The sequence below is a fragment of the Aythya ferina genome, assembly GCF_964211825.1.
Source record: "Aythya ferina genome assembly, chromosome: 5".
In the NCBI taxonomy this organism is placed as follows: Eukaryota; Metazoa; Chordata; class Aves; order Anseriformes; family Anatidae; genus Aythya; species Aythya ferina.
In genome coordinates, this window is record NC_140301.1 from 56,057,926 (window position 1) to 56,130,014 (window position 72,089).

A 72,089-nucleotide genomic window follows, 5' to 3' on the forward strand; every position below is an offset into this window, starting at 1 on the left:
CCAAGTCATTCACTAGGACTCAAGTGATGGGGCTCCTGCAACTTCTCTTGGGAGATGATGCCACAGGAAAACAGAAAGGCTTTTATTGATATTCAACAGACCTTTTCTTTTTGTTAACTTAATACCATAACTCCATGTTCCACTATAATCATTTTCTCCCCCTCCATGGTCCTTCCTTCTTCAAAACACTTCCAGACATTTATGTTCCCTTTTAATCATCTCTTAGTAAAGATTTTGCTTGTTTTTAGGGCTCTTCCCCACTTGCATTCTGTCTGAATCCAACCCCTCAGGGTCATACTCATCTTTTCATCCATAATTGAAAAGACAACCACTCCATACAGTAATGGGAGATTTTTTTTTTCTCTGTTCCTCCTCAGCTCACACAAGCTATATAGATCCTCACTCATCTCTTCGGGCTCTGAGACATATTGTACCACTGAATTTTAAGCAAAACTACCAGGCAAGATCAATGAGCTATTCTGCTTTAAAATCTAGGGCATAAATTGGCCATTTCTTTGTACATATTTTTACCTTTCCAACTCTTCAGCAAAAGGCAGAACTATCCAACATCAAAAAGTAAAAATGAGTAGACAGATTCTTTTATTTATAGCAGGGCTTCCCCCACTAAAACAAAGGATGCCATTTGCACAGCAGCATCTCAGAGCAGAATTTTAGCACTGTGACATTTACAACAACGCCTTTTTTTTTTTTTTTTTTTTTTTTTTTTTTCCACGAAAGGCAGCCCTTATTCCAAGTTGGAGAACCAGCAAGAGGTATATGCACCACTTATTCTTCATTTTTACCCTTAAATGACATACTAAGGAACATAGCATTGGAGAAGAACTCTGTGATACACAGGAAATTTTACCTACATGTCACTCATGACACTGTCCTGCCGATAACAGCCTTAAGGGGTGGGTTCTGTGTGGATTTCACTGGTTGAGCATTTGCATCCTTTAGTAGTGATGTGATGTTAGCGAGGTTTGTGGTGGCTGTCTGCCAACTTAGGTGTGTGAACACTCCTAGTTAGCATTCACACCTGTGGTACGGACAACATCTTTCAGTGGGAGTCAAACTGGGTTGGGTATTTCATGTCTGCTTTGGGCTAAGAATGTGTGCATAGGTACCATAGGTTCCAGTGTAGCTGGTAACTGCAAGCAAAACACCCACTTGCATGTCATGCTCTGCCCTTTGTCTTAGAAGTGCTCAGATTTTGAGAATATCTTTGGTACCATGAATAATTGGGTACAACACGTATTACAATTATTTGTGTGGGTACATTTTTAAATAAGCATATGAAGAATAACAGAAATGCAATCATTAGTTATTTGCAAGTATGCACACCAAAAATCTAACTCCAATATTGGAAACCTATATTAGAAAAGTTAAAATAAATGTATGTATATTCCTTCTCCAACACTTCTTTTTTTATGCACTCATTAAGATTATTCTCCATCAAAACTCTATAAACATAAAGTCATGCTTTTGAGAAGTACTTCATATTAAGAAAAAGAATGAGTATCTAATCTAATCTGATTACAGAGTACCCACAGGTTTTAGGAAAAGGAAATAGGAAAAAATAAAAAGGAAAAAAGGAAAAGGAAAAGGAAAAGCGGAATGGAAAGAAAGAAGGAAGAAAAGAAGGAAAGAAGTATATATAGTAAGTAAATATATTTGTATATTTATTTATATATTTATTATTTGTTAATATATTTATTTAAATATTTATAGTAATAATATATAGGAAGTAAATCTGTTCAGTTTCCCAGCACATATCAAGTTCATGGTGGCAGCCCCATCCTGTGTTACACTGTCTCCAGTGTGATGCAAAGTGGCAAACAAAGCTAGCAATGAAGCATCACGTGTGTGTTAGCTTGGTGCTGTGGCGGGTGCTGGTGATTTCCTGAGCATGTTTCAGCCCAGCTGCTGGCTACCTATTATGTATGGAAAGAAAAACTATTCGTGTCTACAGGCAGAAAGAAGGAACTCATTAGAATGTGACAAGTTTCTGGGCTGAGTGATACAGCACATGTAATCTCATTATCTGTGCTGGGGAATGGCAGGAGTATGTGTGTAAAACAAGATTTTATGTGTGCAGTTCAGTCAGTGAGGACTAATGGATTGATAATGGGCTGTTTGTTGCTGTTCAGATTTTGGCTCACATCCACAGCAGGGGTCCGTTGGAGCAGATCCACCGAAGCACACTGATTGATACTTGTGCTGCATGCAGGCTTGTGAGTGTTTAGACTTATTTTCCATTCGGTGGGTAACTTATTACACTGTTTTCTCTAAGTTTATCCATGCACACATTACAAATATAGCCAGATGTCCTCATGATTGTTTGCGTTTCTCTGAAAAATGAATGAAAGTCTCGGGAGTTCAGAGAGGATAAAAGGTGTTTGTTTTTTTGGAGGATGGAGGAAGGGGGGGTGAGGGACAGCTAAGGAAAAAAGGAACTAGCTGTATGTGAGAGAGAAGGAAAGGCTTGAGAAGAAGCCAAGAATTCCTGCGGGGCATCTAGGACTTGGAAAGCACTGATTTAAGGACAAGGAAGATTTAAGAGCATGACAAGGAAAAGGCAGCAGTAATATGAACTATATTGTCTTTTACCTAAGTCACTGTATTTCTTGCCATGACAAAATAGTGATTTGCTTCTGTAATTATGTGTCTCTGCAAGGACTCCATAAACACAAAATATCCACTGTGCGGGAAGTCTGAAGAAAAGATGGAATAAAACATTGGGTCCTCCTGGGATCAGTCAATCCTGAACTTGACTGCTTTTCCAGCTGGGTAACAGACTAAGACCCTTTGCCCAGGACATACTGCTGAGCATCTACAGGGAAAGACAGTGCTATGGGCTGCTAAGACCACAGAGAATGCTGGAGCACTCACATCCATAGCTGAGGGACTTGTTCACTAGAGGCAAGTTAGCTTCCAGCTTGGAAGCCTTCCTGTTTGGGAAACTACTGCAGGTGGAAAAACACCATGGGAGCCATTGATTCTCTGCTGTGTCTGAAGGAAGACAAGATAGATCTCTGGCACAAAGCTACTACTCTGAGAAGTAATAGATACTTGGGAATCAGAATTGTTGAGCACCAAAGGATGTTCTGCTGAATTGGACACGAGCAGCTGCAGTTGTGCCTGTTGGTGAAAGAAAATCAAAACTGTGAGAGGTTGTCTCATGACTGGGAGGGAACAACCAGTGCAGAACAGGGGTGCAGAAACTTTTATTTATCTCTCTCTCAGTGCAAAGCACACTAAAGGCTGATTGGAGAAGCATCGCTCTCCCTTGGGAGATGTGTCAGCCAACAGGCAGATCAGGAGCTCATCTTCCAAATGCCTATTCCCACTCAAAGACATAACTTTTCCTGCTTTGTGGGTGCCTTGTCTGCCTCAAGGGGGTGTGAGGTCTTTCCAGAATTCATGGGCCCCACTGTCTACCCAGGGGAGGAAAAAATTTCCTCTTCAGACACAGAGGTACAGCGAAGAGAGATGGGTAGAGAAGGAGGCTCACAGAATCCGCTTAGCACCTTATAGCTCATTGACCTGTGTGTAGTAGCTTGAACTGGATAAGGGTACAGAAGGACAGTGAAACCCCTCCTCCAGATTCTTCCTTGAACACCCCTGGGAGCTCCAGGTACACTTATTGCTCACTTAAGATGTTGCAAATAGTGATATCAGCCAGGCTGACAGAGAAATGTTAGTCATTGCAGGCAATCTCATCAAGGCAAGGCAGAGAGGAGCTGAATCATTTCCAGCCTCAGACACCCATAGATGTGTCATGGTTTTTGTCCGTCTTCCAGATAGCCCTATTATAGTCTGGAAAATCTGCAGCACTAACACTGCTGTCATTCTGTTCTGCTGCTTTCCCTCCTGTACCTTTTATTTTGCTTTATAGCGTTACATGACATAGCATAATGCATTCACATTTTTTACAACAACAACAACAAAAATCTTCCTCTGGATCAATAGCAAGTGTAGTATCCAATTGATATTCTTGGCAGCAGAGCAATAAGCAAGTGCCTGCAGTCAAAATGTGTCGGCTGCCTCAGCAGTGGTGCAGCTCCTCCCACAGCTCCTTTACCTGCTCCTTACAAAATGCATGGGCATGAATTTTACATACATTCCCCAAAAGCTGAGAAGCAGTCAAAAATGAGGATGTGCTGGGGAGGCAGAGAGGTAATAGTAATGTTTGTCTGTCACCTCTTGACCTCCCCATCAAGTCTCCTGCTTGTGAGTCTCTCGTGGTAGAACACAGCTCCAGACCCTTGTCCCTCCTCCCATGGTGTCCTACATACACCTCACAGCTGGTCAGGTGTTGTCTTGCAGGACCTGTCATTGCATTACAATGCAACATGAGAGGGAGAAGCTGAAGGAACAGCACCCAAAATCCCCACTGTCCTCTCTCTGACCCATTTGTGCCCACTGTTAGCTCCACTGTTACCCTTCCCTGACCCACAGCCTCATGCTGATGACGTTGTACTAAGATATAAAGGTGTTATTTCTCCACAAAGTTCTCCTCTTTTCTCACCCAGTGTTCTGCCTGTTGTTTGAAATATTCCCTGAAAACCCAAATTATATCAAGCCACTGTGTAAAAATAAAGGGATGAATCACATAAAAACTTTAAAAAATCTAATTCCAAACCAAGATGTGGATGAGATTAAAGGTTAGAAAATTTACAGTCATTGTTCTCTATCTTCCATCCAGCCTTTTCTTTTCCTCCATTTTGATTCTTCTTATGCCTCATGCTTCCTCCACAGTTGGCTCTTGACTGTGCTGGAGAAGTTGAGGAAACATGAGCTTCTGCTGCTAACAAGCTCCATGGTGTGCAACTCCATATCTATCTGCTGAAGTGTGGTGATTTTATCATGGTGTATGTACCTGACACAGCTGACTGGGAAAAAGTAAAGGAAGAAAAGAAAAAAAAAAGAGACTGCTGATGGCTGCTGAGCAGAGAAATTGGAAGTGTTCAGGAGCAAAATCAGGAGACGTGGAGCAGAGCCAGCCAGGCATCTCCCACGTCTGTGTGCCAATGTGTAACAGGGGCAGATGGGAGGATAGCTGGGAAAAAGTGAGCTCTGTGCCCACAGGAGGACAATTGTCCCCAAGCAAAGACAGGTCACATACAGGGAGATAAATGAGCAGTGCCGTGCTGAGGGAGCCGGGAGAGATGGATGAAGGTAGTACTACAAGACTCTTCCAAAGTCAGTGGTGACAAGCTTTGTATGACAGGCCTGAAGGAGGAAAAATAATCCTAGAGGCTCTTAAACACTGACTAAAACATTGTGGGAATGGTGGCAATTATACAGTTTGTCCTATAAAATGTTCACATTTTGAAGAGATGCTATCATGGTTTATGATGTGAACTCAAGGCTTACTTGTCTTGGTGATTTCAGTGGTGTTTTCATGGAAAAAGTGTTCTACTACTGGCTGTTGAATAATACAGTAAATGGCAGATTTGCATTTTAGCAGTTAAAAGTCCCTCTGAATTACAAAATGAGTAAGCAGTTCAGAGATGTTTGTTTTCCAGTTAAACATATTATGATTAAAAATTATTTTTATATGAACACCTACTGCACTGTTCCCACCTTTTTATCCACCACAATCTCCTTGGTTTCATGTCACTGATTATCAGAAACAAAAACTAGGTGTGTCAGGACCATTTAAAGTATGAAGCAAGTACTCAGAAAACATCTCAGATAATTCTGTCTCCTTAGCCTTGGTTTGGCCTCCTTTGGGTGCTGTGTTGTGATAATATGTGTGCAGAAGTCCCAAGCAGCATTCAGTAGGATAGGCTGGGCCAAACCCTGGACAGTGATAAGGGAAATGAAAGAATTAATTTATTTTCTTTTCATGACCTGTGTACAGAGTGACACAAGGGAAAAATAATATATGAGGTCGTTCAATGGAGGACCTCATCATAGTAGGAAGAAATTAATATTGTGTAAGCAATGTTGCTTGAAAACAGACAAAGGAAGACTTGAAAAAAGTGTGCCACATACTGAGCAAGAGCTTCCAAGCATGCCTCTGAGGAATGGGAGGAAAATGTAGGAGCTATATCTGTGTGTTTCTGTAGGATGAAGCATGCTTCCAGTATCTGTTATATTTGGTGTCTCAAGCAAAATCAGTGGGGAAAAATCTTTGTAGAATCACAATATTTGGAAACATGACAGAATCTGGGCATGAACCATGTGTTGAACTACCCATCAATATCAGGACTTGCACAGCTTCACATATACACAGCCAAAATAAAAAATGCAAAAAACCCTGGAGGCATCTAGAAGCTTTTATATCTCCCTGCAAATACAGACATAGTTGTGAGAACTGGAAGATGATTTTTATGATTATTTGAGCTGAGTATCCTCAGATAACACTATATTATCAATAAACTAACTTGGGTAGCTTTCTTTTTTAGGCTTTCTTTTTCTTTTCTATTACTGTAATGTAGAAGTCTGCAGAACTTTTTTTTTGTGGAGAGACACGAACCACAGTTGATTGTTCTCATGACTCCTGCAAAACAGTGATATCTTTTTAGGCATTGAGTTTGGATGAAATTGGTCACAGACTCCAAAGTAATTGACATGAGATACAAACTGCTTGGCAAACACAAAATACTTGTACAACACCTGTTTTCTTAAAGCACTGTGTTCAATGAGTATGATGAAAGGATGGATAAAACTTGGACAAAGAAGAGAAGGGAATAGGAATCAGATAAGATACTAATACCTAATTAGGCTGAGGAAGAAGATACTCATCTGAAAGGAAATCTCTTGCAAACTTCATATTTCATGAAATTGGGTACATAATAAATTCACTTCTCTCCAACTCATTATGCTTGGTTCTTCAGAAACAACTTCATGACCTAGACCTCTGTCATTCTTAATAAGGAAGGCTTAACACTCTCAAGAGGGGGAAGAACAGGGAAACCTTTCTCTGCCTCATTACCTTCCTATATATAAACCTGTCATCCCAGGGAGCAAAGAACCGAGACTGTGATTCAAACCCAGACCCCACACTGTGAGAACATAATATTTATCATGTAAGTGAAACTGAGATTTTTATTAAACTAAAAAGCATACCAATAAAAAACAATTAACAGAAAAGAACAATGTTGTATTAATATGAAGGTCTTGCTTAAAATGTGTTTAACTTGATACGAGTAACCGTTAACTACTGTTCATTTAACTAGTTGCAAGAAATATTGGACTTTAACAGCCATCATGGGCCTGTAATTTTTAGTTTGTAAAAGCAAGTCTAAAATCATAGTTGAAAATATTTTTGTAAAACTTGTCATACCGATTCTTGTATAAATTAAATTATACATTTCACTTTCCATCCTTACTTTTTAAGCTTTCTCATTTGCTACCCATAAGATAGCTGCAAAAGCAGTAAAAAAGAGAATGCTATGATGTCTCCTTAAGCAACTTCTTGAAGATGCAGAAGGAGCTATTCTTTGGTCCTGCTTCCTGCAAATCAAAACACTCAACTCCAAGGAATTAGCTCAGGTCTTAAAAAGGTATTTATGTTGATTGCGAACCTGCCATGAACCATGAACTAACTGTGTTCATGGAGGAGAGAGAGCTGTGGAATTAAACAGCAGAGTGATGACTCTGGGCCCAAAGGCTCTCAGGGTACCACTACGTCTTAGGTGGGCAATGAAACTCTTGCCACTGCTGGACCTGTGCAAGTAAATATCAATGCACGTGCAGTGCAACATTTAGTATTTTTTATGGTCAGTTTGGTCAATTTGGTCAAATGCTATTCTTATTGTATGCAACAGTGGTAAAGTATGTGATAAACTTTTGGTTTTCTATAAGCTTCTGCTGGTGGCACAAAGAGTGCCAGCAGAGTAGTAGTTGGGCTAAGAGATGAGTAGGATAAAAGCTGTGAAGGGAGATGCAAGTGAGCATTATGACTTATGCCAAAAGCTACATTATGGAAAAGCTGGACATGAATGTATGGTGGTAATAGCTGTTCTACTTTTCTCATATTTCAAGAGGTCTTGACTCTCTGCTCTCCTTTTCCAGTCCCTTTTTCTGATCCTCCAGGTTCTGACTGCAACTGTCTTTACAAATTTTGAATCAGCTATCAAGTTACCCATGTTGTGAAGAACGGAACCCCTGGTAGGAATTTGGGAACAATAATCTTTATGGTTATGTGATTTTAGCTGCACTGACAAGGCAGAATCAACAGCTCTGTGCTGGACATGGAAGAGAATAGCACTCACCCAGTGTAGCAGACTGATTTCAATCCACTTACACTCCTTGGTAAATGTCCAAGGCAGAATGGCAGAAATGCTACTCAGCCATCACTCCTCTCATTCTCCCTCACAGTTCCCACCTTAACCCTTCAGGAGAACAAGACTGCATGTGATATTTGGTTCTAGCCGCCCACTTTCAACACATTCAGCACCAGCAGCCTAGAAAGCAACCCAGAAAGATAAACATTAACAGCCAAAGGAGGTGAAGAGATTATACCAGCCTGTCTTCAAGCATCCTAAAGTTACAAGCCAGTCAATAAATTTCCATGATAGATACCTTAAAAGGGCCATGTAACCCTACTGGAGCTTAAATCTTTGGGTATGATACTGCAGTGACCAAGCAGGCCTATATTTTTCCAGCAATCTAGTAAGTTTAAGCTATTTCAGGTAGAGATTATATTGAGGGATAGTTGCAGTAGTTTCTGTTCCCAGCTGCCCATCCTGTCTGGCTCCATCCTTTGCCTGGAATAACCTGCCTAACTCTGCAGGGATTGATGAAGGTCTCATGTAGCAGCTGATGACCAGTCACAGTTAATAGACTGCAATGTGCTTACTGAATAATTTAAAGTTGGTGACAGTTTTCTTTCCTAGGCTGGGCTGAAAACTGCAGTGGGTTAGGACTGCTATGTCTGAAGGGTTCCACAACTGGGGATGGGCTCTGAAAATGCTGCTGTGGGACTCTTTCAGTCATTTCATCCAAAGCTGTTGTTTAATGAAGCCCTCAGTCTTTGGTTACCACACAATAGTTTTCAGCAGACAGCTGTTGGTACCTCGAAAAAACAACAACACACATTTATGAACTAGATTTCCCCAGATTCCCCAGACTGAGAAATGGCAAACTCAGTAAACCCCTTGGGAAATGTTGGCTTAAGCAGCTAAATGTACAAGACAGTTCTGACTATCATTAAACTGTAGATGTTATTGCTGAGCATATGAGTCAAGTATGCTCAGTTTGTCAAGAGTGAGCTAGAAAAGTGCTGTAGTTGTTGTTTATGCCAAAGGCTCCTTCAGTTGACAGCTTTAGATATCTTAAAGGCTTAAACATTTTAGCAGACAACAAGTTGCATTTCTGAAACTAACAGCCTTTTGAAATTATGGAAAAGAAACCCATAAAATGCTTATATATAATTCTCTTCTGCCCCCCCCCTCCCCCCCCCCCCCCCACGTTTACTTTAGAGCACTTTAGCAAAGTAACTCTCCCCCATTGTTGTAATAAGAATAGAACTTGTTTACAAATTGAACATTGAAATTTAAGTTACTGGGAGTAGCAACAGGTTTGTAGTGACAGGTCACTTTAGATTGGAGTTTAATTTATGAAGATTGCTTTACCTGAGGCTATGGTAATCTATGCCTTTGGAGTAATTCACCCTCTGCCTCATTTCGAATGCAGTCAAAGACTGTCGTATTTCACTATGACAATGTAATCACAGATCCACATTAAAAAGTCATTATTGTTTAGAATCCAGCTTGGTTTGAAAAACACTTACTATAAAATTCAACAGCCTTTGTAAATTACCCAAAGGTTTACTCAAGAATACAAGGTGCAGTGATTTAAATCTGGAACTTACTACTTTATTGATTATATGGGATTTTTAGGTCACTGCATTTATGGGAAATGATTAGTGAGTAATCAAAGTAATAAACTCCTTGATGTTGGTTCATAAATAATTATGAATTGAATTTTCTTTATCAGGTATTAAATAAAAACTGAGGTAGCCATAAGATATCTCTTATTTAACTTCTTTTTTTCCTACAACATTCTAAAAATCAATAGTGACAAAGCTAACCATAAGCATAATTTTCTACTATCTCTCTTGTGTTTTTTTTTTTTTTTTTTTTTTTTAAATCAGAACTGATGTACTCTTTCAGATGCATCTACCCCATTCTTCAGCTTAATGTTTTGGACTGAACCTAAAACTTAGCTCAACTTTCTTTCTAATTTTACATTGACTTTTCTGGCACTGCTAAAGCATGTCATAGATGGATAGATTCAATCTACACAGTGATATATTAAAACCCAGATTTATATTGTAACTAGTATTCAGCCCATCACTGTACACATGGTGATAATTGACCTCCTACTTATCTTTATATTGTTTGAGACCTTTATTCTTCACAAGTTATTTTGTTTGTTTTGTTTTGTTTTCCCTGCATACTGGGAGAGTTTTAGCTCTGACTATTAAGCAAGAGTTTAAAACCATAATAAAAACAAATGATGCAATGAACCAATTAAAATTGTTGTATATATATTTCTTTAATTAGACATTTATGAGCTGTGAATTGGATCAGATATTCCCAATGCACATGACATGCTGACATATAATAACTGCTTTTGGGATGTCAGGTTAGCTTTTTATGAATGTAAATAGAGGTGGGTTTTCTTTTTTAATTAACTTTAGGAATAATTTTTTCTCCCCATTTACAATACAGGTACACACTTCAGTGTTGCTTACTCAGAAGATTTGAAAGCATTAAACCTCGCAGCAGTTGTGTTTAGATTTCAATAGAAGTATGTTTCTTAAAAAGTGTTTCATAAATATTTTGGACTCTAGGCAGAAGGGAATACTGAATAGCATGTTTACAGGGAGGCAGGTTTGTTACCATGCTAGTATCTGAAAGTGACAAGAACAAATTCTGAGAGAATGTGTGGCAATTGAGACAGTGTTGTGCCTCCTGCCTGAAGCAAATACTTTTGTGTTAAGAAACCCTTTCCTCTTCCCTGCTTTTTTAAATCTTTGACTAAACTGAGCTTGGGATGTTTTTTTTCTCTTGCAGACCTTGTTCTCAGCGTTGCTCTATGCCCCAACAAACTAAGGGTTTCTTCACTTCACTTCTGCACTATGAGTTGACACTTTCAGTACCTTCCAGCTTTCTGGGCCTAACACGAACAGGTGAGCTCCAATGTTTCAGGTAGTGATACCAGACATATCACTGGAGAGATCACCAGGGGTATGGTCTTCTGAAGGGTCAGTTCCTATGTACCATGTTCATGGCTGTGGTACAAATGCTGTGCTCATATTTTATGGACCATACTGCCTCAGATGGCACTGAGGACACCATATGTCTTGGTGGACATGATGCTAGGCCTGATCCTGCTTGTACCTCACCTGGGTGCTTCTTGGGCAATCCACTTTCTTTGTCTGTGTTGCCTATTTGGAATAAAGCCCAAATTGTTTAAAGCCTTATATACCTCACAGCTTGTTAAATAGTTGGGAAGTCAGCATCTAAATAGGGATTAGACTGCTGAATATTAATGGTGTTCTGTGGCCATGTCCTTGAATGAAGTGATAATCCCTTTCTAAATGCTTTAGTCAAAATATATCTATAATAGCAGTAATAGCCATTTGTGAGTTGGAAAAAATAAAATGCGTGTAAATTCTTAAAAGCTATTAGAGATTATAGACCCTTAAACTAAAAATTCCAGTAAAAGTCCTTTGAAGCCAGAGAATGAGTAGTGATGCACATTAATGATACTTAAATAATGAATTTCAATGTGCAATTCTGAAAAGAGTTAATTAAAGAGGAATAGTTACTTTAATCAGCACCCACAAGCTGTTATTGTGTCCACCAACACAACAACAATAATAATAAACAACTGTCACAACTTTCTAATGTGAACCCAGAGCAAACAAACCTAACACTCCCATGCTGAGCTTCAGCACTTGTGAAAACATTCCCTTGGAAACTAAGCAGCTGCAAGGGGCTTCAGAAGCTTTCACTGCTTCCCCAGTCTGGGGCAGAGTTGATATTACTGTGCCATGCCATGTATGGGTGCTCTGCCTTCCAGAGACTCTGAGCCTACACCAGGTTTGCAACATTCACCTCTGATCTTTTGCAGGGATATTGCCCCAATAGACAAGTTCTTGTCCTCTGCAGCCAGAGTCTGAAGTAGACAAGTGCAACCAAATAACCAAATGAACAGGCATCTTAAATGGTTATTTCTTGTAAATAGTAATTTTAGTAAGGTCAGGCTCAATTATCTTTCGTCTTACCAGTTCATATTCAGTGTACCAGCATGCTACTAGAGCAGAAACCTGCTCTAATCACACTCCATATCAAATCTCCCTGCATAATTCTAAAAGGGTTAGTAATGAGAAATTGTTATTTAAATCAATTTTAATTTTTTTTTTTTTTTTTTTTTTTTTAATGGAAGCCAACAGGACTATAGATTCAAAACACTTTTTTGAAGAACTTTCTTGTCTCCAACAAGAAACTAAATCCATGGCTTACAGCTTTAAATTACTCTTGTAGGAATTACATGAAAATTGTGTCTTTAACAGAAAGGGCAGCATCGATTCTTCTCTCTGAACATCAAATCATTCCTTAGAACAAATGGGTTGGAGGCAGTGGAGCTCCCAGTGGCTCTTATAAACTAGTTTCTGAAAAGCAGTTTTCCTTCAAATTTCTTTTAAAACATTTTCAATTAAATAATCTCCTTAAGGTTGTGATAAAACTAGTCCTGAGTCTGAAACTTCCAAAAGCTAGTAAGATTGGTCTCTGAAAGCATATTTTGTAAGCAGTTAAGTATTGCATTCCCCTGAGAACTGCAGAAAGAAAGTAAATAATCCTCCTCAATATGGTTTGCAATAAAATAAGGTACCACTGAGAGACATGACAAGCCTGCAGTTTGTAGAGGTGTTGGCTAATATCTTATTAGCATAATTAGCCAACAGCTCTTTCTTCATGGATATCAATTTCTAATTGAGGTACAGCTGTTCAACGGAAGTCCTAGCTCAATTAAACATGCCATCTGATTGAAGGGGACTAGGGCTTTTATTCCTACAGTAATGCCATTCTGGGTAAACACCTAATTGGCAGGAGTAATTAACTAGAAGAGGGCAGACTTCTGTGTATATCTAGCCATTTCTGTGCTATTACTGTGATAACAGCTTCTCCCCACAACAAACCCAATTATAGGGAATAGGACCAGGGAGGAGAAGGTAAATGTAATTTCAGACTAATACAACTGTTAACAATCATACCCGCACAGTGCTGTAAAGAATAAAAGCACTGAAAGCACTGGACAAACATTCACTTGCAGCTTACACTGTTCTTGTTCTTGTTTTATTTGACACCAAGCTACTGGGGTGATTACAACCTTCCCTGTTGTCCTCACACGCTCCCACCTGCTGCTACAGGCTATTCACAAGCACTGATATGATTCACAAGCTCTCCACTGCCACTTGCTTGGACAAAAAAAAATTAATCAATTCAAACCAACAATAATCTATTATGATTTAAGGGCATGGATGTTCAAACTCAATGCTGTTCAGTGAGGGATGGCACCTCGTGCATTAGGACAGCCTTGCGCACCAAACCAGGTACAGATTAAAACATGATGGAGGGAAGCTGGGTGAAGGTTATGCTGATTTTATGCTAATGTAACAACCTCCTTGCATAGAAGCAACTGCAGGACTGAGTCCTGAAATTCTCGAGGGGTATATGTCGGTCTCAAAGGGCCCCAGTGGATTCCATGACCAAAGGATCAGGCACATTTGTTTCACATTTGCTGTACAAATGGGTACTCATATTAGAGGGGGACTTAGAGTTCCCAAGGCATAGAAAAGCTTACTATAGCAGGTAATTATGTGCCAATCCTTCCTCTGTCACTTTTTTTTTTTAATTATTATTTATTTTATTTTATTTTATTTTATTTTATTTTATTTTATTTTATTTTATTTATTTTTATTTTTTTTTTCAGTGTGTGTATTTTGGTCTCCCCAGAGCTTTCTATTCTTTGAATAATGTAATGTTTACATCAGTTTTAATAAATGTTAAAGACCTGTTGTGTACATAGGATGCAATAGTTTTGCTTGGTTTATGATTGGATTGATTCATATTCATTTCTCTTTTCTCCCTTTAAAAATAATCAGAAAAAAATACATTTAAATGTCCTTTGACATGTGATGTTGATAACATTTCATGAATGCCTGCCTGGGCATAAGGTTACATGAAATGGGAAGGATTAGTTCCAGTATTCGTTCATCCAAATCTCAGGAATGATAGCTTAAACAGCTAGGTCAACAGTCTGAGTGTGTGCCTTGGCATGAGTTAATGTTCATTTGGGTCTTATCTAAAAGGAGCCAGGTGTTAGTGTAAATTGGCAAAATACTGCTTAATCCTATTGATTTAGATAGTTTCTTTTCCTTCTTTCCCTATAAATGGAAAAGATGAATGAATGCAAACTATGAAGATTATGGACTCCCATTCAGAGGCTTTTGGACAAATTTAGCTAGAACACATCTATATTCCTCAAGGTACGTCTTAGTAAGAGCATGGGCTGGTTTACCCTCTGTGTTTGCTTTGCACTGGACTCATGTCATTTCACATCCTCCCATCTATATTTAATATTTATGGGAATGAAAAAATATAGATATATTCCAGGATAAATGATTAGAGAAATCTCCCCTCTCCTTCACACATGGGCAACACAGTGGGAATTACATTGACATATGCAAAAGAGAAAGGCCAGTGAGAGCCCTTCTCACAGCACTCTCTTTTGATGGATTGTTTTCTATGAAGCAACTTCATTTATCTTCCAGTTCAGCACTCAATGTCTCAAGATTTCCTAAAAATGTTTGATTCAACCACTGCCAAATGTCATTGTCCCTGGAAAGGAAAGCAGCAACCATTTCCACCGTGTCTTCAGCATGTTTAGATAAAATATCTATAGCTAGAAAAGAAAAAACACCCAGTGTTATCAAAGTAGTGATGGAATTTAAAATAATCAGATTAAAGTTTGTCTGTAGATTACAGCAGCTACTCCTCAAGCTCTGCACCTACACAACTTCAGAAGCTTTATTTCAAGTTAGGTTTAAACTGGTCCTTGGTTCATAATTCCCTGCCAAGCAGGTGGCGGGCTGCATCTGAGTGATCAGTCACTCAGGGCTGTCCACCCGCCTGGAGCGTGAGGTTGGTGACACCCCTGGTGCACAGCTTCTGGATTCACTTCCTCTGAATGCAACCTGGTTCTGACACACTTGCACAGTTGCAACCCAAGAGGGTTGGCTTCAGGCAACACCAAAACCCAGAGTGGGCATGTTTTCTACTGCTTTCGGGACCAACTCATCTCCTGATGGCAGCTGTGTCCCCCTGACACACTAGCACTTCTGATGTGACCTCTCCATAACAAACTGCAGTCACAATACATCCACTTAGAAATAATCAGACTAGAAGTCTCCCCTAAAGTCTCTGCCCTAGAAATACTTACATATTTGTTTAATATCCTAACCATTGAGATTTCCCTGAATAGTAAGGCTGAATGTGTGCAGTAAAAGTGGTAGCAGATTCAGGGGCAATATATTGATTAGACCCAGTTTGGCTTGTGAGAAAAGCAGCTCAAGAATCTACAGCTGAAAAGAGGTGCATCAGAAAGTAAAATGTACAGCATTTCTGACCATCCTCCAGTATCTTTTGATAACAACTCTCTGAAAAATAGGAGAAAGATGACATATTTCCCCATTTGAGTATTTTCAGACCCAAATTTATCATTTTTATTTAGAGATATAGATATGTAAAAATAAAAAATAAAATATATATATATAAAATAAAGAAAAAATAACAGGCAACATGCTTCATTGAAAAATAGCCAGGAAAAGTCTCTGAGAGCTATTAATTAAGTTTCTAAATACGTGAACACCCACACATACCTAAGGGGAGTGGAGAAAGCAGTTTCCTGCCAGCTTTAGCTTTAATTCATTTTCCCATTTTGCACCTACCATTTTGCCAGCATAAATATTTCCTGGGGTCATCCAGTCAGCAAAAAATATAAACGGTAGCAGTTGGTTGTCAGTCAAATCACACCCATGTTTTCTTACTTGCCTTCACAAACATTTCTGGCATTTCCAGTAATTCATAGGCATGTGTTTTGGATTGCTTTTCTTGTTATATGTTGAAAATTTACACAACACCTAGAGACTTCTTCAGTCAAATCTTCAACATGTCTTTTACATACTTCCTCTCATAATTGTTAGGAAAAGAATACAAAGCAAGGTTGACCACTGGCTTGAAACAGTTGCAGCAGTTCTTATAGTTTTCCTATCATTCCTAACGAGATTTGTGTTGCTAACTCCAATGGCATTTCAGTAATTTACACAGCAATTTACCTGAGAAGTACTGGGATGGAAAGATGAAACCTGGGCTGAATGTTGCTAGTCATGCAGGACCATGTTCAGGACAAAGATGAGTGATAGCACCAAAACCTGTCTTGCACTCTGTCTGTGCTCAGAAAGGAGAGGTTTGGGAGCACTTCTCAGCTTGAATTCTCTCTTTTCTGGCCTCAGAATTTATTGTCGAGGGGGATAACTGCAGAAGGACTGATCACAGAAACAAGTTCCACGTATGTTAGTCAATAGAGAATGCTATGATTTTTTATTAAGGCAAAGCTTTCTGATAGGGGCAAACTCACTCTACATGATAAAAAAGTTGGAAATTCTTTATAGCTCATCCCACTTTTGCATTTCATTTTCATTTTAACTACCGCTTAAGCACTAATGATCTGGGCATAAGGCATTTTTGGAGGACTGGTGGTTGACTGACAGGCATTTATGGCCAGAAGTGTAGCCAAGGGTGCTATTAGTCCCAGCTGGTCATTAATCCTTGAAGATGCCTTGTGCTGAGGTCACTATTGTTATTATTAGATGAAAAGGAAGCAAACACAAGAGTATGGATATACATAAATTAATGGGTGACGCAAATATGACTGAAATGTGCAAGGTGCTATTAGGAATTAATTAATTACACATTAGGTAGCCTGATTGCTTGAATTAGCTGAAAGCTGCATGAAGCAAGTTGCTATATTTAAAACATGTTTTAAACTTCCTTTATTTCTCCATTAACAAAGGTCTGTGCCAAACTAACACAGCTTTTCAAAACTGGAATTACCAACTAAACTTGTATGTAACCTCTTCTCTAATTTCACAAGTTAGAAATCAGAGAAAAAAATAAGTATTTTTTCTGGAACTGCATGCAGAAGATGTATCACTCATTGAAGTTAGACACTTGGATCAGGGAGTCCTGATGCAAAGGCTTTCTACTCACCTGTTTGAATTGAATCCCTGTGCAAGGTAGGCAGTCCTAGAGTAATAGGATCCAAGACAAACATGAATGAGTCTGGAGTTAGTCAGCAGGGAACACAATGTATGGGGAGCTGCTGCCTCTCTCTGGATGTAGGACACCACACAACAGCCTGTAAAGACACCTGGGGTCATTTGGCATCCTCTGCTTGGAAGGCTCTCCTGAAAACAGCTGTCTACACCCTTTCTTGTAATAGCTGGGTGAGGCTTATCCTCCTAAAACAGAGCTTGTGGTGATGCTGAAACCACATATACTTTATTCTGTAAATAGGTACTGGTTAAAATACAGAAGAATGATCCTGGGAACTGGGAGAGAAGCCATGGGTAAAACTCCCTTGTTAAATTACACCTGGATAGTAAGAGGATATTTCTTACAATCATGGTCTAAAGGTCTTGAACGGAAGCAGGAGCAGAGGGGCAAAAAGGAGACCAAGTTTTAAGATATATGTCATGGCAACTTCAAGCAAATACAAGGCATCATCATATGCAAAATCTGAGAACTGTGCTCCAGACCATGGGACCATAGGAAGAGCTGCACTGTTCATTTGAAGGATTCACCTAGATCTCCGTCCTTTCCCCATTGGGTCCAAAATCTGACCTCTAAGGATGGGTAAGAACACAGGCAGCTATCACACTGTTAACTTTTAGCCTCAAGCTATTTTAAGCTCCTGGGCCTTTCTGAGCTTGGTATGCTTTGTTTATTTAGTAACTCTCCATTAAGAGAGTGAACTCTCTCCCAATTACTTTGTTGCATCCACAGCCACTTTAAACAGGGATTCCCATGTATTTATCACTGACTTAATGAAGAACCACCTGCTTTTGTTTGATTCTGGCTCTCACTGGCTTTGTGTGATGGCCACTGGTCCAGCACTGAAAGGGGCAGTGACCGGTCAGCGTTTTTTCCAGACTACTAGGGGTTAAATAGACCTCTCATATTCTTCAAACTGTCTCTTCCAGGCTGAGAAAGCCCAGCATAACTGAGCATTTCTTGCAAAGATACCCCCGAGTAATCCTGAATGATAACTTTATCTAACTGCTTTGAAACTCATCCAGGGTCAGCCTGTGCAAAGGGAAAAACAAACAAACAAACAAAAACACCAAGAGAGATTCTGCCACTCTTACATCTGAAACTTGAAAGTGAAATCAGTGAAACTACTGATAAATTAAGAGTGGCAGAAACTTCTGCTTACAAAGCAAGATATGTGTTAGCAACCATTTGTTCTGTTCTGGTAAAGTGGGAAGCACTGCTTCTAAGGTATATCTGAATTTTAATGATTTGAGCCTAATATAAGACCTGCTGTCTTTCACAGAGATCCTTCAGGTGCATAGTATTATAGATATTGATATTTTCTGTTTTAACCATCAGTTCTACAAAGACTGATCATATAAAATGAAATTCCAAGAGAAATTTTGTAACTTTGTTCTGTCATATTATTTATTTTTTAAACAAATAAACAAAAAACATTTTGGTATCTTAATCTTCTGAAATTTGACAGTATATCTGAAAGGAATTTGTATGACTTTGAAATCTGAAGTGCCTTTTTTCTATATTATTTCTAACACGATAAAGCAGAGTACAATAGTATTCTAGGTACAAGCAAGCTGTACTTGAAAGATAATTTGTTTTAGTTTTTTTTTTTTTTTTTTCTAGTGCAAATCTTGGTAACGAGTCTGAACCGAAGAGTCAACATGGCTTATATTGCATAAATATTAGTGCTCTATAATAACATATCAAAAATCTATCCACACCCCTTTTTAAATTTATCTTGTCTACAAGCTATTTCACCCTGCGAACAAATCTATTTGCATGTGTATAGGACACTTTGATACAGTGTCTTTTTTCATCCTAATGTATGTTTTATTCTTTGGAGAATAGAGTCCTTGAGAAGCAAATATAGTTTTCCTGATCTTCCACCTGAAAACTTAATAAAGGGAAGAAGATTGTGTCTACTACTTTACACCACAATGCAAAGAATAACAAAGATATGAACAGTGAAGGCTCTTTCATTTGCATGAGGTTTCTGGGTGCCAGTGAAAACAAGCTAGGAAATCCCTTTTGTTGGGTTCCCAGTTGCTTTGATTTTTGTCATGAAGCACTCTGTGAACAGCACAGGCAGGTTTGTACTGGGAAAGTGAGCACCACAGCTCATTATCAGAAGTGCAAATATTGTCGGTTCAGAGCTCTGTCTGTGGGAGTGTGTGAGTGAGAGAATTTTGCTGTGTATTTTTCTTAGGTTGCTTTTCTGATGTAGAGCCTTATTCTGTAATTTGATAGACATGGTTTTCCGTAAGTGAGTCACACTCTTGAGTCTGGTTTGTTATGCAAGTCATGCCCGGTGGCAACTTGGGGAACTCTATTAGAGGAGGGCACGCTTGTGGACATTTTTCACATATCCATCGATTAATGGGATTGTTGGATCATTTAAAATGCTGATCTAACGAAAGGTGTGATGATGACTCTTCCAATACCTGACTTCCAGCCAACAAAATAAAAATTATGATCTTATGCTGGAAGTCTCTGTGATAAAAATCAGATCAGTCAGAAGAAGCTATATGTAGCCGGCTACACCTTTTTATTCCAGGCCTATAAATGGATTTGCACACAACACAGCAACCTTGAGTCAAATATTTGCCATTACAGTCTCTCACCAATAATGTGGAGCCTCACCCAAAGCAATTGGCTTGTATTGATTTACACCCAGCTGGTTGCCTGGCCCATCAAATTCTCCCCTTGTGAAATCTGTTCCACTTTCTTCTTTCAATTTATTTCTCCTCCATTACATCAGTGCTTTGCAACCGTACGTATTCTTACCCTGAATATGATTACTGGGAATCATGTTCTGCCATTCAAACACTTAAAATGAAACAATCCAGTCCTAAAAATTTCATCATCAAATAAAAAAGAGAGAAAAATGGGAGAAGAAAAAGAACAGGCAGGTATAGTGAGAGGTGAAATTGCAGAGCTGGGCTGCTCCCAGGACCAAGTGGCATGTCTCTCGTAAATCCCTTTCAGGAGAACGGGAGATCTGGTACTTCACAAAAGTTGAGCACTTCCTCTCTATTTTGCCACAGCTCTGCAGTCATAACTTGTAATTCAAAAGAATCACAGATAACATTTAAAATAAGAACAGTAAAAGTAAATATTTCCTTTACAAAGACTGCTTTCTTTGGGTGGGTACAAATATGTGATGTAGTGGAAATTGTAATGACAACAATACCTTTTCCATTTCCGTGTAAAACTAAATTCTTCATTTCTGGATCTAATGAAAAAAAAAAAAAAAAGTAAAACAATTTAAATGGTACAGAAAAATATGCATTTTGAATAGGGATTTGATCAAAAAGTTAAACTTCTGAGCTAGTGACAGGGAAAACTGTATAAACCCTACAGGGGCAGTCTTGATTTCAGGCCTAATTCACAGAGATTACTTGCCATAAGGTACCACTTGAGTAATGTAAAAGAAAAGCACATAGATATGATGGGAAACGTAAGCAGCTGACTCCTTTATGCGGCAGTAAACTGGGGTAATCTATCCCTGTCCACTAATGTTTATAAACATATTGTAAACAAGCATAAACGAACAGCTCATCTCTCTGGGGGGACCAGATGCATCCTTAACACTGATTAAGTGTTTTGTTCTGCCTGAGTGTCTGGCAGAGGTTTACGCTCCGCAGCAGAGGGAGGGAGACGGAGTAATGACAGACTCCTATTCTCCTAGCTCTTTAACAGCTTTGGGGGATTCAGCAGGCAATACGGCATGTATAATTCTACTGATGATCATTTCCTACAGCACACTGTGACACAGGGTACATTTGCATGTCAGGTTTGTACATCAGCTTCCCAAGTTTCCTTTCCTGCAGAGGAAACTCAAGATGTGCAGAAGCAGGAACAGCAGCTGCATGTGGGGAGGTCGGCTCGCCCACTCCCATCTCTTTGATAACAACGAAAATGTCTGAGCGCTGAGTCAGTGGCATGATAAGAATCACAAACACAGCTTATTCTCTTTTTTATTTTTTATTTTTTTTTTATTTATATTTTTTAATGTTGGTAGGCTGCCTCTCACCCTCCAGAACTCTGTGCTCCAAAAATAGCAAAGCTTTCATTGTTGTAGCTTCCCACAGAAGCTGAGGTCAGGAATGATTTAATAAGGCACCTCATCATGTCCTGTGATGCTACAATCAACTCCTACTATTTTGCGGGGTGTAATTTTAAGAGCTGGATTTTATGAGCAGTTTGCACTCCTCTCCCTCCCCACTAATTACAGCCACAAATGTAATTCATATGGACTCATATGAACAATTTGTTGGGTAGCAGGGTGAGATTTGCTGCCTTCTGCGAACTGAGCAGAACAGAGATTAAACAATCTGAGGACAGTGGTTTGTTGGTGTTAAATCCTCCAATCCAGATCCTAAACCTTTCATGCCAGGACACTGTCTCTCCCTAGAAGATTGCTCTGCAGCTTCTGAGAGCTCCGCTGGGGAACCCTCCTCTGCTTTTCTACCAAAAAAAAAAATCACTGCAAGAAGGGAAACTGGTAGGAAAGAGTGAAGGATGGATCTACTATTTTCTAGAAGCAGGGTTTTGTAATAGTACGAGTATTGTTTTATTTCTTTATCTTTTTGCCAGCTTTGATTTTTCACCCCTTACTGGTAAACTCTAAACAATTTTGTTCTAAATTATTTAAAACCATCACAGACTCACAGAATCATCTAGGTTGGAAAAGACCTTTGAGATCAAGTCCAACCACGAATCTGACCTATGGAGTTCCACCACTAAACCATGCCCCTTCTTGTCACACCCACGTGTCTCTTAAATACCTCGAGGGACAGGGACTCCACCACTTCCTTGAGCAGCCTGTTCCAATGCTTTAACACCCTCTCCATGAAGAAATTCCTCCTAGTGTCCAATATAATGTTTGCTATTCTTACCTACTTTATGCTAGTAGATAATACTAACTTATCTACTAGCATTATTTATGCTACTAGCATTATTTATGCTAGTAGATAAGTTAGTATTATGCTATTTTGTAATAAGAGTTGTCTGACACAATAACTTTTGAGCTTATTTAACTTGTTCATATATTCTTATACTTTTAACTAAGTATTTGTGCACTTTCAGAAGCTGCTTACAAATTTTAGTGGCAACGTGTGGATGCTGAATGAGTAAATGTGTTTATAGTTTTTGTTATATTAATTATATTTAACATATAAATGCTGCTGCTGTGTATCTAGTGTATCTTCATTTCAGTGTATCATGAGCTAGTGTGTCTGTTATGGGCTGGGTAAGTAAGACCTGGATTGCAAAAACCCAACATAAGAAAAATGAAAAAAAAAAAATCATCCTCATAATGCAGAAAAAGCTGCATCTTCAAGGCTGACTAAAGCTATGAGAGCACTGCTAGTGCTGCAGGTGTCTCTGAGGGGTCTCTGCCACCCAGCTGTCCTCCACCTACATTTTTCTTTGCTGATAGCCTGCCGGGTGTCTGGGTGAGTCAGGAGGAGAGAAAACTGAGTCACCAGCTCTGGGTGGGTCCATCAGCTCCACCTTCCTCTTTTCTAGGTGAAAAGAAGAATGAGGCAAACCTCAGGAAATCGTTTCAGCTCCAGTTTAGGTAGAGCCCAGGTTTTCCTATGGAAGGAAAACATAACCGTGCACAGGCTGGGGTATTTGGAAGAAGGCATTTCTAAACTGAAACATCTTTTTTCTTAAGTGAAGTATCAAGAGAAAATTTCACAGCATAAACTAATCTGTTTAAAGATGCAAATGATGTAAACAGCAAAGAAGGTCAGGAAGATTGATAACAAGTTTAGTAAGGGTTTCTTTTCCCTCACTGACATGCAAGATGGATTGCAGGACAAACAACATAAACTGCTTATAATCTCCTTTTCTCTTTTAGGCTAACACATCAGTGCTAATGAATCTGGTTGTTCCTTATTTATTTACACAGAAGTTCTGCTGCACATATTGAAACATCAGGGTTTTTGTTGATTTGTTTTGTTTTGTTTCATCACTGTGGATGTTTTAGTATCTATTAGTAATAATGACCTAACCTCTTCACAGAAAGAAAAGCAGAATGGGGGAAAAATACAAAACAAAACAATTAACAACAACAACAAACAAACATAAACACTAACCAACAAACAAACAAACAAAAATCCCCACCAAAAAGCAGTTCGTGGCTCCATAACATAGAGAAGTAGATCCTCAGGGCAGCTGAAATGCTAGAAGCATTTATACATCAAATTTTCAGCTTTCTTTATTTGTGGTTTCATTGCCATATTTTTTTTTTTTCCATCAGCAAAGCAAGTTTGGAAATAAACAGGGTAAACTACTAGACACAGATTTATAAAGCATCTTTGCAGACTGTTGCCAGCAAAACTCTAACTGGGGATACCAGCAGCTCATATGCAAGCTGAACCATCATATCTGGGCTCAGATCCCCCACGTGAACCAAAATTCATTGCGCACTTTAGAATCTGCATTCAACAAACTCAGTATTTTCATACAAGGACTGTGCTCCTCACCTAAAGTAACAGGAATCCCTATCCAGACAGAACCAGGACAGGACAGAAACAGGGACAGAAGACAAAAAGAAAAGTGGATTGTCGAGTGAGGAACAGCCCATCACAGTCTGACTGCACAGAAGAGAGATGTGAGGCCTCCTCTGATCACTCAGAATGCCTCTGTATGCAGATAGTAGTGCCCCAGAAAATTCATAGTTGTTGAGTAAATATTTTTATTCACAGTTCAGGTACGACTGGAAGGAAATGCAGACCTTTGTGCTAGTTAAGATCACTAATTACTTCTTAGAATTATTAATTATAGGGACAACATGGATATAACTTGCCTGAGAGCAAAATTTGGGTCTCAGCATGTTTACAACTGGCAAGCTGGCATCTAAGTGGAATCTGTCCTCTCCTGACAAGAAACCTTATATGAGTTTCTGGGTATACCATACTCACTCTCCTGGCCACACCTCAATTAATTTCCAGGCAAAGCCTCTGATCTGTACCATATATCTGGACTGTAGTTGTCAGAGGGCATTTTTCCTTCATCTGGCATGGCCCAGAACAGACATGTAATTTCATGCGTCTGCTCAGCCTTGACCTGTAGGTAAGGTTGTCACTTGTAATCTAGGGAGGAGGCATTTCACAGTGAAAACAGATGAAATGGAGCCTTAAATTTCTCGCAGGCTTTCACGTGTTGGAGCTGAAAGCCACTGTGAAGTGCTCGGTGAGCTCCCAGCACGCCGGTGGGCTCTGGTGGAGTGCACTGCCTGTTGCACAGTGCTGGAGGAATGTGGCATGCTGCAATGCTGGAAAGGTCATTTTTCCATTATGCTTCTAATCAGCAGAGTGTGAGAAAGAGGAGGAGAGAGATAATCAGAAACCATACAAAAATGTCTCAGATTTCTATGACATACACATCTGGAAGCAATTGCTACATTAATTAGTATATTGATTTTCTCCTCTTCTGGCTATTCTCCCATGTAACTATTTGTTCAGCTTGATTCCTGTTATCTATTGCCATGGAGAAGCTTGGCTATAAAGCTGCTTTTTGGCACTGTAGAAAATGAGAAATAGATGGAAGAGGTTCTGCCATCAGGTTATCACATGTTCATAACGAGCAACTGTCCCTAGAGAACGGACACAACACTCATTCCTATGCAAAAGAAAAGTTATCTGTGCTTTTTATTGGCTGGGCTGACTCTTCACTTTATCTCAACAGGTGCTGTCCGTGGATCAAAAGGTACTGTGATAGAGGAAGAAAGGCATATCGTCCTGTTCAGATTGCAGTGCTAATTTCCAGCAAGATGACTGCATAGACTGGTTTGTCACACTAGCTATAGACCTGAGTAGGGTCTGAGCCCATCTTGCTTGGGAAGCTTGTCTCTTACCTCTTAATTTGACCTTTCCTGGAAAAGTCTCTTGGAGACTTTAAACACCAGAGCCTATATTTTCCTGCCTCACTTCTCCTGTAAGATGTTGCTGACACCCCCTGCCATTTCTTTTAGATCAGTTCTTATTTATTCCCCGCTGTGGTTTCTATGTGCAAAAGACAATTACTATAAAAGATCTCACCATGCAACTTTCCATTCACTGTACAATACCGTATGTATGACAGGTTGTAGGGTGTCTCTCTCATGTTAAAGTGTGGATTACCCACTACTGTTACTTAATGCATATGTAATGAAGAAAAAATCGGGAATGAATAATGGTTATAGCTGATTTGACCTTACTTTGTTCAATGTGAGGCCATTTCTGGCAATCGTGATCTCATTGTAGCTTTAATGATCTCATCTAATTATTGCTAACTCAAAGACCTTTAGTGCTTTAATGTGAGTCAGAGTATGCACACCAGCAAACTAATGAACTCATCACATTGTGCTAGGCTTTAACCAGAAACAGGGATTCATTTGGAAAATTGGAAAAAAAAATACATTAGGGAGAGGAAGCTTGAGATTATTTCACATTTATTTCCGTGACTTGAAAGAAGAAACAATAATGACATTGCTGGGGAAAATAAATGTAGATGAAAGTAACATTATTGATTGCTGTAAACTGTTCAGTTGAATGAAAAGGATAAAGAAGCAATGTGCTGTAGTTCTGGAAAGAAGCATGGCAAAGCATGTTGGGTTTATTTATTTTGTACAAGTATGGCTCATCCAGGTTAACCTGTGAAAGCAAGAATGTAAATAATAGGAGAACAATCCAACTTAGGAGCAAAGCTGTGACTGAAGAACCCACCTAAACATTATGGCGAAGTAAAAAGAACATGACTTTCTCCACATGAAAAGTGTAAAGTTAGGCTATCTACCAAAAGAGTTAATTTTAGTATTCTCTCTCATTAAACAGAGGTCTGTTAATGAACAAACTTTGCTTCATTCTGTTAAATAATTAAAAATCTAAGTTTCCCACCACTAGGTAGAATAGGTTATTAAAATCCATTAAACTCCCCAAATCAATGTTTTGCCCCAAAATATAAAAGCAGAACATCGATATCATAACATAGTGAACTTTAACAGCAGGGTATTCACTGCATATTAATCAGCTTTCAAAAAGGGCCTGAAAATGTCATGAGGATGAGATACCTCATGAAATTTCAATTCCTTTCTGCATCTGGCAAGGCAAGGAATATTTAGAGGACAGGCTTTTGTATAACACAATAACACTTCTGTTCCCACTTTGAAGGGGGTTTGGAGAGCATCTGGGAGCAAAGTTTCCCTCACATGTAGTGTAGGACAGTTGCATCATTTTTTTTTTTGCTTCTCCTGACCTTCAGCTAAAAGTGGCTTTGACATCTTGTTAAAAAGAACTCCAGTGGAGTATTTTTGCTTGAAAAAAAAAAAAAAACAAAAAACCAAACCAAACCAAAACAAAACAAAACAAAAAAAAAAAACCAAATTCATCTGCATCAAAGTATCTTGCAGAGTAGTTTAGAAAATGCAAGCACGTATATGTTGCTGTGCTTCCTGCTGTCTTAATCAGTGACATACTCACATGAGTTTCCCAGCTCATGGCTTTTAATGCAGTGCTCTTACAACATGTTGGGAATTGTCTTTCACTGGTACCAGCACCTGTTTTAATTCCTTTAATTCCTGAAATCCCACTTTCTTGTTAGGATCTTCAGATGAGGTTTATTGGTAACAGGAAACCTGGCATATAGTGAGAAAGACAACTCCCTAAGTCTAAGAATGTGTTCCCCCCATTTCCTAGGTCCATGCTAGAGCTCAGCCTGCCCAGGGACTGAGAGGCTTCAGATACTGTGGTGCTGTCATAACTGTCAGGGCAGATGTACAGTTCCAGTCCTTTCCATGGACAATTCTAAAGCACTCAGTTGTCAGCTGAATTGGGAACAAAAACAAGTTCCAGCAGATCAACAGAATAAGGACATGTTTTTCCTGTAGATGCCTGTATTTTTTTTTCTTAAATGTGTTGATACTCCTCATGAATACTTAACACATATGCTCAATTCTTGCAACTTTGCAGATTTATTGGGGAAGAGTTAAAATCAGTCATGTTCTTAGCCTTCTGTTTCCTAGCGAAGACTTAATAAAATGGACAATGTACGTTAAGTCCACCAAGTGCTACAGGCAGTTTCTTGAAAGAGGTTTTCAGACTTGATCTTACTCGTGCTCATACCATACTGAAGCTAAAGGTCCACATTATGGTGTTTCATCTGGAATAGAGTTACACAAGTTGGTTTGGAAAATCCCACCTAATTTCTGCCAAGCACTTGATAATGACTAATTAATCTTCACAGCTCTTCCCCTGAGATAAGCACCCTTACTTCACAGATAAACAACTTTTCATTACATTGGAGAAGATATTTCCATTTCCAAAAGCTTAGTCTAAAACTTGTGCTGTCTCCTGCACTTTGAAGAGGATGGCAGCATGAGGCATTGCTCCCCAGCCTCAATGCAATCCTCTTCATGCCACTGTGCTGCTCTGCTGAGTGCCACGGCAGTTCCTGAGGAGCTGGACCATGGCAACGATTGCACACTTGTCAGGCAGGAATGCTGAAATAGATTTGAAAGTGAGCAAATGACACGCTCAAATTGCCTTTCTATCTCACTCCTTCTTTAAATTTTGACTTACTCCAGTGATGGAAGGTGATCTGGGCCATAATTTTATTCAGGGCTAAATATACTCATGCCATCAGGTAGGCAGATGAGGAATTCTTCATTTTATTAGCATACAAGTCTAACTCTGCAGCTCAGGATTGCAAGACTGTTCATATTCAGTTCTTGCATTTTTACTGGTATCAGAAGGTCAAAGACCAGCTTTTTAAATTCCCTGTGCTTAGAGGTTCAGGGAGAACACAGCTAAGAATACCTGAAATTTGCCATCGCATACTTCTTTTCCCACAGATACCTACACTGCTGGAGCCCCTCATAAGCCCCAAGCACTTTATTGATTTTTATCAATTGAAAATTTGGCCCTTACACTCAATTATAGAATGAGATATGTCTCCAGAGTATCATGGAAAGGGAACATTTATTGATCTTTCTTCACTGGTGGAGTTTTCTCTCCATTTTTCAAAACATATAGGCTTCTATTTATTAAATAAAGATGATATCTGGCAATGCTCCTAGTTTAGACACATAATTAAACAGGAAATGAATTGGCTGTGGAATACAATCCCCAATCAATTTGCAGTTTTAATTGTGTGTAATTGGTCAAAATCAAAAGTTCAGCTTTTGAAAAATACAAAGTTATTTCCCTCTTCTACCAAAAGCAAAAGTGGTCCTAGCAATAAGAAGCTCTGGTACATAATTTCAGTTGATAAATTTGGGGGGAAAATAGTGAGGGTTTTTTAAAGGTGAATAGTTACTTATTCAAAACTCAATGTTTTGTTTACCTGTTTCTTCACATGGAGTTAATGTCAATGTGGGAAAAAAACACCTTGCAAGTGGAATGGGTTTTGGGGTTTATTTTATTTTATTTTGCTCTTTGCAGAAGTAGTAAAACTGTGATTAAATGGTCCATGCTGCTGATAGTAAATTCCTCACCGATTCACTTCTGCTTGTGTATGCAATATATCCTAGAGCCCTCTGACTGCTTGATTCAGCACTTACTGGAATCAATTTATAGGTTGCCCCTTTGACTCCATTAAGCCATCTGCACCAGTTGGAGGCACTTGGATGAAACCAAGCACAGAGTAACAGCGTGTTCGTGTGTGCATGTGATCTCTGCAAATATATTGCTCACCTATAGATGGGATAGGATGCTTTACATCCCTTGGGATGCTGTGGGAGTTGGATGTTTAAGGTAGAATGGTCCACAGACACAGTTGTAAGAGAAAGTTCTCCAAGTACTTTCAGGTTGTTAATTTTAATGCCTGTTTTCTCTGACCTCACCTCTCCCCTTCTCTGCATCCCATCTCAGAAAGGTTAACAAGCAAGGAAAGATTAAGCCAGAATTGCTTCCAGAGTGTTTTGTCTTTATCAAACATCATCTTCAATGATGATATGAAGAAAAACATTGAGCTCCCACACTCCAGCATGTTCTTATTATCCTCAGTGTACAGCAATTTCTCTCCTTTTATAGCAGTAAATACAGATGTTGCTTTAGTAACAAAATCTGCTTTAAAAACAGCATAACCACCTTTCAAAAGAAAAACAAAACAAAACAAACAATCAAAAAAAAAAAAAGTGATCCAAGAGCTGATACTATGGTATAGCAGAAAAGTTTTTTATTGTTCAGTTTTGCTAGGCAAATCTCTTGGTCATGAGTTATTTCCATTGGCAGCTTAGGAAAGAAAAGAGTAGGGCAGAGCCTGTGCTGTGATAAAAAACACTAACATATAATAACAAAATCTGCCCACTTTTTCAGCATAGCTCTGATGGATGTGAGTACTTCAGCCCTCCAGCATATGTCAGGTGTGACACTAAATAGAGAAAGCATCTCAGCATATCGGGTCCTGAAGTGTAAATTCTCATTTGGTTGGAAAGAATGGCTGGAGATGAAGTGTGACTCTCTACTGCACACTGTGATTTGAGCTTCCCTGCAAATATTAATTCCTACATGATGGCTGCTCTACCACACTACATTACACAACCTCAGATACTATTCTGAAATATGGTAAGGAATAGCTATGGGAAGCTTAGAAAATTAATAAGTAGAGATTATATTTTCTAGCAGGGAAAAACTGAAAGGGAGCGCAATCAGGGCAATTCTAGCAATTGTGTGCTCTGAACAGATGTCAACGCATTGTAGACTTCACAGTTTGAAAATCCAGTGTGCTTTCTTTTTGTTCCTAATAATATTTATATAATACTTCCATTCAGTCCTTTACAGCTAACTGGAATTTGTGACATCTGGTCAGACAAAATATCACCAAGGCACTTTTGAAAACATGAAGATTCACTGAGTTTTTATTTCATGCTTACCATTAATGAGGTGAAGTCAGGAGAAAAAGTTCAGATCTGAAAACTGAGGAGAGAAAACTGAAAGAAAGCAATTACATGAGTTTTAAAATTGATTATTTGTATCTAGGATGAACAGTGAGTGCACACCAGAATATAATGTTATACAGGAGTTTTATTTTGATGATTTTATGTGTGACTACTTACACTTTAAAGTAAACATCATTGTGCCTAAGACTCTGTCCTTCTCTTGCTGCACAGATTATATAAGGGACAGAAAATATGATTGTACACTGGGTCAAGTTATCAAGCTACCTGTGTTGGCATTACACTGTTGAAGACAGCTGGACATGGCCCATAGCACAGAGGCCCTTTTTTCACTGAGACCTGCCATTCACTCTGTGAATCAAGTTATGAAGGCAGAGATATCTTCATCCAGGACTAATTCTGCCTTTGTTGCAATATCTCACAGACCAGAGGGATCATATTCTTCATAATAACAAAGAGCAAGTGTTAGGTGCATTTGTGGCAGTGCAGTAGTTAAAATTACTATCACCCTGTGTTTCAGGTTAGTAGCTCTTTAGGGCTGGGTGGAAACATCTCTACCCACCTGCCCTCCTGCCTTTTTATTTCTATTAACTACAGAAGATCAAAGTCTCCTTTCTTATTCTGTTTTGATTGTAACAGGACTCAGGAGCAAGTTGAGACAAAGGATGAAGATTATTATGTATACTATCAAAGTATGAAGAACAATGGAAAATGTTAATATAACTCAACAAGGACACTTTATCTAATAAAAAGAAAAAAAAAACACAAAGGAAAACACATGAAAGCAAACAGTAAATACATACAAAATAATAATAATAAAAAAAAAAAAAAAAAAGAAGAAATGAGGTCATTTAAGGTGGTTCAAGCTCTGATATGCAGCATGGAATATTTCACCCTGTGTTTAGGAAAACATCCTCTTCATTGGGTGTTGCAAGATGGATAACTATGAACCTTCTTCAGGTTTGAAATCCATCTCAGATCTCCGTAAGGAAAATGTTGCCTCTGATTTCAACTAGATTGCCTCTGATTCACGTTGCTGTGAGCAAATGGAACAATTAGCACCAGACAACTTCGCCACCTCCTCTCACATGATTCCTGATCTTGCAGACAGTTGTGACATTACTCGTCTTAAGCATGAGCCCTCCACAAAAGCTGTTTTCATAACCACAGTTTTGCTTTGAACTAAGTTCTGTCATTGTAGGCTGCTTCATTAATTCTGTAAGGCAGACAACAGCTAAAGTGCAAAAATTTCATCATCATTGTTGAGGTCTTACCTAGATTTCTTTTAAAAAGCTTGCAGCCTTTCACTTTCCACTGCATGTTTAGGATGCTAGTCAGATAATGTGATGAAAGAGTAAAAAGATCATATTTTAAAAAGTGCAATCATAAAATTATTTTTAATAATTTCTAATTTCTAATAATAAAATATCATATCATTACAATGTAATAAAAATGTAATAAAGTTGAGTTCTTAAGAAGATTTAAAAGGCAATCGTGTCTTTTAATGTTGTAATAATTATACAATTAAAATTATAAAATCACATATAATAATTAAAACAGAATCTCCAGCCATGACAGTGTCAGAGATTCTCACTGTTTCAGGTTTGCTAATGAAGCCTCTATAAGCAAAAGACTAATATAGACTCGGCTGAATTGTGGGGCTTGATTCTTGCCATGCTTCGTGCAGTGTGAATCAGACTGCTGATTCACACTGAGTGACAGTCCGTCCTTCTGGGTTGCTAAATTTGCAATCAACATCACAACCTCACTCAGCTTTCTCCATATCCTATACTAGGAGCTTCTCCCCTCCCACCCCCCCCCCAACATTTTATTTTTTTTTCCTGCAACTGGATTAATGGACAGTGTCACAGGACACTCGCAGATGTCTGCAGTATGCAAATCTACATCACTTTGTCCCACCCCCACAGTGCCTGGACAAAACACCTCTGAGTACCCTGCCTCCAAAAATATCACAGAGATAAATGCACTAGAGGGCTTCAAGACAGTGAGATATTCCTCTTTGGAACCACTGAAAAAACTGCAATCACAAAAATAGACTTCGTCATTTTCTTATTGAATCTTAGATAGTTTGGGCTTTATGTTGAAAATGGAATTTTAGACCTAAGGTGAAAAAGGGAATGTATGAAAGGGCTGCATAGACTTTTCCTATCAACTTTACAGTTTCAGCAGCCGTCCTAGGCAAAGGCACACATGCAGGCCAGATAACACATTCAGTCCATTAAGGAATCAGTCTATAAAGAAGCAGAACTGGAAGCCCAACAAACAGAATCTTTACCAAATCTACCTTGTCTTGCTTATTTCTTGGATCATTGTGGGACTTATAGGCCAATTTTACATTGTCCATCTTCTGAACATAAGCTCCTAATCAAAACATACAATCTCCAATATGTGGTTCAATCATATTTTATTTTAACTAGTATAATGTTTGATAATCCAAATATTTTTTTTTTCTTTCTTTTTTCTTTTTTCCCAGTTACATGTATTAGTTCTAGTCATCCCTAGATTTATGTAGACAAACCACTGTTGTTCCAAAGATGTGCTTCCAGAAATATATCAATGTTTAAAAAAACCCTAAAAGGATACTTAACAACACCCTTCCAGCTATATAAAATCAAAGTGACAGAGAATGCAGAGGGGAACCAGGAGTTTTGAATTTAAATAAGCAATTTTGTCAACGAATCAATTTCAGCAAGATAAGTTGAGAGAGCACAGATGAAAGAAACTTTAGGGACTATTTAAGCCTGTAAAAACCTATTTGTTCACACTTTCTTTATGCAGCCTCTGTCTAGTATTTAATCTATAGTCATTTTTATATCTTTCCAAAGTGTAGGTGCCACCTATTAGAGGCAGAAAAAAGAAATATCAAAGGAAGCACAAGGAGGTGAATTATATCTACAAAAGCCAAGAACTTCAGAGGCTGAAGACCTCTGATGAAATTCTTCCAAACAGGGCCTGGCTGTGCTTACAGATATCAGGTCTGAAGTGGGGTCTGATGAAAAGTAAAACAGTTATGGGCTTCATAAGTGGACAAGGACAAGCTCACAGGCTGGTTCCTGTAACAGCATCTCAAAAGAAAAGCACTGTGAGCTTGAGGAAAGGATGTGTGAGAGTTCACCCAATTTTCTTCAACCTTTTTGACTTAGGTGAAATTTTCATTTGTAGAGTAGTATCCCATAAACTGCAGAATATGTATGGGCACAACCAGATGGCCAAGAGATGCTGCTGTGGGAAGATTGCCCAAGTATAACCAGCCCTGGGAAAACTTAGATGTTGAGGAAAGGTCAATGAGAAATCCAATGTTCACACGCTGCTCAGAAGTTGCAGGTGTCCCAAACAGCCTTAGAGCAGAGTGGTGGGATCAATACACCCTGTGGAAGACTTCCACAGTCTGCCTGGGCATATGCAAACATGGAGCTTTTCATTTCATTATGCTCATAGCAAGGATTGCAGTGATTCTACAGACTGTTGAGACGCAAGCAAATTTAAAGAGAAGTTTGATCCAGCACTATGGTCAAGTAATTACTGCACTGAATGGGGAACTGGCATACCTATGCTCCATTTCCAGTTCTGCCAGTGATTTGATATGGCTTTGGGCAGGACACCACACCTCTACACACCTTGGTTTTCCCTTCTGAACTCCAAGCCATATCTTATTCTCTCTATTTGTTTTGTGCTGTGCTTCTCCCTTTGAACCTCAGTTTCAGCCATAGCTATCAGCTATTATCATCTGTAAGTGTAAATAAACTTAAATGATAACATCTCAGAATCTTGACTCAGGCTCAACATTTTATGCACATGTGGATGTTTATTAACTCCTGTTATACTGCTTGTTTCCCAGGGAAAATGTATATTCTCTGTCAAACAAAATGTTTTGGTGGGTAGGATTTTTGTACTGTAGAAGCTGGGAGCTAAAATGTAGCTGTTTTTTCAAAGCATTTAACAAGACACACAAAACTCCAACCATGTATACAGAAAATATTGATCAAAAATAGGCCAAAAAAATGGTACCCACAGTTTGTTCTATGTGTGCTGGACAAAAGAAGGGACATAGACCCATCTGTGAATGTCACATTTAAATATTTCATATCACCTACTCCACCTTCCTCCAAGCTTACATGACTTTGCTAAGCAGCTGGCAACCATTTAATTTTCTGCAGTAACTCATCATGGGGGGCCAAGCTAAACACTCACGTACATGAATATGAGGTTCTTGACTTCTAAAGACATTGGTCATAAATGGTCCATCTGACATCAGTGGCAGTTGGGTGCTTGAATGCACAAGAGCCACACTGATTTGTTTAAAGTTCCTCTCATAGCAGTGAAATGGTTTCTACAAGGCAAGGGGTGGCACAGGTGTCAGAGTCCTGAAGTACGGTTAAATTCAGAAGTTTGACCAAAGGAACAAACTATGAACATTGGCAGAAATCTCACATGACGGATTTGCTTTTAGTCCTACTGAAATAAACTGTATTAATATGAATAGAAGAGAGAAAACAGGATCTTTACTGTAAAAAACCTTGCATAGTAAAATTCATGGCTTATGATATCTTTTTTAAATCCTCCCCCACCAAGTGCAATGAACAGCAACGGAGAAATCCGAATGGAATTGGCCAGATCTCTCTGTTCATTCACAAGAAAAAAGATATCAGCAAATGCTCATTTCTTATAAATTGTAATTTTTCCAGTCAATATCTTGCTGCAAGTCTAATCATCTTGAATACATACACAAGAGGCATTTCCAGCTCAGCCAATATGATTAAGTAATAAAGCAAGGCATAAGAACTTGTATAGCGTTCCCCACACTAAGCATATTGGAATACAATTAATTCTCATTTTCAGGAAATACATTTTTTATATATGACCATATAGGTTTCCTGAGAATGCAAAGTAACACTGTGTTACTTTCCGGTTACAAGAGTCTTTCTTCTTAATTGAGAAAAATGTTAGAAAATAAGCTGGAACCAGACTGCCCCTGTGGCTACTGTTTTATTTAGACAAGGAGTAGTTTATTTTAATTTGTAATATTTAATGCACAGTGGGAGTTTAGAAGAGACTGCTCCAACCTTCAACAAAATAAATGGCATACAGCAAAATAAAGTATTTCTATGACTGCTTTAAATCTCTTGGGAAACAATGAATTGAAAAGTCCTATTGTCCAAGCATTGATATAGATTACTAACAAAGAGCTGGCTCCGGTAGGTCACCAATTACATCAAAGCAACAGAAATGGCTATTTAAGTCTCAGTCACAACTTCACAGCGTGAGCCATCTCACTGTTATTTATTTACTAGAATATAGTTCTCAATCAAATACCTTTTACTTGTTATATAGATACTCATATGACTCTCCTGCATACTACTCTGCTGAGCGGCTTGGAAAGACCTAACAAATAACTACAGGTCAATCATGTACTTCTGCCCTGGGGATCATGATTTAAAAGATCAGTATCACGTTTTAGTCTTTCTGTTTGGACTGTAATTTTAAAAGTAGATGACATAACAATGCATGAAATGAGTTTTTAAAATGGACTGAAAAATCATTTTCCAATACTCCTTAAGCAGCCTTTGTTAACTTGAACATTCAGGAACTTTAATGGCACAGTGCTAAAGGGCACGTTCCTAGCTGATGCTAATCTTTATATTTTGTATTTGCTCCAACAATGTTTATACAAGCAGTGGATCTGGCTCAGCAATCGCAGCTACAGTGTGTTTATCTTAAATATTTCCCCTCATTTCCTCCTTCCTTATTAGCACTGAAATGTCATTTATTGAAGCAGGTTAGGGATTCCAGAAGCCCTTGTTTGATATGGGTTAATTTCATGCAACTTGTTTTCTTGGCAATATTTTTGATTTTCAGCTCACACATCAGCTTTCGTGTGAGCTGGATACCATGCACTCAGCTCCTTGTCACTTCCATCTCAGGAAATGAAACAAATTAGCTTTATTGGATTTTTTTATTATTATATTTATTTAAATATTTATTTACTTATGTGGCACTTTACATCTCGGCTAGACCGGTTAAAGGCATGGCAAAGACAATATTCTCCTGAGTGAGATGCCCTCATTTGGGCCCTAAACCTCTATGAAAATATAAAGTTGAAGTCATGCTCTCCTGTACAAAGAAACTGCTGAGCTGGATAGTGTCTTTAGATAGCTTTTTAGATAGCTTTCCAGCGGGAACATGAGGTTCAGTTGTCTTTACCATGCCAACGATTCAGTCATATTTGCTGTTCCAGTGGCATTCTGCATGTTCTATTTATTGTACAGTTAGTCACTATGCAAGCTGACAGCTGCCCACCACATCAAACAGGACCTGGAGCACATATTGCCTTTATGCCAAAAGACAGGCAAGTCTATCAGTGCAGGCCTGTATGCACCAAAAAAGCAGTATCAGCCACACAGATGCAGAACATTCTTTTTTCAGAACAGAACTGGTCCTAAGATTTTCCAAACATCTGCTGTAGAATTTTATCATTATGGGAAAGAAAAAAAAAAAAAAAAAAAAAAAAACGGAATAAAGTTGTACAGAGGTTTGGGTAACAGTAACACCAGTAACTGAGAGAAACTCTATGTACCCAAAGGAAACTTATGACTCACTGTACATGTATTTGTGCAGGGTCTTCTTTTCTCTGCTTAGTTAACTTTGGATTTAGGTGGCACATTTATTTTTATTTATTTATTTATTTATTTTTTTGGGGGGTAGCCAAACAGCAAATGCTAGTTTTGTTTTTGCTGCTTTGTTTGTGACCCTGTTGGATGACTTGTGGATCCTTACCCAGTGCTGGTGGGGAGCAGGGTGGGAGACCACATTTCTCCAAGCCACCCTCATGTAAACATTGGAGAAAGGTGGGCTAGCCATTGGTTTTGGCAAAGGTAAAACCCATGTAGAGTGTGGCCATGCAGCTCTGGAGCTCTTGGATTACTGTTTGACAGCTCCACTGTAACCAGGGATTTTGGTAGACATAATAAGTGAATTTATTCACCATCATTACTAAACCCACAGATGAGGAAAGCTCCTGATGTTATTACTGTTTATCTCCTGAACTCTCTTTTACTTTAGAGATGATGAACCTCCACTTAACTTTTTGAGGTTTATAGAAACCTTTTAACTTCAAATATTTTGTGCTGGCAATTTAGACACTCTAGCAACTTGCTGGAAGTTTTATCAACATATCATTTAACAGCCTTTCACTTAACCTGTGAGCCTCTGTCAGGGCTCTCCATTGTTCTTATTTCCGTGCAGAGCTCTTCTATGCCCTGCAGCAACCTCCAGATTACTATACTAGTATACACATACAACTAATGTTAAATGGCTCTTTTCACATGTGCACACATCAACTAATCAACATTAGGGACTTGTAGTCATCAGTCTGAAAGCCTTGTTTGCCATCATCACCACTGAGACCCATAGATCAATAAAAAGCTGGTACCTTTTATATAAAACCTAATAAACAAGACCTGTCTGAGGCTTACATATGGTTTCATTCATTCTAATAAAGCAAGTGCATCTCTGATGAGATTTAGCCCATCAGATTTTGTAAACTGCTTATTCACTTCAACAATCACTGACACAAGGATATTGTTGTATCCAAGTCTAGGTCAAGCAAGACTTACTTGATCTCATCCTATTTCCATAATAATCTCTGTCATTTCTCCAAGAATAAGAAGGTAAGGGCACTTTTATTGCTGCAATAAAAACAGCAAAGTGATCTTCTGATGGCACTTAATTAGATTCATTTTATCTTCTTTGACTGAGCATGACATACTGTAACCCTTATTTATGAAGTAAAAATGAATGTCTTATGGTTCCTAACACAATTGAAGAAGAAATTACCATGGTATTCAGCTTAATCTGTGTTTGTATCCGACATAAATGATCTTAAGATAAATTACAGGAAATTATTTTCTACTCCTGGTAACCATAACAACAGATGAGAATTGGTTCTAGTTCAACTTACTGACTGTTCCCGAACTCTTCCATAATGTGTAATAAAAATTATAAGACAAAAGCAATCCATGGGCTTTCATTTTTGTTTATATAGGAACAATTTGTGAAGCACTGAAAAGTAATTTTAGGTTTAAGTTAAGCTTCAGTCTTTCATCTCTCCATCAGACATAAGGTGAAATGCATTGCTGTTGCAAAGTGTGATGGCTTAGAGATCACATAATGGATCTCCCAGGAAAGGGACACATGGCAAAGCTTAAGGAAAATGACACCTCTATGAATTGTGGGGGAAATGAGAAAATTTAGAAGATTTTAGCTGGGCAAGATTTCAGAAAATACTGCAGATCTGAAGAATCTCTACAAGCAAGTTTCTTTGAAACAGAACAGTAAGAACAGGACAGTGAATACGTTACCATAAAAAAATTCTGAAAAATTTGGAGGCTTTAAGTAAATTGATTCAAGCAGTGTAGCTCAACTCTGAAATGAATGACTCTTCAAAACTGGAAAGAGTCCTTAGTGTACAAGAAAGAAAGATAAGAGCATTGAAGAAAATTTGAGCTGTTAATTAAGTAGAACTTTAAGTATTATACAGTGCCTGGATAGTTCATGTTGGTAGGAACCTCAAAAGATCACTAAGATCTAACTTTCTGCTCAAAGCAGGGTCTGATATGAAATCAGACCATGTTGCTCAAGGTTTAATTCAGTCAAGTCTTGAAAACCTCCAAGGTGGAGGACAACAAAACCTCTATAGGATATCTGTTCTACCTCTTGAATGTCCTCATAGTGAAAAAGTTTCTCCTTATATGCAGTCTGAACCTCTTGTGTTTCATTTAATGCCCAATTTCTCACATTCTTCCACTTAGCTCTTAGATCTTCACCTGTTGGTACAGCCAAGGATGCTCTTGGACATTTTTACTGCCTGGGCACACAGCTAGTTTGTGAGTCTATGAAGACACCCAGATTCATTTCAACAGAGCTACTCCCCAGCCAGCTGGAGATAAGTGCCAAGGCTGAGTGAATGAACTTCAGGTATAGACAGAATTGACAGACAGGAACCAACCATTAGAAGTACTATGGTTAAATTGTAGAATTCCTTTTTTCTGCCAGGTCTCATGAAAATCTTTATATCCATGGACGCTTTCTAAGCTGATCCAGTTAGCAGGAAGAATAAAAAAAGAGAAATAACAAGTATGGGACAACCAGTATGTTGAAGCAGGTGAAAGAACTCAGCAGTCTTGGCTATCATGTGGGACAGGAAAGATAAGTCACAGCAACTTGTGTCTGTAAGGGACGGTACAAAGCCTGATTTTGATTACAGATAATAGACTACAAAATGGTGCCTATGCATGACCTGGCAGGCAGCAGAACAGTCAGAAAAATCAGAAAGATGGCAGTGTGGTGACCAATTTGGGGATGGGTCGCCCTGGCATCATGTCATTGGAAGGTAGACCACAAAGAGCACTGTGTGTATCATATTTTCTCATGCATTCAGCTCCCATATTGGAAATGTACAGCAGTTCCCTTAAGCTAGGGCAGCCCTTTAAAATTATTCATTTATACAGGCCGGGGACTTAACTTGTGATTACTGAAAGTAAGTAGAAGTAGGTCAGTTTACATCAATTTACATCAGACCATTTGCAATTATTTTTTCCTTTCTGAAAAACATTTTACAGATGATAATAAAATTACATAGCAATTAAGTAGTGAGTGATTACACCCTGTGCAAGCAATTCAATAGATAGTGAGGCAACATCCATCCTGCAGTGGTTAATTATTTGGCTTAAGAAACAGACCTTCTTCCATGGAAGCATGTGCGGGTGAAGGTCACTGCATTCAGTCAGAGTATGTCTAATCCCAGCAGATAACACACAGAACACAGTCTGTGTGTGCAGTCTTCCTTGCAGAAACAAATGGTAAAGCAATGAGAAGGTAAGGAGGTTCAGGATAATCAGATTCACTCTTCCTTCTTATGCAGTTCCACTGAACAATTTGAATAACCCCTAATGCCAGGTTATTTTATCCAGAAGGTCTGGCTTGGTCCTCCTACCTGTCAATGAACACAAGGTTAAAGGAACTTCATCTTTAAAGGTTAAAGAAACCTGTGTCTGGCACATTCAGAGAAAAAAAAAAAAAAAAAAGAAAAAAAAAAAAAAAAAGAGTTGGATTCTCCAACTTTCTAGCATACAAGCAAGAGAAACAACAATTTCACACATAAAAAAATAAGACAGGAAATTCTTGATGATGGCAATGCCATTTTATGATTTATAAGAACAGTTGCAATCCACCCTAATTTCCCAACTGAATAGCAGATGCTCTTCAGTAAAAAGCTGTTATCATTTTATCTGTTTTACAATATGTCATGTATATTTTGCCAATCATATTTTGGCTCTCATCACAGTGTCTGCTGTAATGCAATTGCAAGCTTGTTTAATCAGTTCAGCATAATCTTGTGCTTTCAACACTGAGAGAACGCACACACATGCGGATTATACGTTGCCCACACTATTCCCTTTTGCCTTGTGAAACAGAGATGCATCGCTCCATCCATTTGTTAGGCAGAACCAGCCTTTGAAGGTCTGTGTGAAGTTCTACTTAAAATGGATGGCACAATATGGTACATGGATTTTTACCTGGCTGAGCAGTTATTCATTAAAAAACATGGCCTTAATTGGTGTTGCCTCACATTTGTTTTAAAGCAGATTATTAAAAGTTACACATAGCGTGATGTGTGCTGCTGTTTTGTAGTTCAAAACCGTGAATCAAAAAAGCTACTTAAACTTTGTACCTGTGCAAATAAAGACTTTCATCTTCACAAGCTTAACAATTTATACTCCCCAAACTCATCCATCAATCTGTAGACTTATTTCCCTTGAAAACACCTGCTATTCACATTTTCTGTTGCTATCTCTGGTTATTTCCAAGGCTGCTGACACCAATTTACATGAAAATTCCCATTTTGCAAATCTATTCACAAAGAGGCACACCCAGCTTGAGCTACTGAAGATGACAGCTAGGTTTTGTGCCTTCCCAGCTCTTTATGTTTTGCTGTTACCCTGTTATTCCTGTGATGGTTGTTCCTCCTGGCCCTTAGCTGAACTGACCACAAGAGTCCATGGTCAGTAGCTTTTACTGGGCCTTGCACATAAAAACCCCAATTCAACATTAACTGCTTTTAGCAGTCCTCAGCACTTTTTTTATACTGCCATTGCACACTGCATGCTTTTCATTAAGGGAGATCAAGAAACTTTCACTGGATATCACATCACAGCAGTTGTGTGGTGTAACAGCCCTAGCAAAACCCCTCTGATTAACAGCACCATGGGTGATGAGTTCAGGCTTCTTCAGCTGTGGAGAAACCAGCACGCTTGCAGTGAAGTGTTCGTCTCCCTGAAAAAAAGTTTACTGGATGGGTCTTTTGGAGTGATAGATGGTAACAGACGAAGAAGCTCTGCTGTCTGTGTGCACTATAGGATGATATCTTTGCTTGGATCACAGGTCTTAGAAATCTGCTACAGCTACTTACACAAAATTTTGCTACTTACACAAAAAGCTTGAGTGGGTGTGTTTTCAGTTCTGCAAGCTAGCAGCGATTTAGAATCATAGAATATCCTGAATTTATTATCTATTATCTCTAGAAATTATAATTAAAAGTTACTAACTTTTATTATTAGTAGTATTATTTATTTATTTATTTATTTATTTATTTATATTTTTTATTTTTTTTTTTAATTTTGTTATTCTTCTGTTTATTCAGGCTTCAAATCAATAGAACATCTCAGAGGCACCCCCAGCCAGTTCTCACAGCTGCACAGAGAGTTTTGTTTTGTTTGATACCAAGTGAGATGTGATTTTCTTCTGTGGCACAGAGAAGGAAGAAGCATATTCTAAAGGCTGAGAAATTATTAGCAGTTTTTATGCAAAGGTGTCAAACAAGTAATACGTTGGGGGGAAACAGATGGAGCTTCCTTTATCTCAGCTGTGTTTCACCTTTTAAAACAACAAGGAATTTGGCCCAAAGGCAAAAGTGCCTTTTCTTGCCTTATAGACATTTGTTCCCAGACCACTAAGAAATGCTTTTATCTTCCCTGTGTAATAATTATAGTGCATCAAAAGGCCAAGTAGGCAGTGAACTACACCTAAATTGTTGCTGGGTTTTGATATTTTAATGTAATGTGTTCCATTGTTGCTTCTTTCTTTGTTTCATCTTTGCACTTCAAGCACTGTCATCTTGCGTGAAGCACTGTGAAGTAATGCTATTTATGTGTGTGCTGGAGGAACTTTACCAGGTTTATCCCTCTTTCTCACCCTTCAGAAAAAGTTCTGCAGAACAAAGAAGTCACACTGACCCTTTCAGCTATCTCCCATACACTTTGGAAGATCTTGGGGTTTCCTCTCTGCTCTCAATATTTTTCATTTCTCTACAGAGAAATTTCTCCCAACTATTTTTGTTCCTCTGTCCCACACAATACCAATTTCTAATTGCCATTTACTCGGTTACAATCAGTACAGCTGCATACTCCCATCAATACTTTATCAGAGGGCTGCAACAGCTCCCACATTTCAGTGGGAGCTTCCTAATATTTTTAGTCATTCATTCATCAGTTCCAGGATCTTCTTTGCTGAAATAATTGATGCAAGGCAGTCTATGCCTGCATAGCCCATGGAGCACAGGTTTGGCTGCTGCTCCCTGCCTGCAGGACATGAACCAGTAGTAATAACATGGTGGTCACAGTGAATACCTGTTGTTGCTTTTCAGGGCTTATCAGTCCATGCCCAGCTATTTGTGGCTGTGTGATTTTAGGTTGGCAGAGAACATGGGTTGTCTGAACTCCCTTTCTCTTGTGAGTTGCTATGTGGGTCTGCTACCTCTTGTTCTGACCATTTGCAAAAGCAGAAGTTAGCACCTGGATGTGTCTGCTGTGCTTGCCACCAGTGCATGGAGACCTGCATGTCCACAAGACATGGCCCAAATGCTGCTGTGCTCACTTCAGGCATTGCTGATCTCTCACAGACCCTACGCGGGCACAGCTGTCTGCTTCAGCATCAGCAAGGAAAGAACAACACCTGTATCTCTGAGAAGAGAGAGCAGGAGGGGATGTCAAACAGACAAGGGAGCACAAGGTACAGTGACAAGATTATATTTTGCATAACAAGCAGAGCACGCCAGTTGTGTGGCCACTGTGAAGACCATTGTAGGATATGCAGCAGAACTGACTACAGAGTTTACAGTTGCTCTGAGCTGGCCTGAGTCACACAGCCTTTGTGTTTCCCAGCCTTACAGCAAGAAAAACGCACAGGGCTGATTTGTGGTCCTCTTGGATTATTTCCTAGGAAAATCTGCTGGTTATTTAATGAATTGTAAAACACTGTTAAAGATGAGAATGTCTTCAGGTATCTGAGAAAACAATAACAATGAACTGTTTCCCAGTTTATTGGTCTATAGGGTTATCATAATCGGAACTAGCTGGTGGGTTGTGCATATTGATTCCCTAGCAGTGTGTTGAGGTGCAGATATAGACAGCTGAACAATAAATCTAGGCACCAGGCTGACACAATATATTCTTGAGCTATACAGCAGCTAGGGCAAGTGTTGTCTGCAAAAAAGTGGAACCATGATCAATAAATATATTTTAATCAACATTCTCAGGGAACATTTTATCTCTCAGGGAGAGAAAAAAGCAAACTTGATAGAAAATACATTGAAAATCCATTTAAAAGGATTGAGTTCCTTTACCACTATCTCCATTTTCATAAATTGCAGACACGTGCATGTCCTTGTGCATAAAGATCACAACATATTCTGATATGGTGAAGTCAAATCTGTAGAAGAAAAACTGCTCAATAACATCTTTTGCTGTGAGAATCTCCTTGTAAACTTCTCAGTTAAAGGAAATGGCATGGTAACTACATGATCCAGACAGCTATTAATGTGACAGGGAAAGGTCTGCATTCCCACCATGCAGGTGGGAGTTGGTGTGCAGGCAGCTGAAGCCATGACAAGTGAAGGGAATATAAGTCCCGCAGCAGAGGAGAAACCCCTGCAGTGAACCACTGAGTGCAAGAAATCAGAGAGCAAACATGGTCAACAGGGAAAGGAACACAGGCCAGAGCTTGTGAGTGAAGGTGAAGCTTGTGTAGAGATCAGCTTGGGAAGATATTTGTATTTATTGCATTATCTGTATCAATGACCTGTATCCACAAGCCGTGTTTTCAGCCCTGGAGTACAGTGAGAGGGCACCTGGCCTCTCAGCTACAGCATATTTTGTGGAAGAGGGAAGAGGATAAGGACATCAAGCTGCGCTTAAGCTCATGTGGGAAGAAATACTCTGGCTCTGTTAGTGAGGCAGACGGCTCTGGTTCTCACATCACTGCTCATACTGCTGACTATTTTCTGAAGCAATCAAAATGCTGTTGCACCATATTAGCTGCCCAAGAAGGACAGAGTCAGCTGCTTTCTAATTATAAGATACTGCTTCTCATTGGAACAGGGAGGAGATGGGTTTCTCCCAAGCAACAAAACAGCAGATCTGATCATTCCTGTTTTCTGTAGAGCACGGATATATACTTTTACACATTTTTAGGTTTATCTTCCTTTTGTATTGAATTGATATAACACTATCCCACCAAGCTCTGGTTTACTGTCATGGAATTAAAAGAAGAATTTTGCCCTCCACGTCTAATGTGGTATGGATGCCCTATAAACTCTTTTTAATCTCCAGCCCACGTACCTTCTTTGCAAGTTAATGTGGCATGTTTCAAGGAGAAGTGAGCAGAATCATGATGCTCACAGAATTCTCCTGAGAGTTTCCACATCAGATAAGAAAATAAAGGCTGGTATCTTGGTCCCGAGGTCAGTGACAGGTAAATCATAGAGTTTAGCATTTCTCCCTCTTGACCATGTCATTTACCTTTTGTAGAGCAAAATGAACTTGCTGAAACACCCCTGTGGATGTCCCTGGGAGCTGGATCTGATCCATAGCTGTTTAAACTACACCTGTGAATTAAAGCTGCTTTACACACAACCTCTAAAAGACACTAAACTGCAGGAATGCAAATAGATGATGGCATATGATGACTCTAAATTACCGTAAAGTGATCCATGGAGAGGCAAAAAGACTGCTATCAAGAGAGTAAGTGAATGCAAAAGAAGACACTGGTAACCTTGATTTATGTGCTCTGCAGATGTACAGCTCCTCCCCAAGGATGAGATGAGGAGGGGGTGCAAAATAGAGTGATGGACACATGAGATGGAGGCACCTGCACTCTGATATGTATAAGGATATGTATAACTGTATTGGATTAGATCAGTGGTAACTCTAGACTAGAGTCTAGTTGAACAGTCTGGCCTTTGTGGGTGGTTTTGCTGGCCTCATGTAAATCCTCAAATTGAAGGAGGTCTACAGTTTCTCCCCCTTCTATGAAAGGGAGATATTTATATATCACCCAGTGATCCTTGGAGCATTATTCTGGAGTAGGTAGTGGACTTTGCAATTATGAAGCAGTTTTATCATTGTTTTTGGACTGCACAGAGGTGAGGACACACCAGGAGAGTCTGTGGAGCCATAGCCAGGTGAGCACATCCTCTGAGCCAGGCTGGCTTTGGGACTTAATAACTCCATTCTGCCATGGGCATTAACTACAGCTTCTCTACAAACGTGATAATGTATGTGCTGTGTTAGTGGCTGACAAGTCGAGCAATGGTTTCATTGATTAGTTGCCTCCTTTTCAGAGAAACGTCTCATGTGGCTTTCCATCCCACCACCACGGGCCTCAGCTTGTCTGCTGAGTACAATAGCATGTGAAGAGACATGTGCTAAGCCAACACCCTCCCCTTCCCAAGCAGCTGAGTTAGGGCAATGACAGACTGACCTCTAAATGGAATTTATATCATTCTTTTCTCCACATCAGGCAATGTAAATGTTCCTCCCTGCCTTGTTTTCCTTTTAGGATAAACCTTGCTGTTCCCTTCAACTCTCATGAGATGCATGTAGTAATGCATTTGGAGTCTGCTTTATGCATATCATGCCTACCTCATTTCATTCTTCCGCCAACAATCAGCCAATTTAAAAGACTTATAGCTAATGTTTGAATCTTTTCAAAAAAACAACGTATGCTCCTAATTTCCTTTAATAGTCCATTTTCATTCAATTTATCTAGTTTTATCCATTCTCTTTAGACTAAAAGATTTCATTTATATTCAGTTTTTCCTTGTAAAGAGAAGTTTATTTGGGGGAGGGGGTAATAACATCCTTTAACTTCAGGCAGTTTGTTTTAAAGAATTATTTCCATTAAAAGAACAAGAGCACAAATGTCTTTAAAAATTCTCCATCTTATTTGTGCATCATTTAAATGGAGAAATGTCACTCTTCTATTATGCTAATGACTTTTAAAGAGGGATAAAAAAATTTACCTGTAAAGAGCAATCAAACATCTCTTCTTGCAACAGTAAAGGCATCATTAAAAAAAAAAAAAAAAAAAAAAAAAAAGGAAAGAAAGAAAGAAAAGAAGAGACAAGTGCATATTTAAATGAATGATCCAATGTGAGGATACACGAGAGTGATTTGTGTCTTGAAGCTCTGCTGTCACTTAGATTATGCCTGATGAGCATTTAATGAATGTTCACAGAAATAAAAAAAAAATCTACTCATTTTATTTGGGGACAGGGAACGCAACAGCCATTTTTAGGGCACAAAACTTAATGTGCTTTCTTTCAGCTCAGTAGATACAGTGATATTCATAAATCCTTTCTAAGTGTACCACCGTAATTATAAATCTTTTAGCTATATTTTTCATTAGAGAACATTAAGGTAAATATTCTCTCCAAGAGAAGATATATTTGGCATATAGGTTTTTAAAGCTGACATTTAAGTACTCACCACAGTATTGCAGCTGTTCAATAACATTATTCTTATTATTTGTTATTTAGGGTTTGTATTCCTGAATGCACTGTTCTATTGCTATAAAGCAACAAGACCTTTGATTTACCAATTACATGTAGCCAGCTATCACCTAACAGAGAAAGGGGAGCCTGCAGGAAACTGCAGCTTGTCATTTTCTGATCTATTCTCAGCAATCCTATATCCCTTTTCCAGAAGCACAAACCATACCCCATAACCTTAACTAGTATGAATGCTGCCCCTATACAAGGGGACAGAGGAGAGTGCTGGGTTTATGTTCAGCACCGCTCAGGTGCAGGAGGACAGGTGGGTAACAACCCAACCCTGCACCTAGTTCTTCTTGCTTCACAGCTGCTTCTCCTGTTGGACAATGCATTTCAAAAAGTGCACCTCTTTCCTTCCAAAGCAGCCCCATGCTATCTTTCCTCCTGAGTGACATCCGAAGCCAGTAAATTGGTAAGTGGTTTGTTGCAGACACTGAGACTGTGGAGTGATGTTGCCTGGTACAGAGTCTTCTTTGGTGAGAGCTGTGTTAACAACTACTAGATCTATATTGGCTACCTATAGGCTGACAGTAAAACCTTCACACTTTACCATCTTACTGTGTGTTGTGTGTTTCACAGGAATCTGACTCAGGAAACCTCCAGAATTAATTTTAGCAGTGCACTAAAACATGTTTAGCTTTAAACAAGCCCACACATACTCTGTTGGAATCTATTAGAAGTGAAACAAGTAACACATACTGAGCCCCCAGGAATCATATTCAATGTCAGAAGATTATCTCCAGCATGTGTGTTTATAATCAAGGGTATATGTAAATCCAATAACATGAGCAGAATAGCCAAATTTCAATGAATCTTGGTGTTACATTTATCAGCTTTGATCAACTCACTTTGAGACTGACCACGGCAAACTGAAGTGTGTGGATCCTTCAGGTCTATCCTGAAACATAGCTTTGACAAAGCCCACCAAAACCAAACACACAAGCAAAAAAAAAAAAAAAAAAAAAAAAAAAAAACAACAGCAGAGCAAAGAGGCTTCTTAATTAACTTGCTTTAATGTTCACTTGTCATTTCTTTCTAATACCATAGTTTCCATGTGCAGATCTCTGAGTACTTCGCAAGCAAAGTAGCCTAACATTTCCTTGACAAGTAAGTAAAATCAATCACCAGCACAGAGAAATTAAGGGTAGTGGACTGAGAGCAGTGGGTTGAGAGCAGGAGAGCACCCCTTCCCCAGGTGTGTTAGACAAGCTGGAGAGGCTCAGTGCCCAGCCATAAGCAAGTAAATCTTTAAAAGCAGTCAGTGAAACAAAGCTTTTTCAGGTACAACTCTCTTTCTTAACAATTCCCACAGAAGCAAACTGAAAAAGCCATCAAAGCTTCTGGGAGGAAAACCATAAAGTGGGATCCTCCTTCCCCCACGACAAAGCGTTGAGCCATCTGGGAGAGCCAAGGAAGCAGAGCCTTGTTTTGGAAAATGTTTTGTTATCAAGTGCTAAGAAAACGTAGATTTTATTCCTAACGCAGCTTTTAAATATAATTTGTTTCCCCGTGTTACAACTTGCAGTCCCAGAAGGTAAGGGTATATTGTCACTTTACCTAAAATGCTAACGTATTTAAACTTCCTCAGTTGTTGTTTAACACACATGCAAGTATGGCATGCACCTTAAATGAGAGCATGAATAAAGAGCAAAATCATGAATCTTGAATCTGGGTATTTTGTTAAACGCTGCCACTAAACCTGCTCCTCCTCCCTTTTCCCCCTGCCCCCAGCAAGAGAGAAATGGAAGCATAGCATCACATAGTTCAAGGCTCCTCTTTAGCAAGCTATAATTTAACCTCAGGTTATCTTGACATTCGCATGCTGAAGGGAACACTCTGCGCATGTCATTGTGTGTGAACAGCTAAATGAGAACAAAAATATAAAGAAAGAGGTCAGAAAGGAAAGAGTAATAATATAAGCAATTTACAAACCACTGTAAAGCAGGGGAGATTCTCCAACAGACTGTGCTGTGTCAATATGTTTGCTCAGGACATTTACCATTCATAGAAATGCTAAAATTTAGCACTAGCTACAGGTAAACCTGCAAATATTCAGGGAGCTCTGAGGATGGATGACACACAAATGTTCACACAATGTATTAATTATCTGCTAAGTAGTGGAAGAAACCACATTTCCCTCCCCCTGCAAACAAAACATTACTGATAGCTCTCATGCCATTTCTGACATTTGCCCACATGTGTCTCTCACCCAAGAATCTCAACATTGCTCATCAATTCATCAGAAATGCAAGTATCACAGATAGTGTGTTTGCAGGATGGGTGTTCTGGCAGTGGATTTCACATTTCTACCCCTAATACCTCATCTTTTGGGGTAAGTGACAAAAAAATGGAAAAATACTGAAATAATGAACAATTGCAAACATGATGGCTAATTACTGAGTACTGCCAGGTAAAGCATCGTGTTGAGACAGTGGTGCCTTTGGCTGAGGGTAACTGAGAGAGCAAATGCTCCTCATCATGTGCAGGGATGGTGCAAACAAGGATCAGATTAGTGTAACACAATACCACCAGACTACATCTACTTATGGCATAACACATAAACTTGAGGCCCAAGACCCAAGCTGAATGCCACTTGCACAATGTACATTCCAACATAGACATGGTTTTCTATTGTAGTGATGCAAACACAGATATTTGGGGTTGATTTCATGCCCTTGCCATGTGGGCAGCAGCATCACCCATGGAACAGCTCGAATGTGGTCCCATAGAGCTCCAGCTTCCTGGGCACATTAAAAAGCTTTCTCCTCAGTTCTTGGCTTCCATACAGAGCATCCTTTTTAACAGGAGCTCAGAGTTGTGCAGGGGCATTTGCCACTTTTTGCAGGTCTCGGGGTCACTGTAAGGTCCTGGGTTACAAGTGGGACTCACAGTGGGCCTCATAGATCTCACAGAATTGAACAAGTGTAAAGCAGTTGCACTGAAGTGGTATGCAACAGGACTTCACCAGCAAACAATGCTTCTCTTCCCTGATGCCCTTTCCCCAGCAATTGATGCATGAAAATGGGTCATGTCCTTCTGCTCTGCATGGACTCATCCGAGGGACTGAATATGCAGGGAACCATCAAGTTGTTCATCCTGATGATTTCTTCAGCTTCTGTTTGACATGGCATGGAAAACAGTATAAAAGACCAGCAGATCATGATAAATAACCCTTCAGTAAAGGATGACTGTATTATCAAAAATACTATTAAAAAAAAGGTAATTATTTTCTGTGTGCTTTATAGCCTCCCAGGAGTAACAGACAGACACTCCCCCTCACACAACACTCCAATATTTCACCTATCAAGGACATAACCCTGGTTATTTACAGACTGTAATGAGAGTGCCCACACTTTGATGTTACCATAAATAAGCAGGTAAAACTGCTGAGTTTCAAGAAACTCAGCTTGATTGCCTGGAAGATGTTATTATTTTAATAAAAAAGAATGGCACGTATAATGATTAAATTTATATCAAGCACACAAGTAGGTTTCACTGAAGGATAAGCATTCAGGCCTTTCTTCACAGCTTGTGCTTTAGAAAAACTGGTCCCTGTTTTTTAGTTAAAAGTGGATCTTTGTTCAAATGACATGTGGAAATTCTTCCTAGAAATTGCCTGAAAGCAAAGGTCTACCTGGTTGTGATGGATTTCAGCAAACTAGCATCTTGATACTTGTCAGATATGACAACACTTGTCAGAAAAACAGTCCTATGTAAGATGCAGGAGCCACAGAAGTGATACAGCTCTATCAGCATCTATATCACCATCGGTGCTTCCTGGTGAAACCATGCCTCAAATCTTTTCTACAATATTTCCCTTTTGCCCCATGCTAAATGTCACCTGCATACACATTTCCAAATATCATTCAGGGTTACCTTATGAAACAAGATGCAACTATTTCTGTATTCAAAGGATGAATGAGGGCAGATTTGAAAAAAAAAGAGACCTGAATTTAAACAGTATCAAACAAGCAATCAAACAAGCAAAACTAACCAAACAACTACAACAACATAAATGCACAAACACACACACACGCACAAAATCCACCACGCAACTGATATCTGTAACTTTTCTTTTTTTTTTTTTTTTTTTTTCCTTCAGTGACATTTGCAAGCTGTTCTTTTTACTGGATGGGAGAATTTTCTTGTATTTTCAGCACAGCTTTTTAGCCATAGGTAGTTAACAAAAATTTTCTGCATTTTACTGTGCTGACGGACTTTGAGATGTTCATCCGTTTTTACTATGAAAAAGTTTGACTTCAAAAGTGTGACTGTTCAGTGCTGAGCATTGCAAACTTCAGGGAGTCCTTAGTGCAAGGACACTTCTACATTATCAAGTAGCTTAGCAGGAGTAGGTCTGCAGAATTGGTGTTGCAAAACAAATACCCCCATTAAAATGGGGTGGGGATTTCATTCTTGAGGAATTCTGTTGTTGTGAACTGAACTCCTATCAGCAGTCATGTACTGGTGCACATCTGGAACATATCTTCCAGCTTAGTTTCAGCCAGAAAGAAATCCAAGTGCTTCAAGACTGCTCCTTGATGTCAGCCAAAATGTGGTAAGCAGAAAAAAAATCAGAATACACTTTTCAAAAGAGCAGCCAGATCCAAAATGAAACAGCTAAATATGTGTGCAAGGAGTCAGGAACAAAACACTAACAATAGCCTTGACTGTGCTGCAGGAAAGGTGGTGGTCACCAAAAGTAGAAGGTAGCCCACACACAAGTGGATCAAGTGAAGAGAACCTCACTTCTTCACATCATGGGGGTGATCTTGTTAATGTTATATATGATGCATATTACATCAAAATCTGTGCCTATTTTCTTTCAAAACTGTCAACACGGAGACATAGATACTGCAGGATGGATTTCTGTGTCTGTGTTTTAGATAAGCAAGTGCTAAACGCACAAGTCTGACCCAGTAACCTTAGGAACCCTTTATAGTCAGCAAAGAGATTTCACACTTAAGGGATGCAATCCTCTGATCTCTCATTGATATTTTGGTACAAGAGGAAAATAGTGAGAAATAGACAACTCTGTTGAGTATAAGAGGAGATAATCATGCCATGTTCAGACTCAGATACATGTTTGAATATCCACATGTCAAATGTTACCTTTCCATGTATTTCTCTCTATTTCTTTCAAAAACTATTTGTTTGATTAAGTACACATATCAATTAATGAATAAAATATATTGATTGATTAATAAAGGCTTCATAGTTTTTATATTTTTGACACAATGAAGTGTGAATTTCCATATAAAATCAAATTCTATGCAAATGCAAAATGACAGGGGAAACTGAAAACTAATTTTTGAGATGAATGTATTCACAAAGGTACCATTCAGAAACTGAACAGGAGGGAAGAGGATTGTTTTTCACACCAATTCATACCTGCTCAAAGCATCTTCTTGCAAACAATGTCCTTTGAGACAGCAGCTACTAGGAATAACTTTGTTGTGCCATGAGTGTTGATTGATTCATATTGTCATGTCATTCTTCTTAACAAGGGTTTGAACTTACAACTCCTTCCTCCTGTGGGGAACTCTTTAATGAAGAGGGCAGAGGATGTTGGGAGATTCAGGGGATGCTGAGAGATGCAGCAAGAGAGGAGCTCTCTGTCCCTCCCCTGGAGAGTGGGTCATTCTGCAGCAATAAACTTGGACAGGGAGGAAGGAGCCTGAGAGACCAGCCTAACACTTGCCTTTCCACCTGTTGAACATTCTATATAAGTTCATTCACTTTCTCTCTCTCTTTCTCTCTCTATCTAATTTATATTTTTCCCAAGGCAGCAACTAGCAGAGACAAAATGGAGAGATTTCAACCCTGACTTGGGTCTCCCAGTAGCACAACTGATCCTCCTGCACAGGATATTCTAGAGGAATAAACAGAATGAAATAAATAAATTCACTATGAAATTCCCTCTACCCCAGGTTTTCATAGTTTATCTTTGAACTGCCATCCATTATACTTAAACAAGCTCATAACTTCTTTATGTTCAAACATAAAGTTGTTTATAGCTCCCACTACTTTCCTATACACTGGTGTTCTTCCTTTCTTCTCTTTCAGAGTTTCTTAAAAGATGTATTTTCTTCCTTAATGAGGACTTCTGTGCACATATTCCTGTAAACACTTCTACTCACAAATTTTTTGTAAAGATACTTGAAATTATTTGCCTAATACTTTAGCACGGGCTGGCATCCAAAATTTAGCAGAATTCCAGTTTAAAAAATATCTTCTGAGAGATTTTATTTATCCCTAATCTTCAGGACAAGACAAGATTTGGAGAAATCTTTTGATTAAAGAAGAGCTTTCTTTTCTGACTCTTCCTTCTTAAGAGGATTTGCTAACACTTACTGACCCTGTTTCTTCCTTGCGGGGTGCACTATTTAATTTCTCCCTAGCACATACAGAATGAGTTGTTAAACCTCTGTGCCTTGCTATGTCATAAACTTCAGACATCAAAACTGAAGTGTGTGAGGTCTGCAGTCAGGCACTCAGGGGATAGACTACAAAAATACTCACAGAGCAGATTTTTTTTTTTTTTTTTCTTTCATAACAGAAGCCATCTGTTTCTTCTTCTTCTTCTTTTTTTTTTCTCTCTCTCTTTTTTTTTTTTTTTTTTTTTTTTTTTTTTTTTTTTTTTTTTTTTTTACCAATGAAAATGTCTTCTCTCTAAATGATCTGAATAACTCATCAGAAATGCAGAATCTTCAAAAGACACTCATGGCCAGAGCAGGTTTCTTATGCCCATCCTGCTAATTATCAGCCAGCAAAATACAATCCTGAGCATCTGCTGAAGATGTAAATTTTGAAAGGCTCAGCTTCAGTTCTGGACACTTGTTTTCCCAGCCCACCACTTCCCTCATCATAAGCCCAGATGTCCTGTGTTGCTGAGAGGTTCCCCAGCTCTCATTACCTCCATAGGTGATACATGCTGTGCTGTGAAGCCTCCTTGAACACAGAGAGGCTTAGGAGACAACTTACCTCAAAACACACTATTTTCCCTAAAGAGCAGAAAGCTGTCTGTTGATCATATACTAGAGACAGATGACTTGAAGGACTGAATTTGAGCCTGATGCCTGTTGTAGCCATACATGCATGACACCAGAGACAGACCAAAGTGGGAGGCAGGCATCATTTTCCCAACCTCTGAATTTTAATGCATCAGCTTCCACTGTTAACATAGAGAGGCAGCTTTTGCAAGCATATATTGATCTGCCTGACATGGCATGACAATTTTGGTTCACTCTGAGATCTGAGGTTGCATTAGATCCCAATCTTGTTTCCATAGGAAGGAGGCACACCTGGAGGTCACTCTACCTGCAGCTTATATGTCCTACACCATGTGCCCATGTTGTCTTCAGGTAGGTAGCACTGGCTTCTGTGCAATTACTTGAGCACAGAGCTACGGCACATCTGACACTGTGGATGTTGCAAATGCTCTGTCTTCACATGGCAAATGTAAAATATACGTCTACCCAAATCTTGAAAAATTAATCATGTAATAGTTCAATGCAACAATTCTCAAACTGAGCCCAGTAGGAGAAATGAGCAAAGGGAGCTGAACCTCTATGAGTAGCAGAGAGAACATCTTTCTTTAGTATTAATCCCACACAGCATATGAAGGATAAAATTTCAAAAGAATATTTATACCACAAATATTGTATCTGTATATCTAACTCTGTGTTTTAGCAAGCAAAGAGACTCAGTGGATAGATGGCTCACTAAAAGCATGTCCCCATGGAAGTCAGCCAGCTCAGTCAATAATGCTGAAGGTACACAGTCACAGCCCAGCTCCCAGATACTAAGGGCTTGAGGTGAGGTGAGGTGACAGTGTTGGAGATGGCCTGCCATAGCACCACACATCAGGGATAGCAGGAAGTGTGTTTCCCTCTAATGCCTGCCTGTTCCCTTTCTTCAGAAAATGGGAAACCTGTTTTCATGTAATGTTTGGACTTTTTTTGCACTTGGGATTTACAATGAAGGGTTATCTAAGGCAAAAAAAAAAAAAAAAAAAAGAGACACTTAGAGACTGCCTCCCAGTGGGAGGCTGCTCCATGGTCTGCACACTTCCACCCATAATTATGGGTGCAGAGCCATTACCCAATTTAATCCTGCATTAATATCTGGTGTTTCTGGGAGTCATATTGCAGTTTTGTGGTCTAATCTTTGTTGCTCAACCCAAAGGCACACACAGACTTAGTGTCAGGATTTTGAAACATTTAATATATATATATAAATTTATATAGATAGATAAATATGTATATTTATAAACATATTTTATATATATATTATATATATGTATGTGTAATATATGTGTGTGTGTGTATATATATATGTATTTTTCATTTAATGGAGCATTTTTTTCAGCAGGGGCATTGACCCAAAATACTACCATGTCTTCTGTCCCCAATTCCAGTGCGGTACTAGCCATTCAATTGGGTAGAAACAAGAGTAGCAACATACAGATGCTGCAAACCCTGTGATGCAGAAGGCTACAAGGACCATCACAGAGCATTTTGAGGCAAGGATAAGCATGAGACAATTTGACTTTGTAGCTGTATGGTTCCATATATTCAGACTTCTCTCCCTTCCATGCAGAGGCTCCAGTGGCTACCACTGCTGTGATGTGATATAATGGAATTAAATGGTTTTAGAGCCACTCAATGCTAACATGTGGGATTGCAGGTAGAGATAGCTAACTATTGCCCTTAGCCCAATTCTGCAAAGACAGCATGTGGTCTCCTGATGACTGGGTTCAGGGTTATTTCCCAGTGAGGGCTGGTCCAGATGGGTGAATAGTTTGAATGGAACCATAAATATTATCCATTTCTCATCCATTTCCAAGATTCCCTCAGCTTTGGTAATTGGAAATTGAAATTGCAGAATGAGAAATTGATTTCTTCTTCTCTTTTGAAACATATAAAGAAAAGAAATGACTGGCAATGTTTGTGAATGGCTTCCAAGCCCACCCAGATCTAAGATAATGAGCTTCCCCAGGCACCAGGTAATTCCCTCTCTTGTGCTCTCCCTTTTTCTTTTTCCATAAATGCAGGTCTTGCTGCAGATAACATAAGATTAAACTCCTCAGTCTGAAACTGAACTACACATCACTCACACAGCAAATATAATAGGAAAAAAATTCTATTCTTCTTTTTCTTCTTTATTAAACACCATCACTTAATTTAGAATGCAAATCAATATATTAATAAGGAATGTATAATTTTTAATGTCATCTGTGCAATCACCCTCCTAGATTGAACTCATTGTATTATTGTTAATGACTGAAAGCTCATGCTGTACTTTATCAGCCAAAGTCTGTCTCCAAGAACTTTCTAATTAGTGCTACTAATCACTTATTCCTTCTCAGTGAGACTAATGCATTATTATAAAGACTTGTGAAATACGTCCAACAACATATATGTCTTGTTAAAATGACACTTGGGAGATACCATTACCCACATCCATCAACGACACTTAATCCATCACATGGAAATATTGCTTAAATACCATTGCCACAGTCAGCTGGATGCAGGCATCTTCCACGAGGCCTGCTAGGCACAATGCCTTCCTGCTTATGGCTCTGGCATACTGCCAACTCCCTTACATCATATAGCAATTAATGTACCCTTACTTAGATAACAAGAAGTTAGGGAGGCAGTGGAAAGTAGCAGTGAAGTGGGACAACTGAAGAAATTAGCTGCAGGAAATCTATTTTGTAATAAAACTGTTCATAAAAGTGAAATGTCATTTAAAGGCACAATTTCCATGGGGAATAAGTTTATATGTCTGTGTGCATCTTTAAGGCAAGAAGTTTTTCTTTCTTTCTTTTTTTTTTTTTTTTTTTCTCCTTTTCTCCTTTTAATACTTCTTTCATTTAAATGGTTTTATAGAAGCCCAGAATATACATAGACGTCTTTAAGCCCATGGGAATCTCATTATATGTTGTGCATGTCTTTTTCTCCCCCACCACTCCACCTCCCCCCTTTTTTTTTTTTTTTTTTTTTTTTTATTCAGAATGATTCGAGATGCTGCAGTCATTTAGCTGTGAGAAATACTCAGATCATAGAAGTGAGGATAATTAACAATATGTATAAATGAATATGCCAATTTCTTTTTAAGTGGAAGAAAAGACCCCATTTTAAACTGATAGGTTACACTGATGGAATTTGATTATTTTCCTCTTTCCCTTGTGTTTGAATGCAAAACCAACTATAAAATCAACTTCACAGATACGTTAACAAAAACATACTCCAAACTGTCTAAATTTAATAGGGTATGTTACAAAGATCCTCCTTTTGACATGACCTAAAATGAAACTCAGATTCTTATTGTATCTAAATGTCATGAAATATTCTGGTATTCATATAAAAACACTTTGAAATCAGAGTGATTTATGAGGAGAAATGAAAAAAAAATGTCAACAAATAAATAAACTCAAGCTTATTGCTTGGACCAGAGCATGACCCTTCTTGAGTGGTTTGAGGGAGGTTTTTGCTAGCAGGAGCCAGATGTATGTAGTTCAATCACAAGGGAAAGAGAAAATAGTGAATCTTTCTCTTTCCTTCAAGGCAAAGAGAATTCCCAAAGACCCCTGCTGACCAGAAATCAGTGTGTCATCTCCCTGACTGCTTCCTTGGGATTTATTTTTTTCTTTTTTATTTTTTCTTTCTTTTTTCCTGCTGCTAGAGATTCTTTTAGTGCTGGTTCTTCTATCCTTACAATGTTACAAATTACCCAGCTAATTTATGAAACAGATATGTTGCTGCAAAATATCTCTCCCCATTATTTATTATTATTATTATTATTTACTAATCTCCTATCTCTTAATGTCCTGAGTAGCTTTCCTTTCTGAGTCAAACAAAAAGTTGCTGATCTGGTCTTTGTAAGTATTAGAGACGTATATATTAAAATATCCTGATATAAACAGGACCCTGGAAATTAGGGATCATATCAGTTGATGTGACCTGTAAAAATAAACCCCAGGGATTTTCTTCTTAATAAAACTCTTCCACTGTGTGAATTAAGGGATGGAGAAAAGTCCTATTCCTGCTGATAGTACCTGAAGAGACCAAAAAAAGGGTCTTAGCGTGCAATGAAGCACTCCTGAGATTACAAAACAATAACAATGAATCTACAAAGGAGGCTTAAGAATATCAAAAGGTGAATATTACAAAGAAAGGCTTTGCAGATCTACAGCTGATGCTTACCCCACTGTGGTCCCTATGGGAAGATTCGTCTCCAGCATACAGACAGTATGATGAAAACAGCCATTCACAAGCATTCCAGTTATTTTAATTATTTCCACACCCGTGGAGATGAATCTGCAGAAATGATGAAGACAAAGCTACAGAAAAGGGCAGGTGTGAAATCAGCAGATGTGACTGCTGAGGCCAGTCATGATCAAGTTTTGCCCTTGCAAAATCTCTGGAGGTTTTAACACCTCACAGTCAATGACAGTAGTCGAACCCCACCAAAGTTTCCATGGCTTCATTCATTATGCTCTTCCTTTGTCATGTTCTGCTCCACAGACCCTCTTGTGCACAACAGAGACTTCACAAAATAAGACTAGAGGTGTTTTGCTCCATTTCAGGGATACACAATGGGGTGCTAGACCTGGAATTGGGGCACTTGGCCACTTTCCTTGTGTCACTACAGCAGAGAGAGATTTCCCCTCTGACACCTACAGTTGTGTGCAGACTCTGTGTGTATTTAAAGCACACAAAGGGAAACAGGTTCGCACACAGATAGACAGACCTGCTCAGAGTAGTTCTGCAAGATTAGAGAGGAAAGTTCTCTCATCCTAATTAAAGCTGAAACTCACTTCCCATTATGAGCCTGATTACATTTCAAACAGATGCACTTTCAGTGTGTGCAACTGTTCTGGCATTGTGAGAAGCTGAATGCACTGTGGCTTCAGCTACGGAAAGGTTAGACTCAAGAGTGAGGCATTTTCAGAGCCGATCTCCATGAGTATCCCCCAACCTGAAAAGGGAAAGCATCAATGAGCTGTCTTTTTATATCATGTGCATGTGCATGGGGCTGGAATTCACTTATTTTAATTACTATAGGACTTCAGATTAGTGCAGGAAGGAAAAGATACAGATAAAAATCATTCAAGTGATTGCTCACAAGAACAAATGGCTCTACAAAAAATTCCTGCGTCATGTTAACATTAAACTGTATTAGTTTAATAATAAGAAAGAAAATCTGTGGAAAAAATATGAAGAGCCAAAAACTCCAGGCCCTTATGAACTACTTCTGAGTAAAATATGGAGACAGCCTTTAAATCAGCAAATTTATTGTCAAGAGAGACTTGAAAAAGCTGGTTGGCCTCTGGAAGAGCTTCCCCAGCAACTGGAAACACTACATTTCTGTCAGACCTGGTGCTGCCAGGCATTGCCCAATGCCACATTTGATTCTTTGCTTTCTCATGCTATAGTATGCTGGGTTATCTCCACTGAATACATGGTTTTATGCAAGAGTAAAATGAATGAGAAGAATCGGTAAAGGGTCTTGAAGTCACTAGGATGCTGTAGGAAGAGCCTGTGAATTTCTCTGTCTAATCTCTTCACTTTGCTTTCTGCAAATGACAGAGTTGCAACAGAGCCATGGATGCTCACAGCATTGCAAACTAGAAACGAGGGGCTGTCCATGGAAAATTACAGAAAGAAAATGATAAGAGGATATATTTTCAAAAGATTTTGCAGCAAGTAGATTTGAAAATTTGTTCCTAGATCATTTTTGCATCCTCTCTTGAAAATATGCCCTTGCATTCTATCATCTGTATATGTATCTTTTTATACATCTATATTATCTTTGTATCACCAATATCATGAAAATGGTGGGCATATCTTAGAATGTCCCCTCTTAGTACCCTTACGCTTATCCCCACATTATGCTAGTGTATTCAGGAAATATGTCTCGAGGTGTTGGATATTCAGTGAAAATAACTACTAAAAAAATAGTCTTCAAAGATCCTAATGGCTATCCTCAAGCTGAATATGGTAAGATAATTCAAGGGATAATGTGCTGATTTTAATGTCAAATTCTTCAGACTGTACAACCCTAGCCAATACTGGTCAATAGCAACAGAGCTATGCAAATTCCCATCAGGTACAGGATGAGATGAATCAGGGCTGGGGATCTGGCAGAGAATGGGATCCATAATAGAAATTTCAGTCAATACAAATCCTTTAAGACAAGCAAAAGTTTAAGTTATATGCTCATCTAATATGGTATAGCTCCTGTTCCTCTTGGGGAATAGAGCCACTTGGATTATGCCTTTAGGTACCACTGGAGGAAGTCTTCTGAGTGCATTTACACATGAAATCCCTTTGTACATGCAAGTACCTGCCTAGAGTATCAGTGTGCATTGTGGAGGGTCACACTTCATTTTATCACTGGTCCTATTGTGTCTTCTGAAAATGTAGCTCTTTAAATTCATTTCTTCCATTTTAGCACTTATTGGTGTGTTTTGCTCAGTGACTACAGCAATGACCATTGCTAGATAGATATAGATAGATAGATGCTGTCTAATTCTACACCTGAAGTTATATTGCAGCCAATATGAGATCTAGCCAGTTTTCTAATTCTACCCGTATGTTATAAGGGTTTGCCACATATTTTAACGTAAGTGCTACATATGTCATCAACTTTGTGGTAAATATGTCTATTTTTCCTCCTGGAATTACAGAAGGGAGAGGTTAGTGTCTGGTACATTCCATTATTTATTGTCTCAATTCAGTGCAATTCAATATATTGTGTTAATTTCCTTTTCCTTTTTTAAAAGAAATAATAATCTGTCACTGAGGTTGCAACAGCTCCAATGTTAATGGAATTGTATGAGACAATGTCATTGAAATTGGATCGGTCCAAATGGAATCATTATTGTTCGTCCATTGAGGTCTTAATGGCTCCATCAATCGATGTGTATAGGACAGAGCCCAAGGTGTTTTGAGGAAGCTCTGAGGTGCATCTAAGTGTTCTGAGCCTTTGTGCACCTTCGAAACACAATAACATGAATTAAAAGGTACAATTCCAAAATCTCCTGGAGACCCATTATCTGCAGATCACACAGCAAAGGCTCCCTTAGAATTATCACGGCCCGTCACACGAGTGTATAGTTTGCAAAGCACTGAAATAGTAGATCACAAGGCTAAAGGGGCACCAGTGTATATTTAGGGATCATTCATCCATAGATCTAGGGCTGTGTGCTCGAAATTCCTTAGGAAGTTTTTTAGTAAAGCAATAATTGATGCACTTACTTACTGCTCTCTTTCCTGCATTTAATATTTCACCTCTTCTAATATTGCTACAAATTCCTGCAGGTGCCATATTTCATTACACATTCACAAGCCTGGACATGTCTATATTTTTGTCTAAAAGGAACACCAAAAAGCAGTGAACACAGGGAAATTCTGGCCTTGTTTTCAGACAGCTCTGAAAGGAGCAGCTGTTGCAAGGGGGCAGGACGATTGTCCCCAACACAAGTCAGTACAGTGCTAGAAATAGTTCCATTTGATACCCCAAATTGTCCAGACCCCAACACTAGTAAATGTTAGGCAGAATAGATCCTATGGAATAAAGTTACTTAGTGTATCTGGTGGGTGATGCTCAGGAAATTTTGGAGTTTCTTTAATAGAGTTCAATAACCTGAGACACTAGACAAGTGTAATTGCTATCAAACTCATGAGTGTCTTAGCACTGGGTATGGGAATGGAATAATACAGACCCTCTGACATTTTTCATGAGGTATACAATGGAAGAAGGGTAAGAAGATCCCTATCTATGCCATGGCTGTGTTGACTCACAAACGTGACTGATCACAATGAAGCACCAACAGACCTGCCCTAACTCTTCACTGGAGCAATGAGGAATGTTTGATGTTCTCAGCACTGTTCCTCAGCAAGACCCTTCAGATGAAAATTTCAGTCCTAACTTCTGTACTACTTCCACAGCTAGTAACCATCTTTGTAGTTCATTGATACTGTCCCATCATGGAGAGTTATGAGTGATAGCATTTTTAAGGAACGTATTAATTTATTGTTTAAGAGTGAACATGAGTATCCCCACAAGTCTTTGGTGGCATTTTTCTCTGCTCATCATATCATTATTTCCCCAAAAACTGATGTTGTTTTTTTCAGTAGTAATTTAGAAAGCTGTTGAAATGACATATATTAACCTAAAGACAGTCATCTTTTTATTCACTCTAAGAAATTATCAATTTCAATAAAATTAAGCATTTAAAAGTATAAACTTAGTTTGAGTTTTCTGTTGAAGTTTTAAACTGCCGAGTTGTGTTCTCTTGTTGTGACATGCCCCTACACCTCTATTTCTTATAAATCCAGGAAACTTCAGTTAATGCTTGTAACTCTGTTGTCTCACAGGAGTTGTAGACTCCATACCTGGTGTTCCTAATTTGGCCAGAAGAAGAAAACAGAGAGGAGATATGTTGCAGAGAAAAATCTGAAAGGAATGAAAAACAAAGGGTCCCGTCATCGTTTTTTTTTGTTGGTTTTTTTTTTTTTTTTTTTTATATTTTCCTTAAAAAGCCTCACCCTCAATAATTTGCCATAGTGACACTGTATGATAATTATTAATATGTTTGTTCTCTATTTACATAGTCTCAGAACTAGAAAGAGCTTAGTGCAGATGTGAGCGAATTTCACATATTCACCTATAGCCCAGACATACTTAGCAACCAAGGACTGAACTTGCAGAGGAATTGCCTGATAAAAAGGAAAATCGTGAATAAAAAATGGAAAATACTCATGAACGTAAATTCTTTTTTCCTCTTTTTCAAACTTGGACATGACACAAAGCCATATTCTGTGCTGGGGTGTCTCATCCAGGTGCCACGTGTCCAGATCAACAAAATCCTCAGGAGCCTGCCTATCCAAGTGTGCAGAAGAGGCATGTACTGCGCCACATCAAAATCTCTCTGGCTAGTTTTATGTATTCCACTACCCAGTAATCACTCTGCATTAAATCTTATGTCCTGTCTTTTTGTAATCAGATAAAGAAGGAAATGAATTGGGCTTTACATATGGCTGTAAATACCTGTGATCCAAAGGAATACCACTTTACTTTCTAAAGTAGTCTTATCATGTGTATATCTTGTCAGTCAGCATTATGGTACATCAAGGATAATGCTTATTTTCTTGCACTGACATCTAAGAAAGTGTATGTAAATCTCCCAGTATGCCTGGCCCAGAGAAATATGGAAGGCAGCCATTAAATAATCTTTTTTTTTTTTTTTTTTTTTTTTTTTTTCCTGTTATGCAGCTGCCACTGCTGTTTCCAATACTTCGTTTCTGTTTCACTGCTTGATGGTATTCTCATGAGTCTTTGGCTGACCAAAAAGGACAAGACAAATAACTGGAAAATTAGAAACATATGCAGTCCTGCATCTTGGTATGTGGTCTGACACCATGATAGCATCTTCAATCCTACACAGCTAATAAAGCCAACATTATTGTTGGCAAAAATTCAGGAACCAAGTATAGACAATAAAAGGACTTTATTCTCATTTAACTCACAAATGTAAGATAAAATTCACCTTTTCTGTCATCTTGTTGATTAAAGAACATTATCGCTTGTTCTGCATATGTGAGGAAGAATGAGAGAACATGTGAGAGACAAACGCAAAGGGTTTTTTTTTTGGAAACTGAGTCATCTTTCTCTGGAAAACACACACAGACCAGCCTGAAATCAAACTGTTTCAGTCCAGAAAAGTAGCTAACAGGGCCTCATGGGAGCTGCAGTCCAAGTGCCACATTTGCCTATCTGCCTATGGAAAGGAGCTCATTTTCTCAGTGAGCTTCTGTCACCCATGAACAGTCACAGCCTTCCAGAATGATGTCTAGGTGCATCATCCAAGTTTAGCTTGTGTTGTCAGTCTTCAGCAAGTAAGAATGACAATAGCTCAGTTTTCAGCAGAAATTTCTTAGTTCAGTAGAGTGTTTTTTAATGTATAAAGTTCCCCCTCCCCCCCCAAATTGAGTTGACTGTTAAGCATATAAAAAGGGAAAGGAGGATCATAGTTGTTTCCAAGCCAAATATCATAATTTCTCCTTCCCCATTACTTCCCAAATGAGACATAATTAAACATTTTTGTTTCTCATGATATTAAAGACAAAGCTATTTCAGCTATTTCTGGATTTATTTTTTATTTTTTTTTTTTTTTAGGACTATCAACATTCAGTGGCAGCAATTGAGAGACTGAGAACAGATGGTATATGATTCCAGATTCTGCCACATTCCTATAAATGCATTAATTTACTGTTGAAACAAAGTAGTTTTTTTTTAATGTCATTCATAAAAGAAGAAGATGACATGAAAGATTTGATCAGTGATGTTAATGTGGTTTCTTTGGTAAATGCCACTTCCCACAAGTTTCACATTGTTACATTTACCAAGACTGCAATATAGTTAACTACAAATTCTTTTGTATGGTAATCAAACTGCTACCTTAGTAACAGTGTATATAAAGTCAAAATATTAATCAGTAAGCCTTTCTTTATTTCAATATGTTCTCCTTCAGAAGTAATCCAACTGGAGCCTTTTCAACCGCATTGTAATTTATGAGCCAGCTGGAGCACAATACATTTTTAATAAAAATTAGGTACAAGCAGATACAGCGGATTAATAGTTGTATTATAATTTTATAGTTTTCAATATACACTGCCATAGAAAAGACAATCAAATATGGGGTCCATCTCAAGGATATAAAATGCAGTATTTATTTTTAATGGAAAGAGAATTTCATGAATTACTGAGCCATGAAGAGCTGATGAATGTATTCACTGGGCAAAACAAAGGACACCTAGAAAGAATAAGCATTCAAAACAATGGAGGACTATGGTTTATTTGGGATTTGGACACCTCTGAGTATGCTTTGGAATCTCAGCTCTACTAATTTGCACAGATTTATATATAGTTTCAAGAACAACCTCCTTTTCTCAGAGGCCTATATAGGCTGGGACTTTTTTTTTCCCCATGTATTTCTGACACACACTAATTAACAATTTATTACACAGGGGAAAATAGGAGTAAAAACAGTGTTCATAAATTGATTAAACCATTAGAAGAATTATATCTTTCTCAGATCTACTTTAAGCTATATTGATAAGACTGAGTAGTGGAAGTGAAGCAGCTATAAATTTCTGTGGTCTTTGCAAACTTTAAAAATATGCTTTCAGGGAGTTAATACATTATTGTACATCTCTTTCTGCAAATAACAAGGAAACCAGTTTATCACTGTTCTTACAGTCTTAGCAATTGCATGTGAAAAACATTTTCCTTTGCTTCTAAAAATCCCCAAAGTTTTTTCTTTAATATTCTTATTGGAACCTTCAAATCCTTCTAGACTTGTAAGTGGGTGTCTCCTTGATCCAAACACCTTCCAGTTGCATGATGAACTTGCTGAAGAATTACTCATTGTTCAGCATTTAATCTGAAAAAATGATCTGGCAATGGAACCAAAGCACATCAAAGACAGTTCTCAGTAAGAAAAACAAATCTTGTAGAAAAGGGCAGCTCTTTTCCTCAGAGATGCTAATTACACTACAGCAAACCCCTAAATTTGGTATACTCTGTTCCTCACCAGTGCTTAGGGCTGTGACATGAAATTGCTTTGAAAGGAACCCCAATGATATGATTTTTTCTCTCTCTCTCTCTCTCTCTTTTTTTTTTTTTTTTAAAAAAAGGAAAAAAAGAAAAAAGAAAAAAAAAAAGAAGAAGAAGAAATGAACGGGTAACAGAGGGCAGGAAATCTTCAAATACAACTTGCCAACAATGAAATCTTTGAAGGAGTACATACTGGCAATGTAAAATCTCCACTGGGACCATGCCTTCATCAATTCGAAAGGGAGACTCTCCATCTGAAAGCTTTGAAGAAGCCCCCTCCTTCTGAAGAGATGGGAAATCTTTGAAGTTATTAAGCATGCATTAATCATTTTAGATAGGTAAACTCTGGAATAAAGCTTGTTCCAACCTGCAGTTTTCTTGTTCAGTGCTATTTCGACTAAATCATACAGAAAGTTTTGCTATGAAAGAGACTGTAATAGCAGCCCAATGTGAGACTTTTTGCAATTCAGGAGTCCAAGTTTAGTGCAGAACGTGAGCTATTTTGATGGTAGGCTAAAAACACCACCTAGGGTAAAAGACATATAGGATATATGAAAATATCCCTCTCTTGGATGTTCTTTTTCTCCCCACTTTCCCTGCACCTTTCTTGGAGAGGCTGGCAATAAAACATTGTTCACAACAATGCCTCTGCTCAGGCAGTTCAGCTGTGCAGCTGTTCATGCGGGCCAAAACCAGAGATCTGGCATACCACCATGGGAAGGGGAGGGATGCTTCAGGGTGTCTGTGCTGCCTCAACCTGAACTTAGTGTCACAGCTGGTTGTGGGGAGTTGTGCTTGAGCCATGCACAGCTTAGTGCAGGTCAGTGCAGGGTTAACCAAGTAGAAACAACCAGCCTGTGGGGCTCAGCACGTCACAGTAAGTGGTGGGAAGGCTCCTTCTGGCCATGCACACTGTGATTCAGTGAATCTCTAAGGGAGGAGCGGCTGGTGAGTGAGGAAGTTTGTTAACTTATCTCTAATGTTTGTTAACATTATCTCTAATGTTATCTCTAACATTAGTTAGACAGTGATTTTTTACAGCAGGCATCTTAATCTCCCGTGTGCTCACACTGTGGTGAGTTTCTTTTTAGTGCCAAGCAAGTGCTTGGTTACACACAGGGCACAGGTTAGGACAGGACCTTCAGTCCCCTTGCCAAGATTCACCTGAAAGAGGACAACCAGGAGCAAACACCACCAGCATGGGTCAGCTGCTCCCTGCTCACCTGCAGCTCCCGTGAGCTGGATGGAGAAAGGGGACAAAGAGGCAGCTATAAACACAGAAGTGAGAAATCATTTAACTGCATCGCTTAGTAAAGACAATTCCGTGCAGACAAAGGGGTAAGCTTGCATCAGTCATTCTCCTCTTGCCAGAGATACTGTAATTCTGAGCATGAACTACTAATCTCCCTGGTTTAAGCAAAGCTGATGTGCTCCAGCGCAGCAGTGGACTAGCAGTGCCAATATGCTCTCTGTGCCTTCTTCCTCAGCTCTCCAGGCAGGGAGAGCAGCCAAAAAGCAGTGAACAGTCATAAATGATCACCAGTCCATAACCTCTGTTTACTGCTTTTTCTTTCTACCCAGTGCAGGTCTGAGGAAATGAGGCTTTAGGGGGAGTGAAACAAGAGATATCCTTCCACACGAGGTTGTGATGGAAGTAGGCAAAAACAAAGAGCAATGGTATATCTACGTGAGATTCAATTTCAGGTTCGGATATGTAAATACAAGTGTATACTTATAAGCATTTGAACATTCATTAGCAAGATCTGGAGGAGATAAATCCCTAAATATGAATGCCTAGCACCCTTCAGACATCCTAAAATACCCAAGGCATCTGCAGGGTTAGATGTGAAAAAGGAGCCACCTTTTACTCAAGCATCAAATGAAGGCCAAGAAGATATTTTAAGTCATCCCAGAGGATAACTGAGTGAGCTTCAGCTGGCTATCACAGATGTTTAGATGCATGAGTCACAAGCTGTCACCTTCAAGGACATACCCATGTTAGATTGTCTTACTCTGTAGCTGTATCCCACTTCCAGAGTTCAAAAATGTAGATGTCTCACAAAAGCTCTATAGTTTTCCCACAGCCTCCATGTAGTTCTTGAACCTCTTCTTGGCATTTTTTTTTAAAGCACTTGGTTCAAGAGGTTTGCTAGAAAATAAAAGAATAGGGAATAAAAGCAAAAATGAACATATCCAGCTTGGGAACATATATGGCTGACATGTCCTGATAAGCCTATGGCCTTACCTTAATATGAAATGTAACACCATCGTGCTATTTTTATACCAATGTCCAGGGAGAATTTGTGGAATAATAATGATGTATCTCATTGATATCTGTGGAATGCAGGTCTGTGGTTTGTAGCAAGACACCTGGGGATCTTTCAGTGTGAGAGTAATACTGACATATTGGCAGCATCCCAACTTAAGAACAATGAAGAAGGAGTGAGACAAAAGTCTGTTTTCCTTTAAGAAAAACTGAAATATATGTCTAGATTTAAAGTTTATTGGGTCTCTTTCCCAATAATCATTAAACAAGCCTAAATTGGATTCATGGGGCATTCTGGATTGTCCACGTCCTGGCCCAGGTTAAAGTATTCACTGGCAAGGGGCAAAGATGCTTTAACTTTGTTTCCTTTCCTTATCTACACCTTTTGGAAGACATGAAGTAGGACCAGGAGGTATTGAAGTATTCTTTCCTAGAGCCTAAGTATGTACTGAAGGGATGTTGCTCGAAGCAGAAATCTGACTGAGAGAGCTATCTATAGTGTTTCCCTTAATAAAACCAAAAGGATGAATTTATATTATTTATCTTCACTTTTTGCAAAACAGCAAGAAGTGACTGCATGAAACATCATACAGTCAAGGTAGACCATTGCTCTTAAAAAGCAGAAATTGATGTCAAAGAAACAAACTCAGTGATCGCAGTAAAAGCACTGTCATTTTTCTCTGACTTGCTAAGGGTAGAATATCAGCTGCTCTAAGAGAGAAGAAGTACAAGAAGTACTTGCCACATTATGCAGCCTTTGATTATCCCCCTGTGGCCTGTCTGAAAGGCCTTATTAGCACTCGAAGTACCCATTGGCCCAGGGAATTAGGGAAGAAATGCATTACAGTGGCTGGATAGGAAAGCCTTAGTTTAGATTTTAGACATTATATATTTGGGAGCAGTGAAGTTTTGTGGGAGGTCCAAAAGTTGTAGATTCAGTTGCACAGGTTTCCTCGGTGTCCTTGCTCAGCTTCCTGTGCCCAGATGCCCAAGGCAGTGCACCAGGCTGAGTCTGAATCTGTGGTGGGCTCTGAGCAGGGCTGCTGGTTCAAAATAAATCCCCTGTTTGTCCTTACTTACTACAGTCTGTTTCAGTTCACAGAACAGTTTTGATTCATGCAAGTTGTACTCCTTCTTGAAAAATATTCTCTTCAACATTTGCTACTAATGTAACCCATAACAGGGACATCTTAGGTTAAACCAGTATGTGGTCCTTTGGGCAGCCTTGAACCACAGGTCCGGTAAAGATGTTCATCTGTTGGGACCAGAAAAACTCTAGCACAAAGTAAACCCCCCCGAACAATTTATAGCACATGTAGAGGGCCTTAGCACCTGTTGCTTTGATCTACTCATCTGCTCTTCTGGTGCCAAAGGAGCCAAGTAAGACATAGCCAAATTCCTTTCTTTTTTCTTTTCTTTTTTTTTTTTCAGAATTATGCACTCAAGTACTAGTTGCATAACTAAATATACTCCATGAGCTGGCCTTAATGTCTCTCTGAGCTATATTCAGACAGAAAACTGAGACATTTAAGTTCAGGAAAATGATAAAATATTCCATTTGCCTTTGTACTGTGGACTCCCAGTGTAGCCAGAGGGGAGAGTCAGGTGTAACCCCAGTCAGCCCTTGCAGGCAGCTGTGATGTGGCTGCTCATCTGTCTCCACTGACTGCCTGATAAATCAGAGTGCAGCAGCCCTGACAGATGCTTGCTTGTGATCTAGTGATTTTAGATACCTGCATTCATCGTAAATCCACTGTGGATGCCACAACATCCAGGACATACCATCTGAATGCACTTCTCTGGGCTTCGTTTTCCAGCTGTGAATGCAGGTTCCTACCTTCTCATTCGTCCCTCCATCACTGGTGTTGGACACTTCAGTACAGAACCAACATACCCAGGACACACAGTTTGGTCTTTAATTGGTACTCTTATTAACAATTAAATGCCGGACACAGCACTAGGTAGGACATTAATATGTGACAGTTTCCACTGAACCTCCATGACACCCTCCTAAGCAGTCTAAATAGAAAATACATCCGTGGTAGACAGGAAAGCCCAAAACACCAGGTCCTAAGCTAGTAAGAGCTGATACAGCTTCACCACAACACAGCTGTGCATGCTGAGATCTGCTCTCCCAGTACTGCCATGAGTAAACAAGACCCTGACAACTTCAGTAACATCTGAAAATACCTTCAGTGAAGCCTGTAAAATAGGTTTTTGTTTTGTTTTGTTTTGTTTTGTTTTCAGATTTGCCTTGTAAATTACTCTATTTTGTGATCAATGATCTGAGTATGCCATGGAACATTTGCCATTTATTTTTTGATCTTATATTGAATTAAAAAATAGCTGTGATCACACATCAATTTGTATTTTGGCACTTATGAAAAGTGTGATTTGTAATGGATCATAAGGACATTTTCTTTCCTCATAGATTTTTAGCATCCAGGCAGAAAATGTGCTCAGATAGCCTTTTGGATATAATGAAAAGCTTACAGTATATTGTATCTTGTACCTGACACCATTAATTTTTTCATATTTGTCCTGTATGTCACTTGTTTTACTAACTAATAGATCATTCTTATCTTGGGCAAACCTTTACCATTGAGATATCTAGAAAGAGAGACATGGTTAATAACAACGAGCTCCTCTTGGAATGTGAAAATATCCTTGGAAAGAAAGCAGTGCTACACCTGGCAGGAACATAGCTTTACTTTTAAAAATGAGACACATCTCAGGCAGACCCAGAGCTTTGTGCAATGCTGCATCCACACCTATGTACATTTTTAAAAAGCCCCTTCCATGCCATGTCTCTTCTCCTTATCAGAGAGGATGGACACAGCCCAACATTTAAAATCATTCATTTTGTAATGCAAACATACTCCTGCTGCTCAGCTGCAGATTTCAAACCAGTTTTACAAATTACAAAAATCCCTTTTCAGAAGACAAATTATTTGGAATTATCAGCTCTGATGCACTGTTTAATTATGCATGCTTTTGTGCTAAGCATCTTTAAATATTAACGAGATATGCTTTTGCACTTATGACCTAAAGTAGATCTATACTAAACTCAGATGTCTGCTGGCAGTAAGTCATCACAGGACCGCCGCTGTACAGAGCAACAGCTCTTTTTAGACTATGAGCTTTTCTCTTTTTTTTCTCTCTCTCTTTTTTTTTTTTTTTTTTTTCTTTTCTTTTGTATCATTGCCAGCACTATGGGAAAGGAATCAGGAAAATCACAACCCTGACAGCGAGCCCTTCTCAGATGAATAGGGCTGAGATAATTCTTGCAATCACTTTCTCTCCACCTCTCTCTGTGAGAAAGTACCTCCTGAAAGCTGCTAAAAGCTCAGCCACGGTGGTGGGCACAGGGGGCTGCTCAGTGAGGACAGACAGGGTGGTGGGAGACACAGCTGGCTGGGGACTGGCCATCCCCAAGGCAGACATCGGGGCCCTACCCCTACAGTAATCCCTAGATTAACTGCACCCTGACAGTCTGATCCCCTCAAATAAAATGCACATTTCCAGTGCTTCAGTGAATTTCTGAATAGATGCTTGAGCCATCCAAACCAAGTATAATTTTGTTATTGATCTCCACTTCTAGGTCAGTCTGATCATCTTCTACCATCATCAGGCCAGAAGGTGTTTCCCAATTCCCCATGAAAGAGAGCAAAAGCCCTGGAAAACATGGAGTGATAAAGGGAAAAGCATGAAGAGGAATACTTAATAGAAAATCTTTCAGCAATAACTTGAAAGCTGAAGGTTCTGTTTGAGCCCAAAGTCATGTCTGTATAACTTCTGGACCATGGGAATGTCCTTCTGCTCTTGTTCTCATCAGACAGAACATGAACCTGAACCCCATCAGATATCACTGAGGGTATAACAGGCACCCAGAACCCGGTACAGCATCACCTCTCTTCAACCATGGGCTGTCTGGTCCCCCTGGCCCTATGTGCAAAAACCCTTGCATCTGCTCTACCTGCCAAGCCTGTTTCTGGAGCTGAGTTCTACATGTCGCTGAACCATGTCCAGTGCTAACCG